The sequence below is a fragment of the Ranitomeya imitator genome, chromosome 4 (assembly GCF_032444005.1).
Source record: "Ranitomeya imitator isolate aRanImi1 chromosome 4, aRanImi1.pri, whole genome shotgun sequence".
Taxonomy (NCBI): domain Eukaryota; kingdom Metazoa; phylum Chordata; class Amphibia; order Anura; family Dendrobatidae; genus Ranitomeya; species Ranitomeya imitator.
Genome location: NC_091285.1, coordinates 654,186,543 through 654,258,631, shown reverse-complemented (window position 1 = coordinate 654,258,631; position 72,089 = coordinate 654,186,543). Strand labels below are relative to the sequence as shown.

The 72,089-nt window shown below is 45.5% G+C and overlaps 1 protein-coding gene and 1 non-coding gene across 2 annotated transcripts; one reads left to right on the top strand and one right to left on the bottom strand.

Annotated features, from left to right (window-relative positions):
* Positions 1 to 32,135: 32,135 nt before the first annotated feature.
* Positions 32,136 to 51,622, bottom strand: PIN1 (peptidylprolyl cis/trans isomerase, NIMA-interacting 1). Its single transcript, XM_069767044.1, has 4 exons — positions 51,503 to 51,622; positions 49,237 to 49,437; positions 46,869 to 46,979; positions 32,136 to 37,612 (listed from the first exon to the last, which is right to left on the bottom strand). Exons 1-4 carry the CDS (start codon positions 51,558 to 51,560, stop codon positions 37,503 to 37,505), a joined length of 480 nt encoding a protein of 159 aa, XP_069623145.1. The 5' UTR covers positions 51,561 to 51,622; the 3' UTR covers positions 32,136 to 37,502.
* Positions 51,623 to 51,879: 257 nt separating this feature from the next.
* On the top strand, positions 51,880 to 51,951 carry TRNAE-CUC (transfer RNA glutamic acid (anticodon CUC)). The gene has a single exon. It is a non-coding gene; the product is annotated as a tRNA-Glu (tRNA).
* Positions 51,952 to 72,089: the final 20,138 nt, after the last annotated feature.

The window sequence follows — 72,089 nt, the reverse complement described above, 5'->3', positions numbered from 1 at the left end:
AAAAAGAACCCTGCTCCCAATGGTGACGACGATGGGCGAATATGTCCCTTCTCCAGGGACTCCTTCACATAACTGCGCATAGCGGTGTGTTCAGGTACGGACAAATTAAATAAACGACCCTTAGGGAATTTACTACCAGGAATCAAATCGATAGCACAATCACAATTCCTATGCGGAGGTAGGGCATCAGACTTGGACTCTTCAAATACATCCTGAAAGTCCGACAAGAACTCTGGGATGTCAGAAGGAATGGATGACGAAATAGACAAAAATGGAACATCACCATGTACTCCCTGACAACCCCAGCTGGTTACCGACATAGAGTTCCAATCCAATACTGGATTATGGATTTGTAGCCATGGCAACCCCAACACGACCACATCATGCAAATTATGCAGTACCAGAAAGCGAATAACTTCCTGATGTGCAGGAGCCATGCACATGGTCAGCTGGGCCCAGTACTGAGGCTTATTCTTGGCCAAAGGTGTAGCATCAATTCCTCTCAACGGAATAGGACACCGCAAAGGCTCCAGGAAAAATCCACAACGTTTAGCATACTCCAAGTCCATCAGATTCAGGGCAGCGCCTGAATCCACAAACGCCATGACAGAATACGATGACAAAGAGCACATTAAGGTAATGGACAAAAGGAATTTGGACTGTACAGTACCAATAACGGCAGAGCTATCAAACCGCCTAGTGCGTTTAGGACAATTAGAAATAGCATGAGTAGAATCACCACAATAGAAACACAGTCTGTTCAGACGTCTGTGTTCTTGCCGTTCTACTTTAGTCATAGTCCTGTCGCACCGCATAGGCTCAGGTTTACTCTCAGACAATACCGCCAGATGGTGCACAGATTTACGCTCGCGCAAGCGACGACCGATCTGAATGGCCAAGGACATAGACTCATTCAAACCAGCAGGCATAGGAAATCCCACCATTACATCCTTAAGAGCTTCAGAGAGACCCTTTCTGAACAAAGCCGCTAGTGCAGATTCATTCCACAGAGTGAGTACTGACCACTTCCTAAATTTCTGACAATATACTTCTACATCATCCTGACCCTGGCATAAAGCCAGCAGATTTTTCTCAGCCTGATCCACTGAATTAGGCTCATCGTAAAGCAATCCCAGCGCCTGGAAAAACGCATCAACATTACTCAATGCAGAATCTCCTGGCGCAAGAGAAAATGCCCAGTCCTGAGGGTCGCCGCGCAAAAAAGAAATAATAATCAAAACCTGTTGAATAGGATTACCAGAAGAATGAGGTTTCAAGGCCAAAAATAGCTTACAATTATTTCTGAAGCTCAGGAACTTAGTTCTGTCACCAAAAAACAAATCAGGAATCGGAATTCTTGGTTCTAGCATCGATTTCTGATCAATAGTATCTTGAATCTTTTGTACATTTACAACGAGATTATCCATTGAGGAGCACAGAGCCTGAATATCCATGTCCACAGCTGTGTCCTGAAGCACTCTAATGTCTAGGGGAAAAAAAAGACTGAAGACAGAGCTAAGAAAAAAAAATGATGTCAGGATTTCTTTTTTCCCTCTATTGGGAATCATTGGGTGGCTCCTTGTACTGTTATGGCTGGCAATCAGGCAACACAGCGTGCAGTAATCAGCGCACATACAGAGATCTGGCAATAACCAAAAACAATAGGACGAGCTCTGAGACGTGGAATCTCTGTAGACTGCAGTACCTAATCTATCCTCACACAACTATAAGCAGCAGTGGATTGCGCCTATCACTACCTATGCAACTCGGCACTGCCTGAGGAGCTGACTGGCCTGAAGATAGAAATACAAGCCTGACTTACCTCAGAGAAATACCCCAAAGGAATAGGCAGCCCCCCACATATAATGACTGTTAGCAAGATGAAAAGACAAACGTAGGAATGAAATAGATTCAGCAAAGTGAGGCCCGATATTCTAGACAGAGCGAGGATAGCAAAGAGAACTATGCAGTCTACAAAAAACCCTAAAACGAAAACCACGCAAAGGGGCAAAAAGACCCACCGTGCCGAACTAACAGCACGGCGGTGCACCCCTTTGCTTCTCAGAGCTTCCAGCAAAAGTTAATAGCAAGCTGGACAGAAAAAACAGAAAACAAACTAGAAGCACTTATCTAGCAGAGCAGCAGGCCCAAGGAAAGATGCAGTAGCTCAGATCCAACACTGGAACATTGACAAGGAGCAAGGAAGACAGACTCAGGTGGAGCTAAATAGCAAGGCAGCCAACGAGCTCACCAAAACACCTGAGGGAGGAAGCCCAGAGACTGCAATACCACTTGTGACCACAGAAGTGAACTCAGCCACAGAATTCACAACAGAAACCCCCCAATTCTAACCCCAAAACATCCCTATCCCTAATCCCAACCCTTACCCCAATCAGAACCCTAACCCCAACACACCCCTAACCCTAATCCCAATCCTAACCAAAACCCTAACCACAAACCTAACCCTGATCCCAATCCTAACCAAAACCCTAACCACAAACCTAACCCTAATCCCAACCCTAACTCTAATCCCAATAATCCCAACCCTAATTCAAACCCTAATCCCAACCCTAACCCTAAGGGCATGTTTACATGGGGCATAATCTCTGCACTTTGGACACAGCAGATACCCCGCTCCACCCAAAGCGCTGCTCCCTGTTGTATGTGTGGTGATTCCGCATGTGTTTAATGAACACATGCGGAATCACCATATCGTATTCATAGACTGTTATCTTGGAAAGACGCGCCGCATGTCCGGTTACACAGGGCCGCCGGATGTGGCCCTGCATGCATAGTGGAGACGGGATTTCATAAAATCCCCTCCACTATGCTGTAACATCTGGACGCTGCAGATTTGATGCTGTGGCTGTACGCAGCGTCCAGTCTGCAGCAAATCCTTAACGTGGAAACATACACTAACCCTAATTTTAGCCCCAAATCCTAACCCTAACTTTACCCAACTCACTTTAGCCCAACTTTAACCCTAATGGGAAAATGGAAATAAATACATTTTCTTTATTTTATTATTTTTCCCTAAGGGGGTGATAAAGAGGGGGGTTATTTACTATTTTTTTTTTATTTTGATCACTATGGAAGCAACGGAGAATATCCTTATAAAGCAAATATATGAAGCTGTGACTCAAGGAGAAGTCATTATTATGGGGGACTTCAATTACCCTGAAATAGATTGGGGAGCGGAAATCTGCAGTTCCAGCAAAGGTAATCGGTTTTTGACAACTATGAGAGACAATTACCTTTCACAACTGGTTCAGGACCCAACAAGAAGGGGGGCACTGCTAGACCTAATATTAACCAACAGGCCAGACCGCATATCAAATATAAGGGTTGGGGGTCACTTGGGGAGTAGTGATCACAAAATAAGAGGTTTTCATGTGTCCTTTAATAAGATGTGTAGTAGAGGGGTTACAAGGACACTAAACTTCAGGAGGGCAAATTTCCAGCGGACGAGAGAGGATCTTGGTGCAATTAAATGGGACGATATCCTGAGACACAAAAATACCCAAAGAAAATGGGAGACATTTATTAGCATCCTGGATAGGACCTGTGCACAGTATATACCGTATGGGAATAAACATACTAGGAATAGGAGGAAACCAATATGGCTAAATAGAGCTGTAAGGGGCACAATGAGTGACAAAAAGAAAGCATTTAGAGAATTAAAGAGAGTAGGTAGTGAGGAGGCATTAAATAAATACAAAAAATTAAATAAATTCAGTAAAAAGCAAATCAAGGCAGCAAAGATTGAGACAGAGAGACTCATTGCCAGAGAGAGTAAAAATAATCCTAAAATATTCTTTAACTATGTAAATAGTAAGAGTAAGAGTAATAGTAAGTGTTGGCCCCCTTAAAAATAGTCTGGGTGAAATTGTGGGAAGGAAGTACGTCGGTGTCTAAAAATCACTAAAATTGACAAATCTCCGGGCCCGGATGGGATACACCCTCGAGTACTGCAGGAATTAAGTACAGTCATTGATAGACCATTATTTTTAATCTTTAACCCGTTTCTGCCAGCTGACCGAATAGTACATCAGCTGGCAGATCCCCTGCTTTGAGGTGGGCTCCGGCGGTGTGCCCACCTCAAAGCCGCGACATGTCAGCTGTTTTGTACAGCTGACATGTGCGCGCAATGAGCGCGAGTGGAATTGCGATCCGCCCGCGCCCATTAACTAGTTAAATGCTGCCGTCAAGAGCTGACAACGGCATTTAACTAGTGCTCCCGGCCGCGCGGCCGGACGTTCTCACACTGCTGACCACCGTCACATGATCGGGGGTCAGCAGTGCTTTGCCATAACAACCAGAGGTCTCCTTGAGAGCTCTATGGTTGTTGATGGCCGATTGCTTTGAGCGCCACCCTGTGGTCGGCGTTCAAAGCAACCCTGCATTTCTGCTACATAGAGGTGATCTGTGCATCACCTCCATGTAGCAGAGGCGATCGAGTTGTGCACGCTTCTAGCTTCCTATGGAGGCTATTGAAGCATGCCAAAATAAAAAAAAAAAAAAAAGTGATTACAAATATAAAAAATATAAAAAATATATAAAAGTTCAAATCACCCCAAGTTTCGCCCCAATCAAAATAAAACAATAAAAAAAAAAAAATCAAACATACACATATTTGGTATCGCCGCATTCAAAATCGCCCGATCTATCAATAAAAACAAATGATTAACCTGACCGCTAAATGGCGTAGCGAGAAAAAAAATCAAAATGCCAAAATTACGTTTTTTTGGTCGCCGCAACATTGCATTAAAATGCAATAACGGGCGATCAAAAGAACGTATATACACCAAAACGGTATAATTAAAAACGCCAGCTCGGCACGCAAAAAATAAGCCCTCACCTGACCCCAGATCACGAAAATTGGAGACACTATGGGTATCGGAAAATCGTGCAATTTTTTTTTAAGCAAACTTTGGATTTTTTTTCACCACTTAGATAAAAAAGAACCTAGACATGTTAGGTGCCTATGAACTCGTAATGACCTGGAGAATCATAATGGCAGGTCAGTTTTAGCATTTGGTGAACCTAGCAAAAAAGCCAAACAAAAAACAAGTGTGAGATTGCACTATTTTTGCAATTTCATCACACTTGGAATTTTTTTCCCGTTTTCTGTTACATGGAATGGTAAAACCAATGATATCGTTCAAAAGTACATCTCGTCCCGCAAAAAATAAGCCCTCACATGGCCATATTGACAGAAAAATAAAAAAGTTATGGCTCTGGGAAGGAGGGGAGCAAAAAACGAAAATGAAAGAGTGGAAAAAGCTCCGGGGGTGAAGGGGTTAAAGAGTCCATAATAACAGGGTCTGTACCACAGGACTGGCGTATAGCAAATGTGGTGCCAATATTCAAAAAGGGGACAAAAACTGAACTCGGAAATTATCGGCCAGTAAGCTTAACCTCTACTGTGGGTAAAATCCTGGAGGGCATTCTAAGGGACGCTATACTGGAGTATCTGAAGAGGAATAACCTCATGACCCAGTATCAGCACAGGTTTACTAGGGACCATTCATGTCAGACTAATTTGATCAGTTTCTATGAAGAGGTAAGTTCTGGACTGGACCAAGGGAACCCAGTGGATGTAGTGTATATGGACTTTTCAAAAGCTTTTGAAACAGTGCCACACAAAAGGTTGATACATAAAATGAGAATAATGGGGATAGGGGAAAATATGTGCAAGTGGGTTGAGAGCTGGCTCAGGGATAGGAAACAAAGGGTGTTTATTAATGGAGCACACTCGGACTGGGTAGCGGTTAGCAGTGGGGTACCACAGGGGTCAGTATTGGGTCCTCTTCTTTTTAACATTTATTAATGATCTTGTAGGGGGCATACTGAGTGGAATTTCAATATTTGCAGATGACACTAAACTCCGCAGGGTAATCAATACAGGGGAAGACAATTTTATATTACAGGATGATTTATGTAAACTAGAAGCTTGGGCTGATAAATGGCAAATGAGCTTTAATGGGGATAAATGTAAGGTCATGCACTTGGGTAGAAGTAATAAGATGTATAATTATGTGCTTAATTCTAAAACTCTTGGCAAAACCGTCAATGAAAAAGACCTGGGTGTATGGGTGGATAACAAACTCACATTTAGTGGCCAGTGTCAGGCAGCTGCTACAAGGGCAAATAAAATAATGGGATGCATTAAAAGAGGCATAGATGCTCATGAGAAGAACATAATTTTATAATAATAATGTTTAATTTTTATCTAGCGCTAACATATTCCGCAGCGCTTTACAGTTTTGCACACATTATCATCGCTGTCCCCGTTGGGGCTCAAAATCTAAATTCCCTATCAGTAGGTCTTTGGAATGTGGGAGGAAACCGGAGTACCCGGAGGAAACCCACACAAACACAGAGAGAACATACAAACTCTTTGCAGATGTTGTCCTGGGTGGGCTTAGAACTCAGGACCCCAGCGCTGCAAGGCTGCAGTGCTAACCACTGCGCCCTTATACAAGTCACTAGTTCGACCACACTTAGAATACTGTGCACAGTTCTGGTCTCCGATGTATAAGAAAGACATAGCTGAACTAGAGCGGGTGCAGAGAAGAGCGACCAAGCTTATTAGAGGACTGGGGGGTCTGCAATACCAAGATAGGTTATTACACTTGGTAGTTTGGAAAAAATGAAGACTAAGGGGTGATCTTATTTTAATGTATAAATATATGAGGGGACAGTACAAAGACCTTCCTGATGATCTTCTTAATCATAGACCTGAGACAGGGACAAGGGGGCATCCTCTACGTCTGGAGGAAAGAAGGTTTAAGCATAATAACAGACGCGGATTCTTTACTGTAAGAGCAGGGAACTAGTCTAATTGCCGTATGTGGAGTCGGGAAGGAATTTTTTCCCCCAGTGTGGAGCTTACTCTTTGCCACTTGGGTATTTTTTGCCTTCCTCTAGATCATCATGTTAGGGCATGTTAGGTTAGGCTATGGGTTGAACTAAATGGACTTATAGTCTTCCTTCAACCTTAATAACTATGTTACTATGATAGGGTCTATCACAGTGACCAAAATGAACCAATATGAAAAATCTTCCTATGTTTGCTGAGTGCCGGCCAGCAGATTTCGGCGGGTGCACTGCGCATGCGCCTGCCATTTTCTTGCCGGAAGAAGATGCCAGCGGCCGTGTGGGTAAGCAGGAGGATCCAGGGACACCCGGAGACACTGGAAAGTGTCTGGGGGCAATTGGAGACCTTATTTTTCTGTCCTCTGATGTGCAATCACATCAGAGGACAGAGAAATTAAATGGTAAATCGCACTTTTTTTTCCAGTCACCGTTACATGGTTAATAAAGGTGATCGCAACCCGGAGGTTGAAAAAAAACCAACCCGAATCATATTCTCTGGGGTCTCGGCTACCCCTGGCAGCTGAGGCCCAGGAAAAAAATCAGACTCTAGGGGCGCTATACACTTTTTCCACAGTGCCGTTAATTAACGGCGCTGTGGTTTAAGTACTCGTTAAAAGGCGTATCGGCGTTCGTTACGGGGTTAAACAGTTATGCTTTAACTCCATTCTTTGGTGCTAGAGGCTACTATCCCAAAGACAAATATCAAATACTGACCCTCACTTCCAAACAGAGAACAGGTGCACACTAACAGTAGCTACCTCCATAGATGACTAACAAAGTTATTATTATTATTTATTGTTATAGCGCCATTTATTCCATGGTGCTTTACATGTGAGGAGGGGTATATATAATAAAAACAAAGTTGCACTATTGTAACGATATGGCATGCAAACATGAAATTGGAATTTCATTACTGCTCTAGAAAACAAGAAAAAATGAAGATACTTAGCACATAAATTAGCCAATTCATGTATGCCCAGCAGCCAATTTACAAGGCGATCCTCTTTGCTGGAAACCTAACCTAACATGTACCGCTCCTGGGCTGCTTGAGTGCAATTATGGGTAGGAAGAACACAATTTATGCAGTGAGTATCTTTGTTTTTTCCTGTATTCTGGAGCAGTAATGCAATTCCAATTCATATATTTCATGTTTACATACTATAGCAATATAGAGTGCAACTTTGCTATATATGGAGGTAGCTACTCTTAGTATGCGCCTGTTCACTGGAAGTGACTGTCAGTCTTTGATATTGTTATATATAGGCTCTCTGACCAAGAACTACTCCCATCAGCCTATGGCAGTTTTCATCACAGCAGGATCCTACCTACCTATAAATCAGGCTAGAAGCCCAGGAGAAGTGCATATTAGGTTAGGTTATCAGCAAAGATGATTGCGTTGTAGTTGGCTGCTGGGCACACATGAATTGCCAAATTTATGCGCTAAGTATCTTTGGTGTTTCCTATTTTCTAAAGGGGTAATGTTTGCATGCTATAGAGTTACAGATTTCAACTCTAGCAAAGATTGATGTTTGACCTGGGAGCCAGCCAAGTGCTCCTTGATCACCTGGACACCAGAGTGTCCATCTACAAGATTAATTGCTACCTATCCTATTGGTCGGTAAGATGAATTCATCTTTTTCTTTTCTATCAAATACACATAAGCCAGTAATAGTGCCCCTACAAGACAACACGGTTATCTCCTCCATGACTCAATGCTTCTCTTTCCTCTTCTAGCATGAATTTACAGGCACACAAAAATCAGCACCAACTGAAGTGTAGCTATCTCTTACGGTGTAGGTAGTCACAGATCAGCACCGTAGAAGAGAAGTATTATGTATTTTGGGACAGGACCAGGATTCTAGGAACATCTCATTGAATTCGAGGACAGTAGATATAGACTTGTACAGGCCTCATTCAAGAAAATGTAATCAATAACAGTCTCTTCCATAACACACAGTCACAGGTTTTGAGAAGGATATTATATCTATCAAGTGAATCAAGTTCTGCCAGGAGAAGCAGAATACTGGACCTGCAGGTTCTGTAACAGGATGGTAATGAATGTTTTATCATTTGTTTAGGATAACAGAGAATGGAGCAGATCCAGTTCTGAATAAACTACCCTCTATAGATCAATAGCAATATCATGGCCTAGGAAAATACTTAGCTAACGGAAATAAGGAAAATCTGCTTTCTTTTTTCACTGAATAAGTCTATGGAGGAAGCTGCTGCTCTACTCTGCGGGACTCACTCTTGGATGGCCTTAAGGTTTATGTCTCTAATAGACTACAGTTGTGTTTAAAAGTTTACATACCCCGGCAGAATTTTTGCTTTCTTGGCCTTTTTTTTTTTTTTTTTTTTTTTAGAGAATATGAATGACGACACTAAAACTTTTTCTCCACTCATGGTTGGTGGTTGGGTGAAGACATTTATTTTCAAACTACTGTGTTTTCTCTTTTGAAATCATAATGACAACCCAAAACATCCAAATGACTCTGATCACAAGTTCACACATACCCTGGTGATTTTGGCCTGATAACATGCACATAAGGTGACACAAATGGGTTTGAATGGCTACTAAAGGTAACATCATCACCTGTGACCTGTTTGCTTGTAATCAGTGTGTGTGCATAAAAAGCTGAGTGAGTCTCTGGGATCCAAACAGACTCTCGCATCTTTCATCCAGCCACTGACGTTTATGGATTTTGAGTCATGGGGAAAGCAAAAGAATTGTCAGCGGATCTACGGGAAAAGGTAGTTGAACTGTGTAAAACTGGAAAGGGATACAAAAAGATACCCAAGGAATTGATAATGCCAGTCAGCAGCATTCAAACTGTGATTAACAACTGAAAATCAGGGGCTCTATAAAAACAAAACCACGGTCAGGTAGACCAACAAAAATGTCAACCATAACTGCCAGGAAAATTGTTCGGGATGCAAAGAAAATACATGAGGGCTTTCAAATGCCCCTATAAATCAAACTCAAATAGAATGTGGTATTCTGGTTACAAGTAAGCAGAGGAGTAATACTGAATGTCAAGCAGTAGCCGCAAAAGCAAGCAAGATTTTAGGATGTATAAAAAGAGAGAAAATCTTGCAATCTCAAAATATTATTACCCTTTTAGAAATCACTGGTGAGGCCACATGTAGAATATGGGATCCAGTTTTGGGCTCTGCATTTTAAAAAGGATATTAAAAAGTTTGAATGAGTTCGAAGGTGGACAACTAGATGATTACAAGAGATGGAAGGATTCTCATATGAGGAGAGGTTGGAAAAGTTGGACTTGTTTAGCTTAGAAAAAAGATGCCTCATAGCTCTCATTTACATGTATAAATATAGGTGCGGTCAGTACAAATCACAGGCACATGACTTATTCCTTCCCAAGACCATACTGAGGACTAGCGGGCACTCATTACTAGTGTTGAGCAACCCTAGTTTTCGTGTTCGGTTCGTCGAATTGGGGCGTGTTCGACCAATGTTCGTCGAACCCCACTGAAACCAAATGGCAGGCAAACACAAACACATAGAAAACACCTTTAAAGGGACACTGTCACCTGGATTTGGAGGGAACAATCTTCAGCCATGGAGGCGGGGTTTTTGATTCACCCTTTCCTTACCCGCTGGCTGCATGCTGGCTGCAATATTGGATTGAAGTTCATTCTCTGTCCTCCATAGTACACGCCTGCGCTGTGCAAGATTGCTTTGTGCAGGCATGTACTACGGAGGACAGAGAATGAACTTCAATTCAATATTGCAGCCAGCATGCTGCCAGCAGGTAAGGAAAGGGTGAATCAAAAACCCCAAAACCCCGCCTCCATGGCTAAAGATTGTTCCCTCCAAATCCAGGTGACAGTGTCCCTTTAAAAGGTGTCCAAAAGCTGACAAACTGCTCAGAAGACACAACAAACACATGGAAAAGTCACAACTACATATAGTCATGCGAAAAGAAAAGAGGTGGAGGAGTAAAAGGAGGAGGAGACACAGATATAGGCATGTCATGCCCTTCTAAAATCAAGAAAGGCTGGAGTAAAAATCTAAAATCAGCCTACCAACACCCAGATGTCGTGACAAAAAAATGTAAAAAAGATATATCTTTAGGTAGAATGGCGGCGGGTCCATTCAGAACACTTTCCTTAGAAGACGTAGTGGTACCCCCATTGGGAGTCGTGCCAAAAATGGAACCCAATACATTCAGACTAATCCACCATTTGTCATATCCAAGGGGCAGGTCAGTAAGCGACAACATCGACGCGGAACCAAGTACAGTACTATGTACTGTACCTCCTTTGTCGAGGCAATCATGCGGGTCAAGGAGTTGGGAAGGGGCACCCTAATGGCCAAAACAGACATTGAGGGGGTGTTCCGGTTACTCCCTGTGTCTCCGAATAGTGTCCTCCCATTGGGCTGCTTCTGTGAAGAAGCAAACTACATAGATCGCTGTTTGCCCATGGGGTGCTCCATATCCTGCTCACTATTTCAGGTGTTTAGTTGCTTCCTCGAATGGGTCGTCATGGACGTTTCTAAGGGGGCACATATTATCCACATTACCTCGACGAATTCTTATGCCTGGGCCCAAAAGTGTGAATACACGCGGTAGTCCACCTGTGAGGAGAGAGCTGGAGGGAGAGCGGACACCCCAGAGCCGAGGGGTTAGATTGAGAAAGAAAGAAGGCGGTGTAGCTTACTTCATGGGTGAGGTACTCTGTTGAGAAGCAGAAATTGCTACTAGGCCCAAAGTATTGCCTCGGCTAGATGCAGTTAAAAATTTGTACTTAGATAAACAGGCGGTATAGCTTGCTTCATGGGTGGAGTACTCTGCTAAGTAGCACAAAATTTGACTAGGCCCAAAAGGATTTCCTGGGTTAGATGCAGTAAAAATGTAGATACACAGGCGGTGTAGTTCGCTTCACAGGCGGGCTACTCAGCTGATGTGCAGACACTGCTCCTAGACCCAAAACAATTTACTGGGTTAGATGCAGTAAAAATTTAGATACACAGACGGTGTAGCTAGCTTCACAGACGGGCTACTCCGCTGACGTGCAGACACTGCTACTAAGCCCAAAAAGATTCACTGGGTTAGATGCAGAAAAAATTTAGATACACAGGCAGTGAATCTAGCTTCACAGGCGGGCTACTCCGCTGACGTGCAGACACTGCTACTAAGCCCAAAAAGATTTCCTGGGTTAGATGCAGCAAAAATTTAGATACACAAGTGGTGTAGCTAGCTTCACAGGTGGGCTACTCAGATGAGTACCAGACAATGCTACTAGCCCAACAGGATTGGCTGAGCTAGATTACACCAAATGCTATGAAAAGCACTTGCACAGCACTGGCACAGACCTGCCTGGCAAAAAGTGCTATGAACTGCTTAACGGAACCAAGTGTGATTAGATGTAATTAAAAAACACATGGTGAAGGGAGGAGTGCTCAGTCAGTAAGCTAGCATAAAAATGACAGAAAAATGACTGGCACATCCAAACTAGTGTAAATAGCACGATAGAGTGCAACCTTTACTTGTATATTGTATATGGAGGTAGCTGCTCCTAATATGCACCTATTCACTAGTTTGGGGTTTATCTGGGGACCGCTCACCCACCTATGTGATGGCTGCAGGTAATGGGCATATGTTCTTTCTTATATGACTAATGGGTACTGGCCTATTTATGGCAGGACGCTGACACCATACTTGTCATAGTATATATGTTTTACTGCCCACCTCAAACTTCATGTGAGGGAACATTTTACCGCAGTTTAATCACTATCTATACCACTTTATTGTGCAATATCAGCATAAAGAGGAGTGGGTGGCCCCATTATTGTGTGTCTCTGTTGTTACATAGAAAAACTCTGCTGCCCATGGATTGTACTATCTCTGTTGTAACTATTTATATGCAATTATTTGTATTGGTATATATGTATGTTTTTTACTATTGTTATTGTACTTTTCTAGTAATATTGGTAATAAAGTGACTTTTTGTTTCTATTATAATTAGAGTTGAGCGACCTTGACCTTTTTAGAGTCGAGCCGTGTTTCGCGAAACCCGACTATCTCAAAAGTCGAGTCGAGTGGAATCGGCCGATTATCGCGAAAAGTCGGGGATCGACCGAAACACGAAACCCAATGCAAGTCAATGGGGGAGCATAGTCGGTAGTGAGTGGAGGCCAGGAAAACACCTACACTGCCCATTTTAATGGCAAAAACATCCATTCTTGTTACTGAAGCTTGTCAATCGTAATTTAGCTTATAATAATTGGAAGGCATTTGAAATTGGGGGTCATTTGGCTAAAGTTGTGGGGGGTAGGGCTGGTTCAAGTAATTAGTGTGCCCAGTAAATCTGGACCACATCACGGCAGTGGAGCAGGGAGAGGTAAGTATTTCAACTTTGCAAGTGCTGTGATCCTGAGCAAGCAGGGGGGGCCCACTCGTTGGCATTGGCACTGGCACAGGGCCCCTCAAAGTACAGCGGTGTGTTTGCACGGCGGGGGCGCCTCCCACCGGCAGCAACACTTTTGCGTACTATGAGGGGCCCTGTGCCAGTGACGTCACCAGCAACGAGTATTCCTTCCCCCACCTGATGCAGGAACCTGCACCTTCATCTGCACCTTCCTCTTTGTCCCCGTGTAGGGTGGTATGGTATGCGGGAAGGGGGACCTGACTTTCAGCAGGGTCATAATCTTGCAGTGTAGCGTGCACGGGGAATGTTGCATTATGGGTCAATGTACCAGCAGACTCATCTATCACTGGCTGGGCAATGGGCAGGATGAGGGGGAAACAGATATGGGCCCAAAGAATAAAGTGGGCTAAATGCAGTTAAAAATTGGTAACAGGACTAACCAGGGGGCATTGTTTTGTTCAGTGGAGGACAACTGGAATGAGAGGCTGACACAGAGAGTAGGCCCAAATCAGTAAGTATTCTAAATGCAGTTCAAAATTGGCAACAGTAGTAAACCGGCGGCACAGCTTTGTTCACTGGAGGAGAACAGCAAGGAGCGGCAGACACAGATAGAAGGCCCCAACCCAACTAGTAGGCCTAATGCAGTGTTGTTTTCAACAACGACTAAACGAGAGCCAGAAGATCGAAGCAATGGAGAGGAAACCTGGGGAACACCTTGGAGTGGAAGACACCGTCTCTACACCCCAGACCCAACTTGTAGGCCGAATGCAGTGTTTTCAACAACTACTAAACAAGAGCTTTAAGATTGAAGCAATGGAGAGGAAACCTGGAGAACACCTTGGAGCGGAAGACACCGTCTCTACAACCCAGTCCCAACTTGTAGGCCTAATGCAGTGTAGTTTTCAACAACTACTAAACGAGAGTCGGAAGACCCAAGCAATGGAGAGGAAACCTGGGGAACACCTTGGAGTGTAACACACCGTCTCTCTACACCCCATACCCAATTTGTAGGCCTAATGCAGTGTAGTTTTCAACAACTACTAAACGAGAGTCGGAAGACCCAAGCAATGGAGAGGAAACCTGGGGCACACCTTGGAGCGGCAGACACCGTTAGTAGGCCCTACCAAAGTAGTAGCCCCAATGCAGTTTTCAAATTCCTATAGGCTGAAAACAAGACTATTGACGCTCTGCTTTTTTCAAAGGAGGACAGCTGTATTGAGTGGCGCAGACAGACACAGGTAGTAGGCCTTAAACCAAAAATGTGGCTCACTGCAGTTTAAAAAAGGTTACAGGGGTACACAGGCAGCATTGCTCTGGTCAGTGGAGGACAATTTCAATAGTGGACCGCAGACAGACTTTGTATGCCTACTATTAAAAAAAGGATGCTCTATGCAATTAAAAATAGGTTCCAGGGGTCCACGGGCAGCAGTGGTGTGGTCAGTGGACGAGTATTGGAAGGAGGGACCGCAGACAGGCTTCGAAGGCCTAACATAATAAAATTAGGCTGTAGGCACTTTAAAATTGGTCCCAGGGGTACACGGGCAGCAGTAGACAGGTCAGTGGAGGCATAGTGGAAGGAGGGACCGCAGACAGGCTTCGAAGGCCTAACATAATAAAATTAGGCTGTAGGCACTTTAAAATTGGTTCCAGGGGTACACGGGCAGCAGTAGACAGGTCAGTGGAGGCCTAGTGGAAGGAGGGACCGCAGACAGGCTTCGAAGGCCTAACATAATAAATTAGGGCTGTAGGCACTTTAACATTGGTTCCAGGGGTACACGGGCAGCAGTAGACAGGTCAGTGGAGGCCTAGTGGAAGGAGGGACCGCAGACAGGCTTCGAAGGCCTAACATAATAAAATTGGGATGTAGGCACTTTGAATTCTCTTGCAGGGGTACACAGGCAGTGGGCACCATTGGTCATTGTCAGCGGCGGCCGATTGTAATGAGTGTCTGCCAGTTAGTAGTCCCAAAAAATAAATACATGTTAATGTCTTGCATTACAACAAAAAGAAAAACCAAAAGGGTGCAATCATTAGGTACAGGAGTGGGCTCCTCTGCGTAGTTTCAGACCTAGTAATTTGGCACAAAGTATTTACTTGGGTAAATATAGGACACTGCCCCTGACTATGTTAAGTACCATCATACATGTCAACACAATGGTATTGTCAGTGGCAGGAATTTACGGATGTCAGCGCATAGACTAAACATAGGTGGAACTGTGAGAGATAATTGTGCAAGTGGTAGAGCAATGTTTGAGCTGGGGGTGGGGGAGCTCTCTTGTGGCCGGCGGTACATGCCCAGGGCCCCTCATGTTACAACAGTGTGTCTGACGTTGGGTGCGCACCACCACCGCCAGAGACACTTTATTGTACTATGAAGGACCCAGTGGCAGTGCCGTAGACCAAAAGCGGGCACACCCACCTCTTCAGACAAACAGCACTCTCACGGGTGCTTGCGCCAAGTGGGGAGTTTGGCCATTTAGGGAGGTGTAAACATGTCGTATGCTGGACAATCAGCTGCTGCAAATTACGAGATTGGTAAAGTCATTCAGAGTAGTCCACAGGCAATACCTTTTCATAGGAAAGCTAGGTGTCGGCCGGGCAAGGTGGGGCAAAAGAATTCGAAATCCAGTTGTGGTTCATTTTAATGAAGGTTAGATCATCAACATTTTGGGTGGCCAGACGAGTCCTTTTTTCGGTTAATACTGAACCTGCAGCACTGAATACTCTTTCTGATAGGACACTAGCTGCCGGGCAAGCAAGCTCCTGCAATGCATATTCTGCCAATTCTGGCCAGGTGTCTAATTTGGATGCCCAGTAATCAAATGGGAATGACGGTTGAGGTAGAACATGGGATGAAAAATAGTAACCATACTGGACAAATGTTGTCTCCTGTCACTTTGAATTGATGCAGCAGTACCTGTCCTGTCTGCGGTCATAGCAAAATCACTCCACAACCTGGTCAGAAAACCCCTCTGTCCAACGCCACTTCGGATTTCTGCACCTCTAACACTTCTGTTCTGCTGCCCCCTGCTGCTCGTGTGAGAACGATCATGAGCGCTGTGTGCTGGGAATGCCTGAAGCAAACGGTCAACAAGAGTTGATTGTTTGGTTGCTAATATTAGTTCCAAGTTGTCATGTGGCATAATATTTAGCAATTTGCCTTTATAGCGAGGATCAAGGAGGCAGGCCAACCAGTAATCGTCATCGTTCATCCACCTGATGCTCCACTACCACTACCATCATTACCAGCTGACAATGAACGCCCACGGCCTCTTCCACCAGACTTCCTCATTGTTTTAAAAATGTAACCAAAGTAACGGTATTTGTTGCTGTCAAACAACTTACACGGTGAGCTATAACTTCAGTATGATTTAGATATCCCTTTACAGGTGGGTGAGACCGCAAGGAAAATCAGGCACAATGTTACACACTCTGTTTTCGGTGGCACCAAATGAGAGAGATGCCACACACGCAGGACTGTCACTCAAGCACAAATGTCAATATTGATCTCCCACTTTTTTTTTCTTTTCAGGGAGAATTTAGAAACCAAATAAAAAAAATATGCTTTCTATGGCACACTATTTGAGAGAGAGAGAGAGAGATGGCACACCCAGGAGTCAGGAGTGGCACATAAGCAGAAAGGGCAATATTAATCTCCCACTGATTTATTTTTATTTTTTCAGGGAGAATTTAGAAACCCAATTAAAAAAAAAAAAAGGCTTTCTATGGCCCACTATTTGAGAGAGAGAGATGGCACACCCAGGAGTCAAGACTGGCACACAAGCAGAAAGGGCAATATTAATCTCCCACTGATTTTTTTTTTATTTTTTCAGGGAGAATTTAGAAACCAAAAAAAAAAAAAAAAATTAATAGGCTTTCTATGGCCCACTATTTGAGAGAGAGATGGCACACTCAGGACTGGCACACAAGCCCAAAGGCCAATATTAATCTCCCACTGTTTTTTTTTTTTTCAGGGAGAATTTATAAACCCCCCACAAAAAAAAACCAGAAAAATAAAAAGGCTTTCTATGGCCCACTATGAGAGAGATGGCACACACAGGGATGGCACTCTAGCAGAAATGCCAATCTTAATCTCCCGCAACTTATTTTTTTTTAGGGAGAAAAAACAAAAAAAAACAAACAAACAGGGACTGTCCTACAATTACTATCTCCCTGCAGTAATCTCAGCCAGGTATGGCAGGCAGCAATAAGGAGTGGACTGATGCACAAATTAAATAAAAAGTGTGGACAAACAAACAAGATAGCTGTGCAGAAAGGAAGGAACAACAGGATTTGTGCTTTGAAAAAAGCAGTTGGTTTGCACAGCGGCGTACACAGCAATGCAGCTATCAGGGAGCATTCTAGGGCAGCCCAATGAGCTACAGCGCTGAGGAAAAAAAAATGTAGCTTCCACTGTCCCTGCAAACAAAAGGTGGTGTTGGACAGTGGAAATCGCTACAGCACAAGCGGTTTGGTGGTTAATGGACCCTGCCTAACGCTATCCCTGCTTCTGACGAAGCGGCAGCAACCTCTCCCTAGGCTCAGATCAGCAGCAGTAAGATGGCGGTCGGCGGGAACGCCTCTTTATAGCCCCTGTGACGCCGCAGACAGCAAGCCAATCACTGCAATGCCCTTCTCTAAGATGGTGGGGACCAGGACCTATGTCATCACGCTGCCCACACTCTGCGTCCACCTTCATTGGCTGAGAAATGGCGCTTTTCGCGTCATTGAAAAGCGACTTTGGCGCGAAAGTCGCGTACCGCATGGCCGTCCCCACACAGGGGTCGGGTTTCATGAAACCCGACTTTGCCAAAAGTCGGCGACTTTTAAAAATGAACGATCCGTTTCGCTCAACCCTAATTATAATTGATCGTGTGCTTGCTCCACTATCTCCATTGGTTCTAGTTGTTTAGCTGTGGAGAGGATCGTAGTTATCTATATTTAGAGGAATTGTTTCGATGGTAGGAATCGGATCTTACTCTGCGCAAGCATCGACCAATGTACGAAGCCTGTTCCATGCCTGGATCTAACATAGTAACATAGTTAGTAAGGCCGAAAAAAGACATTTGTCCATCCAGTTCAGCCTATATTCCATCATAATAAATCCCCAGATCTACGTCCTTCTACAGAACCTAATAATTGTATGATACAATATTGTTCTGCTCCAGGAAGACATCCAGGCCTCTCTTGAGCCCCTCGACTGAGTTCGCCATCACCACCTCCTCAGGCAAGCAATTCCAGATTCTCACTGCCCTAACAGTATAGAATCCTCTTCTATGTTGGTGGAAAAACCTTCTCTCCTCCAGACGCAAAGAATGCCCCCTTGTGCCCGTCATCTTCCTTGGTATAAACAGATCCTCAGCAAGATATTTGTATTGTCCCCTTATATACTTATACATGGTTATTAGATCGCCCCTCAGTCTTCTTTTCTCTAGACTAAATAATCCTAATTTCGCTAATCTATCTGGGTATTGTAGTTCTCCCATCCCCTTTATTAATTTTGTTGCCCTCCTTTGTACTCTCTCTAGTTCCATTATATCCTTCCTGAGCACCGGTGCCCAAAACTGGACACAGTACTCCATGTGCGGTCTAACTAGGGATTTGTACAGAGGCAGTATAATGCTCTCATCATGTGTATCCAGACCTCTGATGAGTAGCACTGCGAAAACAGGTTCCTTCAGCAAGAATCATAGCCTTATCAGTAGTTTGACAATTTCATTTTCATCGTTATCTTCGGTTGTGTTGTGACTCATACCTAGGTAAGCAGGTCTACACACGAGAATCCTCGCCCCGTCCAAGACCAATAAGGCCGCCATGAAGACATCGTGAAGGTTGTTCCTTTCAGTTATGTTTTCTTCTGGATGCTATTTTTTATGTTATTTTTATGGATGCTATGTGCTCCTTCCCATGGCCAACTTTCCATGGAGTTGGCTGGTCTCCTCCCAGTGTGGCGTGGCATTCTCTAGTTTTTCAGGGGCTTTTCATCCTAATTTCTCTGTTCGGAGTAGGGCAGTATCCATCTGTTTGGGTTTGACTGTTCATTTACTATTGTGCCTTCCAATGACCATCTAGACTATTCCCATAGTCCCTTTTGACCATCCTCACCCCAGTACACTTGAGTTTAGCTTTCTATGTTCTACCTACTTTGACAGGCAAGGGGTTGCCTTTTCAGACACCATTTGTTGATGAAACAGAGCCTGCATCGCTCTGGAGAGATCCGGTTACTACACAAGGTTCCCTTCAGTACAGACTCAGCATTTTGCTCTCCAGCATGTTCACAGTCGCCTTTCAAGTTTTTTGCTTATTTCAATTTAGCTTTTCCCGTTCTTTTTTATGGCCTGCTAGTGAAGAGCAGCATCCAAAACTCTGATTCCTCCAATCAAGGCGTAAATACGATCTACGCAGGGAATTCTACTTTTATTTGCCCCTTTCTCACCTCCCTGGGTCGAATCCGGAGCCTAGTTGGCACTCGACCTCCTTGGGACTGCTTTTCTGTTTTCCTTTCAGGGAAACCAGTTTTCTCTTTACATTGGTTAATTTTTTCCTGTGGGGAGTGCGCACTTTCTTGATTTCTAGTGGCTTCCCGGCTGTCTTTGGGATAGCCCGCCTCTGGCGGCAGCCATTTTCCTGCTTTCTTCTCGTCTTTCTAGCAATTTTCCCAAATTCCTTAGTAACTGGACAAAGGACGTCTCCGCATTCCTTCTGCAGGGAAGTTTCTTCTGACATGCAGATTCCGTTTGCATCTGGACAATCATCTTTTCTCTCCCTTACTTTTCCCAGCATCTGGACGAACAGCCTCAGGCAACATTCTTTCTCGGGTTCGTAATAGCAGCTCTCCAAGCTGTTCTGTTATATTTTTGCCTTTCCTTCTGCCTTCCTGGCTTTTTTTCGCCTGGGTAGTAATGTTTTCTCCATATTATAGAGGCCAGTCTCCATCCTGCGATTCTCGCCTCTGCTCATATTTTTTGACTAGTTCTTGTAGTCTTTCACCCTTGGGTACTGCTTTGGGACATCCCATGGTTTCCTGTGTCCCCCAATGAAGCGAGAGAAATGTAGATTTTGGGTTCTTACCATAAAATCTTTTTCTGAGCCTTCATTAGGGGACACAACACCCAACCTTTTTTTTCTAATGATTCCGTTGGACCAGTCTGTGTTCCTTTTTAGATTGCTTCTCCTACTGCTTTAATATTAACTGACCAGCTTGGTCCCGTTAGGTGTGGTGTACACTACTGAGGAGGCGCTAACTTTTTTTATTTGCATAGTGTCAACCTCCTAGTGGCAGCAGAATACATCCATGGTTTCCCGTGTCCCCCAATGAAGGCTCTGAGAAAGATATTACGGTAAGAACACAAAATCCACTTTTAATGGTGCACCTTAGTGTGTGTGTATATATATGTACACCCATGTTTTCTCCACATACCGGAACTTCATTTCATCCGCACCCACCCTGGATCTCTGAGTGGGAGAAATAGCTACTCATCATTGTTTTCTGAAAGGTTTTGATGGGTGTTCTGCTCCCAACTTAAAAATAATGAGTTTCACTGCTATACATTATTTACACTTTCGCCCTCTGAAGCGATTTCCTTTTTTTCCTTTGATCCACGTTTTACATCAGTATGACATCCGTTTTTATATATCAGCAGTAAATAACATTTACAAGACCAAATAAATGTTCCTATGTTAACGGCAATGTATCTGGAGAAAAAAAAAAAACAGATGCTGTACAGTGGTTCTGTATGGGATCAGTTTTCTTTTGTGCACCCATAGAGTTGAATAAGTGAGTCTCATCGAAAATACGTTAGACAATAGCGCATAATACGATTTTTTTTTTCATGCTGACCCTAATCTGAACAGCGCTATTCAATCACATTTGTCCGTGCGCTGTCCATGTGATATTGGATTTTAACACAAACTAAGAGCCTGAACAAGCCCTTAAACTGCATAAAAATGACAATACTGGGCACAACAAAAGAGCAAGATGGTGCATAACTACTGCCATGGCATTAACAATAGGATTGATCTAATAGATGAAGGCCAGTATCCCTTACTTCTTGTTCCATGTTCCTCAGCACAGAGAGATTACTCCAGTTTCAGATGCTGACCTGCACTTTAGTGCTACCATTTCTAGATGAGCAACAATGACAAAAAAACTTGAAATCACGGGAACTCATTAATTTTTTTTAGGAAAATAGAAAAAAATTGGAATTTTTTTATTTTTCAAAAGAAAATATGGTTCATACAAAAGAATAATTTATATGGTCGACATGACCCAGGCGACGCATTTCGACTGCACTAGGCAGTCTTACTCATGACTAATGGTCAAATCACATGCAGTCATTTATATATTCTTTTATAAGGTATAACACAGATGTTCTTAATTCACTTAACAATTGGGTGTTACATATAGCAAGTGATGTAGCAAATACTAGAATGACATTACAAAACTGCACACACCAAAATTATAAAAAAAAAAAAAAAATATCGTAGTTACTTACCGATAACGGTATTTCTCTGATCCCATGACGGCACTAACGAGAGAGGGAGCCGCCCTCAGGGACAGGAAACCCACAGGTTAAAAAGGCGGGACCTCTCCTCCACCTCAGTTGGTTTACAGAGCCTTGCAGGGAATTTCTGCTGTAACTTAATTGGTTATTTTTACACAACAAAACATAACTATATATATATATATATATATATATATATATATATATATATATATATATATATATATATATATATATATACATATACATATATACATATACACTTATATATGTATATATATTTTTATTTTTTTTTGGCACACTTCGTGACTTAAATTATTAGTAGTGTGGACACCCATACGTGAAGGGAGGGAATATACAGGTGCCGTCATGGGATCAGAGAAATACCGTTATCGGTAAGTAACTACGATGAGGAGTTATATGCTTTTAATGAATATGGAATAAAAGATATTTTTTATGGACATCACCCGCGCTGGACTTCTGCTTTTTCTTCAAACCACTTGCTGCACTGCATGATCCGTGCGCTGGGCCTGAGAGGAGGTGAGCTGATCCTCGTTGCTTTTTCTTTTCTAACTACGATGTTCTCTTACCCCATGACGGCACTAACGAGAGAATTTCAAAGAATGAAAGTTTTAGGGTGGGGCTACTGCCTCAAGAACTCTCCTACCAAAAGTTAAGTCTGAGGGAGAAGATAGATTAAGCTGATAGTGCTTGAAGAATGTAGAGGGGGAAGACCAAGTGGCTGCTCTACATATTTGATCTATTGATGCTCCACCACGTTCAGCCCAAGAGGTTGCCACCGACCTGGTTGAATGGGCCTTAATTGTGTCCGGAGCTTGTTCTCCGGAAGAGGTATATGACATATTGATGGCATCTCTTACCCACCTTGCCAACGTGGCTTTCGATGCCTTGTGACCCTTATTTGGTCCCTGAAAGCAGACAAACAGAGCCCTCCCTTTCCTACACTCCCTTGTGGCTGACAGATAGTGTGTTAGACATCTCTTTACGTCTAGTGTGTGTAGAGCCTCCTCTTTTTTTGTTTTTTGGATTGGGGCAAAAAGATGGTAACGCTATCTCTTGAGATCTGTGGAATTTTGACGCCACTTTGGGAAGGTAAGAAGGGTCAGTTTTAAGGATTACTCTGTCATCTAATATTTGGGTTAGAGGTGGGTAAGCTGATAAGGCCTGCAGATCACTAATCCTGCGAGCTGAGGTTAGGGCCACCAATAAACAGGTTTTCCAAGATATTATTTTCAATGAAGCCTGAGATAAAGGTTCGAATGGTGCCTTAGTTAGTGCTGAAAGGACTAAGTTCAGATCCCAGGGAGGAGCGGTGAGATGTATAACTGGTCTGGACCTAGTAGATGCTCTAATAAATCTTTTTACCCAGTGATTCCCCGCCAGATCCTGGTTATAAAGGGCACCCAATGCTGCAATCTGAACTTTCAGAGTGTTTGTTGCTAGGCCTTTCTCTAATCCTTTTTGAAGAAATTCTAAAATTTCCTGAATTGGCATCTGATTTGATAGGGTAACCCCTGACGTGGAGAGGAACTTCTTCCAGACTTTGCCGTAGGCTCTGGTAGTTATAGGTTTTCTACTGGCCAGCAGGGTAGAAATTAGATTTGAAGAAAATCCCTTTTTTGTTAACAGTTCCCTTTCAAAAGCCAGGCCGTCATGTGCAAACTTTTTATTTGTGGGTGATTCACTGGCCCTTGATGCAGAAGGTCTGGGATATCTGGGAGTACCCATGGATCCGCTATGGACATTAGGCGTAGCCATGGGAACCATACTCTTTTCGGCCAGAACGGAGCTATCAATATTACTTTGGCTCTGTCTTCCCTGATTTTCTTCAAGACTAAGGGAATTAGAGCTATCGGAGGGAACACATAAGCTAGATGGAATTTCCATGGAATTAACAACGCGTCTATAGCCACTGGACTCTCCCGAGGATCTATCGAGCAGAAGGCCTCTGTTTTCCGATTTTGATTGTTTGCAAATAGATCTATATCCGGGGCCCCCCAAAGATCCACTATGCGTTTGAATATTTTTGTATTTAACTCCCATTCCCCCTGTTTTAATTGGGTTCTGCTTAGAAAATCTGCAGTTTGATTTTCTGACCCTTTTATGTGAAGGGCTGTCAGGGAGGACAAGTTGGCTTCTGCTTGCGACATGATGAAATTTGTCACTTTCATTAGGGATTGAGACCTCGTCCCTCCCTGATGATTTAAGTATGCTACTACCACCCTGTTGTCCGTCAGTACTCTCACGTGGTGGGAACGGAGGGATGTTAAAAAATGATTGATGGCATACTGAACTGCTAAAAGCTCTTTCATGTTCGAAGTAAGGTCTTTTTCTTCCCCTGACCAAGGACCTTGGGCAATTTGCCTGTTTAGGTGGGCCACCCACCCCCAAGGACTTGCGTCTGTGGTCAGGATTATCGAGACCGGCCACACCCATGGAACCCCCCTCCTGAGATTGGATGGATTTGTCCACCAGCTTAAGGAAGTTTTTGTTCGAGAGGATATTTTTAATTGCGTCTCTAAATTTCCTCCTGCGTGGGATACTGCTTCTAGTATTTCCCACTGGAGATCTCTCGAGTGGCTCTGAGCCCACTGGACCGCTGGGATACAAGATGTCATTGACCCCAGTATGGACATGGCTTTCCTTAGAGTGATCAGAGGAGAAACACTCAACTGATTCACTAGATGTATCATATTGGATACTTTCTCTTTTGGTAGACGACACTCTTGCTTTGTCGAGTCTATTACTATCCCTAAGTACAGCTGCACTTGAGACGGGATAAGCCTGGATTTTTCCAGATTCAGAAACCATCCTAGATTTGATAGGGCTACCATCACTCTGTCTAGTTGCTGGCTGCAATGAAGAGAGGAACTGCCCATCACTAGTAGGTCGTCCAGATAAGGCACAATCAATATGTTTTGTTCCCTTATATGGGCCATTACTTCCGCCATTAACTTTGTAAATACCCTTGGGGCAATGGCTAGACCAAACGGAAGAGCTCTGTATTGGTAATGTTTTAATCTCCCTTGTATCATCACTGCCACTCTGAGGTGCTTTCGGAACTCCGGATGTATTGGCACATGATAATACGCGTCTTTTAAGTCTATTACAGTCATGAAACAAGACGGGATAAGGGATCTGACACATGATTTTATTGTTTCCATTTTGAATTTCTCTATCACCAGGTATTTGTTTAGTTGTTTCAAATTTATTATCACCCTGAAAGTTCCGTCCGGCTTTGTTCGAAGAAAAAGTGGAGAATAAAATCCCCTCATCTCTTCCTGTTGTGGAACTTCCTGTAAGACTTTCTTTTCCAGAAGACTGAGAACTTCCCTCTGGATACTCAGTTGCTCGATCTCCGACTTTCTTTGTGGTGTAACCACAAACTGACTGTGTGGCATTGTGTGAAAAGCTGGTTTTAGGCCCGTCTTTATGATGTTTAAAGTCCAGGCACTTCCAGAAATTTTTTCCCAGGTTTGAAGAAAGTGAGTCAGTCTCCCTCCCACCTGGGGCGCACCCTCATTGTGGCTGTTTTTTATTATCCGGTTTGTTAAACATAAACCCTCCTTTTTTGAATTTTCTGTCTTCCCTCCCTTCCTTTTGGTTTTTTGGGGGGCGTCTTTGTGTGAACCTTCTCCCTCGAAAGGGCCGCCTGTAAGACTGATTTGGGAATCCTGGAAAGGCTTTCTTTTTATCCACCGCTTTTTCAAGGACATCGTCTAGGGTGGGACCGAACAAATATTCCCCTTCACACGGTATGGAACACAACTTGGCTTTAGTTTGCAGATCCCCCGGCCAGCACTTCAGCCATAATGCTCTCCTAGCCGCATTTGAGAAAGAAGCTGATCTTGCCGTCAGCCTAACAGTCTATTGAGGCATCTGCCAGATAAGCAGCGGCACCTCTCATCGCTGACACTGAGTCCAATATAGACTCTCTCGGGGTTTTATTTTTTAATTGAGTTTCTAAATGATCTAGCCAGACCATCAGAGCTCTCGCTGTACAAGTAGCAGCTATACCGGGTTTTAGCCCCCCGCTGGCGGCCTCCCAGGACCCCTTTAGAAAGACATCGGCCTTTTTATCCATAGGATCCTTGAGGGTTCCCATGTCCTCAAAAGGCAGAGCGAATTTTTTGGAGGCTTTCGCAATGGCGACGTCTAATTTTGGCGCCTTTCCCCATGATGCGCAGGCTGGGTTGTCAAATGGGTATTTCCTTTTGGGCGTCAACAGTACTTTTTTGTCTGGTCTTTTCCATTCCTTTTTTATTAGGGTTTGTATTTTTTCGTTTAATGGGAATACTCTGTACTTCTTTTGTTCCAGGCCACTAAACATTAGATCTTGTACGGATTTTTTGGAACGAGTGTCCGCCAGACCCATTGTTGCCCTAACCATTTTTACCAGCGCATCCGCTTCATCTATTGGGAAACAGTTGCGGCCGCTTTCTGAAGATGCGGAGGAGGATGCTGAAGCTGTAGAGCTATCTGAATCCTCACTCGTGCTATCTCCCTCGCTGGAGCTGTAATCTGGAGTCTTTTCTTTACGTTTTCTTTTACGGTTTTTTACGCTTTTTAGTGCGTCTGCCACTTGGGTTTTAATTAAGTCTTTTAATTCCGATGTGAAACTCGGCGTCTCCTCATTAATGGTGTTCCTAATACATGACGCGCAGAGTTTTTTAACCCACGAATCTGGCAAATCTGCTGAACAAAGTGGGCACACTTTATGTTTACTTTTCCCTTGGCATTTCTTTCCCTAGGAAACAATAAACCCCTATTAGAATATACACTTTCACGGAGGTCACTTACCCTCCTAATGTGAGGAAGATACCGGCTGTGGCTTTGAGGATGCCTCCTCCACTTGAACCACCGTCTCCCTCCTGGATCCACCAGAGCCTCTGCTGCGCTGGGATCCTGAGCTGCTGCGCTGCGTAGGTTTCCGTGACGAATGGCGCTCCTTCGGATTCTTTGTCACAGGGGACTGTGAAATTTCTTCCACCGACTGCTCTATTCCACTCATGGTGGTAATTACTGAGCAGCGGTATGCCCCTCTTTTTCCGGTTTTATGCTGACAGAGCGGCGCCGGGTAACTTCCGGTTTACCCAGAGGTACCCTGCGCTGACCTCGGAAGTGACCCCCGCGCCTGCGCAGTAAGTCGCCGGACCTCGCGCGCGCGCTCACTACTTGCCGGCTCACAGGAGGGACGGAGCTTCTGCAGCCGCTGCTGCACCCTGCGTCCTGCCGCTTGTCGGTGACCGGCGTCACCACCCCCTGTGCGCCTCATGGACCGGCGGAGGAAACCTCCAGGTAGCCGCCGCTACCTATTACCGACCACTCCATTGAAAAGAGAAGAGGCAGGCTCGGTCCTCTTCACTGCCTCCCCTCCGCGCATATCCACGAGGCCCGCCGACCCCGGAACGCGCCTTCAGGGAGGAATCCACCCGTGACCGTGGCAGGGCCCCCCGCTGCCTGAACTCGGCCCGATGGTCCCTGGACTCCTGGATGGTAAGCTGTGGGTCCCCATCAGGGACAGGAAACCGAACTGAGGTGGAGGAGAGGTCCCGCCTTTTTAACGTGTGGGTTTCCTGTCCCTGAGGGCGGATCCTTCTCTCGTTAGTGCCGTCATGGGGTAAGAGAAAACATGCAATAGTGTGATGTTGAAATAAGAAAAATTTAATTTTTCCTTATTTCAACATCACACTGTTGCATGTGTTTTTTTTATAATTTTGGAGTGTGACTTTGGTGAGTAAGGCTGGGTTCACACTGCGTTGTGTGAACCCGTTTAAGGGTCTACGTTACACCGCGGCATAACGCGGTGTAGCACAGTCCGTTAATGCCATTACTTGCAATGGCGAACGCATCGCTAGCGCACGCCCGCAATGGGCGTGCGCTAGCGATGTGCCGTCATTGAGTGACGGACCCGAGACGTGGGCTGCAGCGTTTCCGGGTCCGTCACTGCTAGCGCAGATGGAGATAGCAGATGCTCCATCTGCGCTAGCGCAGTGCAAAAGTCAGCACTTGCGCTAGTGCAGTCCGTTTAACGGATTGGTTGAACGGACTGCACAACGCAAGTGTGAATCTAGCTTAAAGGGAACCTGTCACCTGAATTTGGCGGGACTGGTTTTGGGTCATATGGGCGGAGTTTTCAGGTGTTTGATTCACCCTTTCCTTACCCGCTGGCTGCATACTGGCTTCAATATTGGATTGAAGTTCATTCTCTGTCCTCCATAGTACACACCGGCACAAGGCAATCTTGCTTTGCGCAGGCGTGTACTATGGAGGACAGAGAATGAACTTCAATCCAATATTGCAGCCAGCATGCAGCCAGCGGGTAAGGAAAGGGTGAATCAAACACCCGAAAACTCCGCCCATATGACCCAAAACCAGTCCTGCCAAATTCAGGTGACAGAGTCCCTTTAAGACTGCCTAGTGCAGTCGAAACACGTCGACTGGGTTATGTTGACCATGTAAATTTTTCTTTTGTATGCACCATATTTTCTTTTGAAAAAAAAAGAAAAAAAAAAAGAAAAGGAAACTAGTCCTGTTGAGCCGGATTCCAATTTTTTCTATTTTCCTTCATGTGAGGCCACGGCGAGGCAGATGTCTGAGACCCAGGTGGATGAGCATAGAGCAACTGGGTGAGCTGGAATTAAAGGGACACTGTCACCTGAATTTGGAGGGAACAATCTTCAGCCATCTTGCCTTGTGCAGGCGTGTCCTATGGAGGACAGAGAATGAACTTCAATCCAATATTGCAGCCAGCATGCAGCCAGCGGGTAAGGAAAGGGTGAATCAAACACCCTAAAACCCCGCCTCCATGGCTGAAGATTGTTCCCTCCAAATTCAGGTGACAGTGTCCCTTTAAGTTTCTATAAACATTAATTTTTACTATAACTCTGCTTAACCCCTTAGCGACCGCCGATACGCCTTTTAACGGCGGCCGCTAAGGGTACTTAAACCACAGCACCGTTAATTAACGGCGCTGTGGAAAAAGTAAATAGTGCCCCCCAGAGTCGGATTTTCTCCAGGGTCTCGGCTGTCGGGGGTAGCCGAGACCCCAGAGAACATGATTCGGGGGGGTTTTTACCCACCCCGCATTTGCGATCACCGGCGATCGCAAAAAACAAACAAACCGCGATCTCTTTAATTTCTCTGTCCTCCAATGTGATCGCACATCGGAGGACAGAGAAAAGGGGTCCCAGGTAGTCCCCCAATACTTACCTGTCTCCCCCGGTGCTCCTCGTAGCTCCCGGTAGGCGCCACCATCTTCAAAATGGCGGGCGCATGCGCAGTGCGCCCGCCGGCCGGCCCCGCGGGGATCTCTTTGGGGTCTCGGCTGCCGGGGGTAGCCGAGACCCCATAGAGCATGATCGGGGTTGGTTTTACCGACCCCTGTTTTGCGATCGCCGGTAATTAACTGTTTCCATCTGCTGGCCGGCAGAACAGCAGTTGGGGCTAAAATTAGGGTTAGGGCTAGGGTTGGGGCTAAATTTAGGGTTAGAGCTAAATTTAGGGTTAGGCTTCTTTCACACTTACATCGGTACGGGGCCGTCGCAATGCGTCGGCCCGACATACCGACGCACGTTGTGAAAATTGTGCACAACGTGGGCAGCGGCTGTAGTTTTTCAACGCACCCGCTGCCCAATCTATGTCCTGGGGAGGAGGGGGCGGAGTTACGACCACGCATGCGCGGTCAGAAATGGCGGGTGCGACGTACAAAAAAATGTTTCATTGAACGTTTTTTTGTGCCGACGGTCCGCCAAAACACAACTGATCCAGTACACGACGGACGCGACGTGTGGCCATCCGTCATGATCCGTCGGCAATACAAGTCTATGGGCAAAAAACGCATCCTGCGGGCACATTTGCAGGATCCGTTTCTTGTCCAAAACGATGGATTGCGACGGAATGCCAAACGACTCAAGTGTGAAAGTAGCCTTAGGGCTAGGGTTGGGGCTAAAGTTAGGGCTAGGGTTGGGGCTAAAGTTAGGGTTAGAGTTGGGATTAGGTTTAGGGTTTGGATTAGGGTTGGTATTAGGGTTAGGGTTGGCATTAGGGTTACGCTTGGGATTAGGGTTAGGTTTGGGATTAGGGTTAAGGTTAGGGTTGTGATTAGGGGTGTATTGGGATTAGGGTTAGGTTTGAGGTTAGGGTTGAGACTAGGATTAGGGGTGTGTTGGATTTAGGGTTTTGATTAGGGTTATGGTTAGGGTTGACATTAGGGTTGTTTTGGGGTAAGGGTTGTGATTATGGTTAGGGTTAGTGATTAGGATTATGGATCAGGTTGGGATCAGAGTTAGGGGTGTGTTGGGGTTAGGGTTGGAGCTAGAATTGGGGGGTTTACACTGTTTAGGTACATCAGGGGGTCTCCAAACACGACAGCCAATTTTGCGCTCAAAAAGTCAAATGGCGCTCCCTCCCTTCTGAGCTCTGCCGTGCACCCAAACAGTGGGTTACCCCCACATATGGGGCATCAGCGTATTCGAGATAAATTGGACAACTTCTGGGGTCCAATTTCTCTTGTTACCCTTGTGAAAATAAAAACTTGGGGGCTACAAAATCTTTTTTGTGGAAATATTTTTTTTGACTCTGCATTATAAACTTCTGTGAAGCACTTGGGCATTCAAAGTTCTCACCACACATCTATATAAGTTCCTTGGGGGGTCTAGTTTCCAAAATGGGGTCACTTGTGGGGTGTTACTACTGTTTAGGTACATCAGGGGCTCTGCAAACGCAACATAACGCCCACAGACCATTCTAGCTAAGTCTGCATTCCAAAAAGGCGCTCCTTCCCTTCCAAGCTCTGCCGTGCGCCCAAACAGTGGTTTACCCCCACATATGGCGCATCAGCGTACTCGGGATAAATTGGACAACAACTATTGCAGTCCAATTTCTCCTGTTACCGTTGTGAAAATAAAAACTTGGGGGCTACAATATCTTTTCTGTGGAAAAAAAAATATTTTTTATTTTCACGACTCTGCATTCTAAACTTCTGTGAAGCACTTGGGCATTCAAAGTTCTCACCACACATCTAGATAAGTTCCTTGGGGGGTCTAGTTTCCAAAATGGGGTCACTTGTGGGGGATTTCTACTGTTTAGGCACATCAGGGGCTCTCCAAACGCAACATGGCGTCCGATCTCAATTCCAGCCAATTCTACATTGAAAAAGTAAAACGGCACTCTTTCTCTTCCAAGCTCTGCGGTGCGCCCTAACAGTGGTTTACCCCCACATATTGGGTATCGACGTACTCAGGAGAAATTGCATAACAACTTTTGTGGTCTAATTTCTCCTGTTACCCTTGTGAAAATAAAAATTTGTGGGCAAAAAGATCATTTTTGTAGAAAAAAATGCGATTTTTTTTTTTTCACGGCTCTACATTATAAACTTCTGTGAAGCACATGGGGGTTCAAAGTGCTCACCACACATCTAGATAAGTTCCTTAAGGGGTCTAGTTTCCAAAATGGGGTCACTTGTGGTGGGTTTCCACTGTTTAGGCACATCAGGGGCTCTCCAAACGCGACATGGCGTCCGATCTCAATTCCAGCCAATTCTGCATTGAAAAAGTCAAACGGCGCTCCTTCACTTCTAAGTTCCGCGGTGCGCCCAAAAAGTGGTTTACCCACACATATGGGGTATTGGCGTATTCAGGAGAAATTGCATAACAAAATGTATGGTTACATTTCTGTTTTTACACTTGTGAAAATAAAAAAAATGGTTCTGAATTAAGATGTTTGCAAAAAAAAGTTAAATGTTCATTTTTTCCTTCCACATTGTTTTAGTTCCTGTGAAGCACGTAAAGGGTTAATAAACTTCTTGAATGTGGTTTTGAGAACCTTGAGGGGTGTAGTTTTTAGAATGGTGTCACACTTGGGTATTTTCTATCATATAGACCCCTCAAAATGACTTCAAATGTGATGTGGTCCCTAAAAAAAAATGGTGTAAAAATTAGAAATTGCTGGTCAACTTTTAACCCTTATAACTCCCTAACAAAAAAAAAAATTTTGTTTCCAAAATTGTGCTGATGTAAAGTAGACATGTGGGAAATGTTATGTATTAACTATTTTTCATGACATATTTCTGTTTTTTTCATAAATAATCGCAAGTAATATCGAAGAAATGTTACCACTAATATGAAGTACAATATGTCACGAAAAAACAATCTCAGAATCAGCGGGATCCGTTGAAGCGTTCCAGAGTTATAACCTCAAAGTGACAGTGGTCAGAATTGCAAAAATTGGCTCTGTCATTAAGTACCAAATTGGCTCTGTCACTAAGGGGTTAAGGTTTCCAGAGTTCAATGCCTACATTTGGTGGTGTGAACATGATTTAATACATCAATACCGGGGTTACTTGTGTACATATTGAACTTTTATTGTCATACAAGTTCTCAACAAAACCAGTAGAAAAAGGAAAAAAAAAAAAAAAAGTTTCACACTAAAGCTGAACAAATATTAGCCAAACCACAACAGTAGCTTAATAAATATTTTGTTGCGTACGTCTTATGCTGGAAGAACTCAAAAGGCATTTGCAGTCACCCCCTACAGTCATGTAGATGACCACGGGGTGCGCTCTCTGCTTGTGTCTGCCGAGAACGGTGGAGGTTTAGTTACATGCATTAAATACTGTATCAACCCAACTATCCATGGCTAAAATGGATCTTCAGTAGTGATGAGCAAGCATGCTGGGATATGGTGCTATCTGACCATACTTGTATGCTAATCGAGTGTCTTCGATGTGCTCGAAAAATATGTTCGAGTCTTCACGGCTGTTTGACACTCAAACACATACAGGGATTGACAGTTTTTTTTAGGTGTTGAGACATGCAGCCACGGGGACTATTAACATTTTTCAAACACACCAAAGACACTCGGTTAGCACACAAGTGTGCTCGGATAAAGCCTTATTTGAGCATGCTCACTCATCACTAATCTTCTCTTCTTTGTACAGGTAGGGTACTAGCCAACAGCTTTACTTCACATTAAAAGAAGAATTCCATCTAAACCTGTACTCTGACAACCCTTATGATAATAAAGCAAAGAGTCACCCGCACTTAGGCTTAGTTTAATCTGGCATCAAATTTATGTTGATGGACCTCGTTGACTTTAACGTTACTGGCCTGCAACAGGATATAATGTGTGTATCTCTAATTTGCCACAAGTCACGCAATGTTTTCGGTAGCACGGCACATGGCCTAAAAGCCCTAACACATCTGCACCATGGACCAGTATCGCCATGTAGCACAAGCGTTAACGTACCAATGGAGGATTAGAGAGACCGTTTATGGAGCGGCGGTCACACACGCGCACAACTCCTCTAGGTGTGGCGCTCATCAGAACAAACTCTTGCAGCAGCTGATCCCCAGTTAGGCCTCATTCACACGTCAGTTTTTCCTGTTCGAGTTTCAACTATGTTTGTTTGTTTTTTATGGAGAGAACTCATATCCAATGATTGTGTATGGGGCCGCTGACATGTCCGTGATTTTTTGCGAACCACAAAATCGGATCGGAGACATGTCTAATGTTGATCCAAGTGATCAGCAATGAAAGTCCATGGGTCCTTGGAAAACAGTTCAGACAGCAGCTAGATGCCATCTGAGTGCTGTCCGGTTTTCAAAGACTGATAGATAAAAGGAGGTGGAGAATTTTTTTTTTCTTCTTCTGATCAACTCATGAGAAAAACATTGATGTGTACATGAGCCCTTAGAATCATGTGTTGATTACTTCACAACCATCATCTGTCCTCCAAATGAGTACGTCCTGATATCAGTGCAGCTGAGGCCAAGCAAATAATACAAACAATCTAGATTTTTTTTCTTTTACAGGAATGAAGACATTTCTTTTACTAAGTGACTTCCTTGCAAAGTTTCAGAAGCTGGACAAAAAAAAAAAAAAAAAACTATATAGTTTTGTTAATCTAAGTTTTTTAAAAAATATCAATGTTTTGGCGTGTTTTACTGAACTTTTTTGTGTTTTTTTTTTGCTTTAAGTGGTTCAGTGGCAGAACCTGGAAGCATTTTTGCAAGCCAGAAACTATTGACTTTTTTTTTTCTCCCTACGGAAAGACTATTGACGCGTTTTCCTATTGAAATCTATAGGAAGCTTATTCAAAGTTTATTTTTTCCATGTGGATTTTAGAGCATGATGTGAACATACACAAAAGCACGCAACAACGGAAACTTGGTGGCTCCATTAAAATCAATTGGGGGCAATAAAACCAAATCACACTGGGTTTTGTGATGATGGCACCACCGCAACTTACCACCCTACTTTATTCTTCGAAGGTTGGTAGAGATAAGCAATGGACACTATCATTCTACAGTGGAAGGGAGAAAGGTTCAATATCCAACAAAGAAAAGAAAAATAATCTATCCTGCTGTAACTTTCTCCAGTGCTTGTATGGCAGACAGAGTACAGTAAAGTAGGTATTGTTGGTAAATCTATGGGCAGCATTTATTATGTATTGCAAACAGTTTACCAACAAGAGGATTAGTAAGTTACTTTTTGGAAGTTTCATTCAGACGATCAAATTGTGTGTTCAGGATCCAGATTTCTACCTTAAAAAAAGTAATTGGATTCTCCCGGCATGGAGAGGCCTCCTACTCCCCTCTATATTTGGAAATAAACAGTAGGATGAAAATGGACGGTAGGTACCTAATCTGAAGTGGGTCCTAGTAAGGAGCAGGTACACGCATACAAATAACAATAGGAAATCTATGCGTACAATTCATAATGCTGAATAAATTGGGAATAATACAAGAGGGAGCAATGGTATAAGACGTATCCACACTTATAAACCATGATCCCTTCATATAGATCGAATTGAATGGGGTTGTCCCATGAATAAAGTCCACTTTAATTAATAGATCTTGGAGGTGGTAAAAGAAAAATCTGAGAATCTTATAAATGTGCTCCTATTTGCTCTTTCAGACTATGCAGAGCTGCTCCAGTTCATGGTGGACACATAGCCCAGCTCCTGGACAGGTGAGGAAGAAGCACAAGTCACTTAGGTTAAGGATATACAGATGAAACCGCAGGGGCTTACAGCTGTTGCTTTCTGAGGTATCAAATTTCCCTGCCTGTTCTTTCACAGGAGCGAGTGCTTCTGCTGCGTCTCCAGCCCTGCGAGCAATGCATATATCAAGACAGTGACATAAGAGTTTCAGTGGCCGCTGACCTTGTATGTTTCAGATTTTATTTATGCTGAGCTCACAAGACTGGTGATGTGACAGAAACACTCACTCCTGTGATAAAACAGTCAGGAAAATATGTTACCTGAAATTAGCAGCTGTAAGCCCCCACTGTTTGAGCAATACACTTAGTTATGGTAAGTGAATTATGCTTCCTCCCCCTGGTGAGGAGCTGTGGTATATACTGACTACAAACAGCCATTACACAGGGGCACGTTTATAAGATTCTCTCAAGCAAAGAAACATTTTTTTTTTAACATCTCCAATTGTGGAACTTATCATTCCAAGGTCTATTGATTAAAATGTACTCTATTGGATAGCTCCATTAATCAATTAGGTCTTTTTAGCGTTCTATTCACAACCAAAGAAGTTATGGTGTTCTGTGATGAAGGTTGGTGACTGGGACTTATTTGCAGGTTGTGCATTAGTACCACAGGAAGATGGCGAGTTTTATTTTTACAGCCATGTGTCTAGAGATCGGAATCCCAGTCTGGGATATCAGTGTGTGCCCTAAGAAGAAAATTCTAGTTTCCTACACGGCTTCAGGAATAAGCTAATACCGCAGCACTACATGTCCATAGACTGGAGCCATCTGAAACACAGCAGGAACTCCGGCCATTTCTTGGCATCAGATTACAAATCAGGGTATCGAGTACAGAGCTGCATTAAATGGCAAAGTGTGAGGAAGCATTTCACATATCACGTGAAGACACTAGAGAAATAGCTGTGCCAATTTTTGTGTTGGGCCGACATTTTAATTTAAAGGAGTTGTCCAGCCCAAAATCGATAAGTCTGCAGTCACTCTGTGCTACTGAGATTCGCTGGTCTCAGACTCGGTGACCGGAGGGCATGTATGAGTTATACATACTCCTGGCCAGTGTATGGAGCGAGGCCACTTCCTGTAATTGACCATGCCCACTGGTCGGCCATGTCACTAGTCGAGGCGCAGCCTAGCTCCCTACAACTGTATGGAGAGAGGCTGGGAGCATGTATAATTCCTATATACCCTCCGGTCCCCAGTCGGAAACCAGTGAATCCCAGCAGTGCACTGAGGATAATTCATTGGTCTGTAGTCACACAGATATGCCCTCTGGTCGGCCAGGTCTCTAGTTGAGGCGCAGCCTAGCTCCCTACAACTGTATGGATAGAGGCCCGGGAGCATGTATAACTCCTAAATACCCTCCGGTGCCAGGTCGGAAACCGGTAAATCCTAGCAGTAAACTGAGGGGGATTCATTGGTCTGTAGTCACACAAAGTGACTGTAGATTTATCAGCTTGGATCAGACAACCCCCTTAACGGAAAATAAATTTGGCCTCCAAATATATGGCTGGAATGGGAAAAGAAATAGAGGTTCTGAGGGGGTCAAGACCAGCTGAAAAGAATTTGGTTGGCTCTGCCTTGTACCACTGTAAATGTAGAGGTGACAGGGCATGGGCGCCTCTCTCCATTTACCTCTATGGGATCTGCAAAATAACTGAGAAAGCTTTCACAACGCTCATAAAAGTGGATGGAAAGAGCGGAACATGGACAGAGGTGGCAACCACATAAACTCGGTCTACGGCATAAATGACAGATATGGTGCCATTTCTCTGAATAAAGATTTCAGCCCATGGACCTCTCTCACTTATGGGAATTCTGAAACTATACAACCAAGCCTATGGATATGCTAGAAATGTGAGATGCTAATACTCCTTCAGAGTAGTTGTACAAGAGATGCCAGAAGGGTCCATTAAAAAAAATAAATAAAACAGTGCCACTCTTGCCTCTTATTGCAGCTCAGCCCCACATTAACTTTAGGGATAAGGTGCAATACCAAACACAGACTATGTTCCAGAATGGCGCTATTTTGTTGTCCCAGAAAATCTGTTGCAAATCCATGTATCTACGTTCTATATTGATTAGTCCGACTATTTAGAACACTACAGCCAAGACCTATGAAATTGGCCCTCGTCTCAATGTCTGTAGGTGAAGAAAATAGCCTATTCCACAGCGGATCGATGACAGGAGCTCTTTAATGGAATGGCTTCATTTAACACAGAGATCACATGCAATAGAGAAGACCTCCAGCATCGAGTGATCTGGCTCATTGATCCATGGTGGTAGATGCACGAGCCAGACGACCGGCATGCAGGATGGTACGCAATGCCATTCAGGTGTACAAGGCCGATCATTGTAGCTAGCTCCAGCACACTGGGGAGTATACATGTGGCCCATAATTTAAGATCTAGCCCCCAACCCCTCATGCAGATCCCTTATTGTAAAATGAAATGTTCGACATCGATACTAAACTCCCCATTACTGCCGAGACCCACTGCATGTAACGCTGGATAAAAAAAAACAAACAAAAAATAATGACCCTTTGAAATCTTCCATAAAGGCAAATGGAATCTCCAAGGTATTGTAAAGCCTAGACTACCCCGTCCGTCCCACCTGCCCTCCTCCTCCTCTACATCCAAGGACAAGATGGCCTCCAAAGCCCCTAGATCCCTTCTACTAAAGGGCTGGGGTTCTCCTATAACAAGGGATTCACTCGGTGCGAAGTATGATGTGGATGCCAGAATCTGTGAATACCGGGCCGCTCATCTCTCCAGGCCGCAGAGCGAAAGAAGCATCTTCAAAGGCTTTCTGCATGTCACCTGCGGGAGAGAGCAAACACAATGAGAAGTCTTCAAGAAACGCTGCATACTCTGGTAATCTCTCGGTCATGGCTACCGCACGGTAATCTCTCAGTCATGGCTACCGCACGGTAATCTCTCAGTCATGGCTACCGCACGGTAATCTCTCAGTCATGGCTACCGCACGGTAATCTCTCAGTCATGGCTACCGCACGGTAATCTCTCAGTCATGGCTACCGCACGGTAATCTCTCAGTCATGGCTACCGCACGGTAATCTCTCAGTCATGGCTACCGCACGGTAATCTCTCAGTCATGGCTACCGCACAGTAATCTCTCAGTCATGGCTACCGCACGGTAATCTCTCAGTCATGGCTATCTCCAAGTCAACGCTGCGCCACGGCAATCTCGCAGTCACCGCTACGCCTCGGCAATCCCGCAGTCACCGCTACGCCTCGGCAATCCCGCAGTCACCGCTATGCCTCGGCAATCCCGCAGTCACCGCTACAATCTCAGTCACCCCCTACGCCACAGCCATCTCACAGTCATCCCCTACGCCACAGCAATTTCACAGTCACAGCTACGCAGCGGCAATCTCGCAGTCACCGCTACGCCTCGACAATCCCGCAGTCACAGCTATGCCGCGGCAATCTCACAGTCACAGCTACGCCGCAGCAATCTCACAGTCACAGCTACGCCGCGGCAATCTCAGTCACAGCTACGCCGCGGCAATCTCACAGTCACAGCTACGCCGCGGCAATCTTACAGTCACAGCTACTCAGCGGCAATCTCACAGTCACACCAATCTTGCAGTCACAGCTACGCCGCGGCAATCTCACAGTCACAGCTACGCCGCGGCAATCTCACAGTCACACCAATCTTGCAGTCACAGCTAAGCCTCGACAATCCCGCAGTCACCGCTAAGCCGCGGCAATCTCACAGTCACAGCTACGCCGCGGCAATCTCACAGTCACAGCTACGCCGCGGCAATCTCACAGTCACAGCTACGACGTGGCAATCTCACAGTCACAGCCACACCGCGGCAATCTCACAGTCACAGCCACACCGCGGCAATCTCACAGTCACAGCTACGCCGCGGCAATCTCACAGTCACACCAATCTTGCAGACACAGCTACGCCGCGGCAATCTCACAGTCACAGCCACACCAATCTCACAGTCACAGCTACGCCGCGGCAATCTCACAGTCACAGCTACCCCGCAGCAATCTCGCAGTCACAGCCACACCAATCTCACAGTCACGGCTACGCCGCGGCAATCTCACAGTCACGGCTACGCCGCGGCAATCTCACAGTCACGGCTACGCCGCGGCAATCTCACAGTCACAGCTACGCCGCGGCAATCTCACAGTCACAGCTACGCCGCGGCAATCTCACAGTCACAGCTACGCCGCGGCAATCTCACAGTCACAGCTACGCCGCGGCAATCTCACAGTCACAGCTACGCCGCGGCAATCTCACAGTCACAGCTACGCCGCGGCAATCTCACAGTCACAGCTACGCCGCGGCAATCTCACAGTCACAGCTACGCCGCGGCAATCTCACAGTCACAGCTACGCCGCGGCAATCTCACAGTCACAGCTACGCCGCGGCAATCTCACAGTCACAGCTACGCCGCGGCAATCTCACAGTCACAGCTACGCCGCGGCAATCTCACAGTCACAGCTACGCCGCGGCAATCTCACAGTCACAGCTACCCCGCGGCAATCTCACAGTCACAGCTACCCCGCAGCAATCTCGCAGTCACAGCCACACCAATCTCACAGTCACAGCTACGCCGCGGCAATCTCACAGTCACAGCTACGCCGCAGCAATCTCACAGTCACAGCTACGCCGCGGCAATCTCACAGTCACAGCTACGCCGCAGCAATCTGATAGTCACAGCTACGCCGCAGCAATCTCACAGTCACAGCTACGCTGCGGCAATCTCACAGTCACAGCTACGCCGCGGCAGTCTCACAGTTACAGCTACGACGTGGCAGTCTCACAGTCACAGCCACACCGCGGCAATCTCACAGTCACAGCTACGCCGCAGCAATCTTACAGTGACACCAATCTTGCAGATACAGCTACGCCGCGGCAATCTCGCAGTCACAGCTACCCCGCAGCAATCTTGCAGTCACAGCCACACCAATCTCACAGTCACAGCTACGCCGCGGCAACCTCGCAGTCACCGCTAAGCCTCGGCAATCCCGCTGTCACCACTACGCAGCAGCAATCTCCCTGTCACAGCTACGCCGCGGCAATCTCACAGTCACACCAATCTTGCAGTCACAACTACGCAGCAGCAATCCCGCAGTCACCGCTACGCAGCGGCAATCTCACAGTCACACCAAACTCGCAGTCACAGCTACGCCGCGGCAATGTCGCAGTCACAGGTACGCAGCGGCAATATCACAGTCACTGTAAGGCTATGTTCACATGTTGCATGTTTTAATGCAAATTTTCACCTGCGTTTTGCAGGAGCAACAAAGTCTGAGATTTCAGAAATCTCATGCACACAGTTTTTTTTGTCCTCAGTATTTTGTGCAGAACTTACGTTTTTTTGCATTAAACTTTATCATGCACAAAAGAAATATTTACCATGAAAAAAAAAAAAACGCAGGAAAAACAACGCACCTAAAACTAAGCAAACCCTGCTTTACGGTATGTGCACACCCTGCGGATTCTCTGCGGATCAGCAGCGTTTTTTGAGGTGCAGAAACGCTGCAGATCCGCAATTGATTTACAGTACAATGTAAATCAATGAGAAAAAAAATGCTGTGCACACTCTGCGGAAAATCCGCTGCGGTTTAAAAGAAGTAGCATGTCACTTCTTTTTTGTGAATCTGCAGCGTTTTTGTACCCATTCCATTATAGAAAACCGCAGGGGTAAAAAAACGCAGAAAATCCGCAAGAAAACCGCAGCAAAAACACACAAAAAACCGTTGCGGAACCGCACAAAAAACGCGACAAATCCGCAGGTGCGTTTTCTGCCAGGAGAGGCAGAATCCGCACCAGAAGTAACTAAGCCTAATCCGCAACGTGTGCACATAGCCTTAATGCAGGAAGTTTCTTACTGCTTAAAGAGCTGGTTTTGCCTGTAGAAAAAAAAGCATCAAAAACACAAAATGTGAACATAGCCTTCTGCGGCGGTAATCTCAGTCATTGATTTCATGGGTACAGATTTGACACGTGCTAGAGAACAGAAACAACAGTGACCTCTGGTGGTAACCAAGAGCGTTTCATGCAAAAGAATGATTGCAAGGGAGTCCGTGATAGGGACCCTAAAAGGAAGGTGCCATACATAAAAATAAAATGTCAACAACTGAAAAAATGGTAAGTAAATAAGGTTTTAATCTTTTAATAAATATCATCATTTGTTTTCAAAAGAGTAAAATATGAATTTTTTTTACAATGTTTGATATTTCCACTTTAAACACAAGAGAAAGCAAAAGTGAGGAGACATTACTGGTGACTGCGAGTGATACTAACAAGTAGACCGTGTAACCGAGGACGGCCGGCAGAACAGATTCCGTTAATGCTGCTCGTGTTATCAAGAACTGGGGTTAGATACGTGGAGTTTATAACAAGCACGATTAATCCCAGCATGTGTTACACTCCGCGCATCTAATCGCAGCATGTGATACAAACATGATGATGGGATTAGATACACCGGTCTGGGGCATATCACACATGATGGGATTAGATACACCGGTCTGGGGCGCATCACACATGATGGGATTAGATACACCGGTCTGGGGCGCATCACACATGATGGGATTAGAAACACCGGTCTGGGGCGTATCACACATGATGGGATTAGATACACCGGTCTGGGGCGCATCACACATGATGGGATTAGATACACCGGTCTGGGGCGCATCACACATGATGGGATTAGAAACACCGGTCTGGGGCGCATCACACATGATGGGATTAGATACACTGGTCTGGGGCGTATCACACATGATGGGATTAGATACACCGGTCTGGGGCGTATCACACATGATGGGATTAGATACACCGGTCTGAGGCATATCACACATGATGGGATTAGATACACCGGTCTGGGGCGTATCACACATGATGGGATTAGATACACTGCTCTGGGGCGTATCAAACATGATGGGATTAGATACGCTGGTCTGGGGCGCATCACACATGATGGGATTAGATACACCGGTCAGATCTACATATTGGGATCCTATGGATGACTTCGGGGCACGTGGCTCCTCCTGTACACTGATTCATCTATCACCTTGAAAAATAACTTCCATTGAAAAAAGGGACAGTTTTATTTAAATTCTCATATTTTCAGCTAAAATTAATTTTAGCACTTCATTTTCATTAAAAAACGTTGCCGCGTTTACCTTGCGTGGCATTGTAATGCCTGGCTGTAGGAGAGTTACATGTAAGCCTTGTGACAGGGGCCCTACATAGATCATGGGGCCCCATAGCAGTGTACCGGGGGCTACAACAAAATGGCCGCCATCTCCTCCCACAGCTGCTGTGTGCAGAGGTCACAGCAGGAGGCAGCCGCGGAGTAGGAGAGGTGGTCGGACAATGGACGCAGCCTCATGTGCCAGCGACTGCCCTATGTGGCGGGTAACTGTCGTGCACACCAGCAAATGAAAATGGCAGCACCAGTGGCTGAAGAAAAAAAAAAAAACAACAAAACAATTAAGCCAGTAAATTGTAATTTTCATTAAAAATATTGGTTATATAAGAAATAATTTAAAAATAAAATTTGTGGCACCTTCCCTTTTAGGCCCCTTTCATCCATCGATTTTTTTTCTCATAGACTTGTATTAGCGACGGACTGCGACAGATGGCCTCACGTTTCACCCGTCGGTCGCCGGATCCGTCAAAAATTGTTTGTCCGGCGGCAACGGACAAAGTAACGTTTTTTCCGTCGCCATCCGCTCGAATGGAAGCCTATGGGCGCTGTATCCGTCAAATGACGGAATCCGGCGACTGATTCCGTTTTTTTAAACAGAGAACGCTCCGATTTATTTAGGATCCAATTAGCCAGATCCGCTAGTCGGATCTGTTGCATCAGTTTTTCACAATCTGTGACGGATCGATCGAGCCAACGGATTGTGACTGACGGCAAAAAACGGATGTGTGAAAGGGGCCTATCCATTTTCCGGTTTTTCCTCCTCTTCTCCCAAGAGCCATAACCTGTTTATTTTGCTGCCATTTTCCGAGACCCGTAGCGTTTCCATTTTCCGGGATCTGGGTGAGGGTTTATTTTTTGCACCCTGAGCCGATGTTTTTACCGATAGCATTTTGGGGTAGATACGATGTTTTGATCGCCTTTTACTGCAATGTTGCGGCAACCAAAAAACGTAGTCCTGGCGTTATGATTTTTTTTCCGTTATGCCATTTAATTTAATTTATAGTTTTAAAGATCGGACTTTTCTGAACGCAGAGATACTAAATGTGGATTTTTTAAGTTTTAAATGGAACAAAAAAGGGGGGCAATTTGACCTTGTGTTTGTTATTTTTTTTAAACTCCCCCCCGCTTTTTACTGGATTTATTAGTCCCTTTAGGGGACTCGACGCTGTGATTGTCCGATCGCTTGTGCTATACATAGAAGCGCATCAGAACTGCTATGGAAAAAGAAAATCACCATCTCCCAGAAACACCGCCCACAGGTGGATCTTAATAAAAGGTACGGAGGGGGAGGGCTTCCACAGAACCCCGGCTTGTGAGCCCGCCCGTCACAGGTCGTGAAGCAATTTAAGTGGAATTGCTAAGGCATATAATATATCTATGACCTATCCTTCTGAATTCTTATGGTGTGCACACTGGCAGCGCGCAATCATGTGTCTGTAAAAATGCGCGATTCCGGCCCCACATTACAACTAGACTTGTCTGGCCTTGCTCAATTCACTTGTATTGAGTGAGGCCGCGCACATCTAGTTGGCAGGTGACCGCATGTATGCAGATTCCGCTCGCTCGCGGAGAATCATCACAGCATCACAAGTCTGTAGTTGCAGTGATTAACACCTTTAAGGACCAGATATTTTCGTTTTTTTCCCATTTTCTTTGCCTTTTCAGAGCCATACATTTTGTATTTTTCCGTCCACGTGGCCGTTATGAGACCTTGTTTTTTGCGGGACGAGTTGCAGTTTTGAAGCCACTATTTATTTTACCGTATAATGTATTGAAACAGAAGAAAAAAAAATTCCAACTGTGATGAAATTCTGTCATTGGTTTTTGGTAGCTATGGAGTTCATTGTATGGTAAAAATCATTTGGATAAAGAAAGAACAAGAGGATCGGGTTTCCATCTGCAAGGTACAAATGGTTTGCTTCAGAGGAAGAGGCCGGGATATTCATATAACCCAGAAACATTCCAAGCTGGTCACATTACGGCGACACCAAAAATGGATCCATTTAGATGATTAAAAACGCACGCAAAAAAAAAAAAAAATCACTCTAAAATATATATATGTAATTTTTTTTTTTGCTTTTCTCCCTCTGAATATTGGAAAATTTGCATTTTTTTTTTTTTCATTTTGCTTTGTCACCATTTTCCAGGACCAGTAAGATTTTTATTTTCCTGTTGATGAGGCTAACTGACTGCTGGTTTTTTGTGTGGTGAGCCGATGTTTTTAATCGATACCAATTTCGTGTAAACACAATGCTTTGATTCCTTATTAACACATTTTTTAGGGAGGCGAGGTGACCAAAAACATCCCGCAATCCTGGCATTTTAATTCTTTTTCTCGACGCCATTTACAGATTGTGTTAATTCCATATTTTAATAGATCGAAATTTCAACAATGCGCCATTTCCAAACATTTTTTTTTATTTATTTTATTTGTAACTAGGGAAAAATAGGAGGGTGATTTAAAGCTTGATTTTTTTTTTCTTATATATTTTTAATGTAGTATAAAGTGGTAATCTCAGGCTCCTAAGCTTCACAGGAGGACCAAGTTGACAAGGAGAAGGGTCTCCAGCAGACCCCCGGCTGTGAGATAGTAATCCATTTTCCCCACTGGATCACATCACAAGGGACTGATGGGAGCAGGTTCTACTTAAATGCCGCTGAGATTGACGGTGGCATTTAAATGTTAACAGCTGCGGCCAGAAACGGCAACAGCCATGCCTGTTAGAGACAGATGACGGCAATATAATACAGCTGCTGACTGTCGCGTGTGTAGGGGAGTTCAGCTTCTTAGGCCAGTCCACATGTGAGGACTCCTGCCCAGGACCTGAATATTACATCCGTTTGCGGGAAAGGGTTAAAAAAGTCGTTCACTACTTGGATAACTCTTTCTCATGCCCCTCGCTTTGCCCCAATAAAATAAAACCTATACTCGCCTTCCGTGTCAGCACTCGGGGTCCCGGAGCTCGGGCGGTGTTGTGACACGTGACCCTGGCGTCCAATCAGCACCAGTGTAACTTTCCCCGCCTCCCGTCAAATGGAGCATAAAGAAGTAGTCAGGGATCAGCTGCAGTGCTGATTGGGCGCAGGGGTCATGTGTCACAACAACGTACGAGAGCCCCGGGGAGAGTGAGTGCCTAAACCGAGGGGACCGCACCTGGTATGCTCGGTGAGTGTAAGCTTTATTATTTTATGGGGGCCAAACATTTTGATCAAAAGGGGTTGTCATAGTAGTGGACAAGCCCTTTAAGACAAGTTATCAATACTAGATTGTTGGGAATCTGACACCTCCACAGATCAGCTGTTATTCACCACCCCCCTCCGTTGCAATTTAAGAAGTGATTTCTCAGGACTCAACACAAAATGCCACTTTTACTGAAGACTGCAGTCTAAAAATTATTCACCCCTCTATGACAAGTTGTCTTTAAGGCTGTGTGCACATGTTGCGTTTTTTTCGCGGTTTTTCCTGATAAAAACGCTATAAAACCGCAAAAAAAAGGCATACAATAAGCATCCCATCATTTAGAATGAATTCCGCATGTTTTGTGCACGTGATGCGTTTTTTTCCGCGAAAAAAACGCATTGCGGTAAAAAGCGCAGCATGTTCATTAATTTTGCTGTTTTTTTGTGCACATAGCCTTAGCCATATTTCTAACTTACAATCAGACGCCGGTCTTCAAACCCCCTAGTCAGTCCAGGTATTTGATGTGTTCTATCTCAAGCCCACCTGATACAAGTAACAAAGTTCTTGCTGCTTTAGACATCCCCCATTTGCAAATTTTGACCAGAGTTCCGGATCAAAAATCAGCAGTGCAAGTCTGAGTCCATGAAAAAACAAAACAGCACTCAAGGTAAGAAATGTCAGTAATGGTGACTATTCTTTAGCTGAGAGCACCATGCATATTTTCACAAGTGGCGTAGTTTTATTTTTTGCAGACATTTCTGCAAGTGTTTTATTTATACAAGAGATGCTTACAGAAAGAAAGAAAATCTCTCAATTACCACCTAGATGAGGCGACTACCCAACAAGTCTGACCCATTAATGATTATTGGAACAGGACCAGGGTAAAAGGCCAAGTCAGAAACTCATGTACAAGCAGCCTGTTTCAGGGTGTTTGCCCCTCATCAGTGTGAAGGAGAGTCTGACTGTGAGGAAAGTACGGGTTCTCCTAACAGAGTAAACTTTTTAACAGTGAGGGTGATCAATGTGTGGAACAGGCTCCCACGAGAGGTGATGAGTTCTCCTTCCATGGTAGTCTTCAAACAGAGGCTGGACAGACATCTGTCTGAGATGGTTTAGTGCAGTATTCCCCAACTCCAGTCCTCAAGAGCCACCAACAGGTCGTGCTTTCAGGATTTCCTTAGTATGGCCCAGGTGATGGAATTGTTGCCTTTCTAGAAGATGGAATTCTCACCTGGGCAATACTAAGGAAATCCTGAAAACATGACCTGTTGGTGGCTCTTGAGGACCGAACTTGGGGAACACTGGTTTAGTGAAACCTGCATTGAGCAGGGGGTTGGACATGATGACTCTGGAGAAGTCCGTTCCCACTAACATTTTAGGAGTAGAGTCTCACTAGCATTGCTCTCCACCGAAGACAGGCAAACACCCCATATCAGCTGTCTGTGGAAGAGTTTCTGGCTTGGCAATGTTCCCTGCTATTGTTACAAGACTTCCTACAGGTCAGACGTACAGGTTAGCTACCTCTTGTACATCGTTATTTGCAATGACACACAAATCACAAAAAAAAAACTCGATTTGGACCTTTGCAGCTTTTGAGTAGCAATAACTTGCGGGTCACATTAAGATTTTTCCAGATTTCTGCTGAAAGGCCTGAAGTCGAAAAGAGTTCCATTAACGTTTGGAAGTAGTAAGAACTTACCTCGACCAAAATTTCCCAAGTCGCCTCCGGCCTTAGCAGAACTGCAGTCGCTAAACTGTGAGGCTAAAGCTTCAAAGTCCTCCGCTCCAGATTTGATTTTCTGTATATAGCCTGAGAAGAACAGAGTAAATTGCCTTAACAGGAACAGTTATGGTTTATCCTCCATACTTATAAAATACTTGTTCTGCATCATCATTTCTTTCTTTATATTTTTAACTTTTGAAAAAGAGGGAAAAAAAAAAAGAGAAAGGAAAAGCCATTTCCTAAGGACACCACCAAATGTTTGATCAGTGGGGTCTGACCTCCAGGAGCGTTGTGCTCACATACCTGGGCCCAGCCATCAGTAGCATTGTCCAGGAGAACTTCTCTGAAAGCACCACTCCAGCCTCCAGGGGTGCTCCCGCTGTGGTCCGGTCCCATGGGTGTCGCGGTCCGGGGCTTCCCATCTTCATAGGATGACGTCCTCTTCTTGTCTTCACGCTGCGGCTCCGGCACAGGTGTACTTTGTCTGCCCTGTTGTGGGCAGAGCAAAGTACTGCAGTGCGCAGGCGCCGCGCCTCTCTGACCTTTCCCAGCGCCTGCGCACTGCAGTACTTTGCTCTGCCCTCAACAGGACAAAATACGCCTGCACCGGAGCCGCAGTGTGAAGACAAGAAGAGGACATCATCGTAAGAAGATCGGATGCCCCGGACCGGACCGTGACGCCCATTGGATCGGACCGCCCACCCAGGTGAGTATAATCTAACCTCTTTTTCTCATCTTTCAGATTACATCGGGGCTTATCTACAGCATTACAGAATGCTGTAGATAATCCCCTGACGCCAGTGGGCTTAAGGTACCTTCACACTGAGCAACTTTCTAACGAGAACGACAGCGATCCGTGACGTTGCAGCGTCCTGGATAGCGATCTCGTTGTGTTTGACACGCAGCAGCGATCAGGATCCCACTGTGACATCGCTGGTCATAGCTAGAAGGCCAGAACTTTATTTGGTCGTCAGGTCGGCGTGTATCGTCATGTTTGACAGCAAAAGCAACGATGCCTGCAATGGTTTTTCATGGAGCTAACAACCAGCGAGAACAATAAGTACGTCACTGAATCGCTCCTGCATCGTTCTGCTGTTGCCGTGTTTGACATCTCATAGCGACCTAAACAGCGACGTTGCAGCGATCGGCTCGTCTATATCGCTGCAGCGTCGCTCAATGTGACGGTACCTTTAGCTCAACTTCAATTTTGGGGGTGACAGGTTCCCTTTAAGGATAATGTATGCTATGCTATCAGCAAGAAAAGTTAGGACAAATTAAATTCTTTCTGCTGGGATTTTCCAAAGATCTAGGTAAAATAAATACGTTTTACCATAATTTAGAAAAATGCAGTGTGATCACTGAATGTAAGCTGAAAATACAGGTTAGCAGTGGTAAAGGTTGGTTTTTCCCCCAAACGACAAGATATCCCCTGATAGTGCTTGGACTGCAGGGTCTCAAGTAGTCCAGAGATCAGAAAGTAGCGGTGGTGCGGATGTTCATCCTCTGCTTCATTCATTGTTTATGAAACTAGTGAAGAAAGCTGGACGACGAGCTTAGTCTTTCCCCCATCATCCGAAGGACAATGATGAGTGGAGGCCGAGCTTGCACACCATCCTATAAATGACAAGCCATCTTCAGCAATCATGTGCACTGCCACACGATTTAAACAGAAGACCCTCATTCTAGCAATTGCTGTGGGGTACTTTGGCTAACACCAACGTGATCCGTCCTATGCTGCGGGTGTCTGACTGGGCACAGGGCCACAACATGTAGCTCCACATTAGCAGGAATTGTCCCGTGTTATGCCGGGGCACGTCAGCGGTCACCAGCTTGGCCTGGAGCGCTTCTTTTAGGTCTCCAGAGAATCTACAGTCATTTGCCTTCTGGGAGGAATTACTTCTCTCTTAGGCACTCTGCACTTAGGCTACGTTCAGACTAGCGTTTCCCGACGCTGCGTCGGGAAACGCAGCGGCGACGCACGTGTCATGCACCCCTATGTTTAACATGGGGGACGCATGCGTTTTTGTGTGTTGCGTTTTGCGACGCGTGCGTCTTTTTTGCCGCAAGCGTCGGACCAAGAAAACGCAACAAGTTGCATTTTTCTTGCGTCCGATTTTCGGCAAAAAACTACGCACGCGTCGCAAAACGCAGCGTTTTTGCGTGCGTTTTGCCGCGCGTTGTGCGTTGCGTCGCCGACGCAGCGGCGCACAACGCTAGTCTGAACGTAGCCTTAGAGGAACAGGTCACAACACCGTGGGCCCAGATCCTTATGAAGGGACTTCTGTCATTTGAGTTGCTATCTTTGGATGCATTATACCCCACACTTCTTACAGTGCTTACCTACCATTAATCATCTCCAGAGCTTCATCTTTGGTGCGTGTGATTCTCTCCTGCCTCCACGATGAAGGACGTCTGGACTGGTTATGCTTCACTAGCAGGTGAGAACATCGTACCTTTGCCGGCTCACCTTGCCCGTTTTTCCCAGCTGCGGAAGGTCGCTCCCACTGGCTGGCGTTAGTCATGTGGTTAAAATAATACACACGTCCTGAAGTGAAACAAAAAGTAAATCAAACTAACCCTCAACAACCAGGCCTGGGTCTCAAACGGGTAATCATGAGTTTGGATTTGATAGTATCTAACTCCCGACCACTCGGACCCCCACAAATTCAGAGCACTGGGGAACTGAAGAGACCCATGTAAATAGATCCGAGGTCGCTTCATTCATTCTCATGGTAAAGCTGAAGACCAGTTGAGTGCAGTGCTCGTTTATCTCCAGTAATCCCATTAAGAATGAATGGAGGGGCAATGCCCATGATAGACCACCCCTCCATTCACATGGTCATTTCTTGGGATTGGTAGGAGGTCCCAGTGGTCCGGAAGTTAAACCCTCTGTAGTGACTTGAGGTTTTTTTTGCACCTTGAGCCATCAGTTTAATTGATCCTGAATTTTAGAAATGAGCGAGCATGCTTGTGTGCTAATCGAGTCTCTTCGGCATGCTTGAAAAATATGCTCGAGTCCCTGCAACTGCTGCATGTCTCATGGTTGTTCGACAGCAGCAACGCATGCAGGGATTACCAGCAGCAACGCATGCAGGGGATGTCTGTCTGTTAGGTAATCCCTGCATGCGTTGTGGCTGTCGAACAGTCGTGAGAAACGCAGCCGCGTCAAAAATACTATTAGGACACAAGCGTGCTCGGATAGCACTTCATCCATGCACGTTCACTCATTACTAAATTTGATATATTTTCAAGTCCTCTTAGGTGGAGGTTTAAGGGGGTCTCAAACTGAGCCCAGCTAGCAAAAGAAGAAATACAGAGAAAGGCTGAGATGATTAGAGACCCGAGTCCATTATTCTATTAAGTGGACTTAAGGATAGACAAGTGTTGTATTCTGCTAACGCTGGCGGTCTCATAGGCATTGAATGAAGTGGTGGCATGAAAGGGGAAAATGGTGGCACAAAAGCAAAGGAGGTGTGAACGGGCAATGGCAGAGCAGGGGCGCCGGGCGAGGGCAATGGCAGAGCAGGGGCGCCGGGCGAGTGCAATGGCAGAGCAGGGGCGCCGGGCGAGGGCAATGGCAGAGCAGGGGCGCCGGGCGAGGGCAATGGCAGAGCAGGGGCGCCGGGCGTGGGCAATGGCAGAGCAGGGGCGCCGGGCGAGGGCAATGGCAGAGCAGGGGCGCCGGGCGAGGGCAATGGCAGAGCAGGGGCGCCGGGCGAGGGCAATGGCAGAGCAGGGGCGCCGGGCGAGGGCAATGGCAGAGCAGGGGCGCCGGGCGAGGGCAATGGCAGAGCAGGGGCGCCGGGCGAGGGCAATGGCGGTCTGAATGTTCACATTAGACAGAGGTCGGCTGAATCCACTGACAGTCGGTTCAGCCAACAGTCTAATGTGTATGGTGCCCACTGACAGATGATTGTTGGGGGAGCCAAATATCCGATATTGGCAAACTGTAGAATTTACCAGCGGCCCTTGCACCCTGCTGGACATGACCGTACCCTGCACCATTACATGGTGGCCACCAGTTGATCACGTAAACACACAGGACACAAACCGGCCACAGAGAAATCAGGGCTCGCCCATAGTGGGTGGTCTCACGCACAGCTCCCCTCCCCATAGATGTCCGTGTGACCTTACTGGGCACATGGTTAGGACTTTCCTTCAGGATCCGACCCCTCTATGGGGCTTATCGCCCCCCTGCAGTAACACCAGATCGGTGGCAGGGATCTGCTGCCCGCCGATCACCTGACCACTCCATTTACATTCCTGCCAGTGAGGAGGGTCGGGGGTCCCCACTTGTAGCGATTGGGGGGTCCCCTCGCATTTCTATGAAGGGGGCGTGACCTCTCAGCCACTCGCCCTCCTCACAATGGTGGGTCAGACCCGGAGGAGATCTATAGGGGGCCCCATCTCATTAACCATCTCTATGGCCCCTGAGGCGATCATTTCTGCCCTCCAGGCCCGTGGAGCCCGGCAGGGCCAATGAATGAGCCCGGGGAGGCAGCACAATGGCGGCCAGGTGCCGGCCCTCCACACCATGCTGCACAGATCTGTGCCGCCACAGACATCACTCTCCTCCTCCCCACAGGCCGTCACCTCCCGCCTCCATTTACCAGAGCTGCGGCTCATCCGCTTCTCCCACCCGGACGGCAGCTTTTCCTCGTCCGCCATCTTGACTCTAGCGTCCAGGTATGACTATGCCCCGCCCTCTATGACGTCACTTCTAGATCGGGGATCCCTATTGGTCGATCGTCACTGAGGCTCTGAAGATGACGTCGCAGAACCCGGACATCGCCTACGACTGAGGGAGACATAAAGGGCGGGAGAAACCGAACCAATCCAGATGTTTGTTATGTAGCTGCACATATGGCGAACGTGTGAGAAAGGGGGCGGTCTGATGAGAAGTGCGCATTGTTCAGCTGATTGCGCATGCGTGTTATGTGTGTGGACGAAACGCTGACTAGGCACAGTGCTGTACAGTCTGCCAGCTTCCCTGATGGTCTAGTGGTTAGGATTCGGCGCTCTCACCGCCGCGGCCCGGGTTCGATTCCCGGTCAGGGAATGTGTTTTTTAGATTAAAAATTTTGAGTCTGAGGTAAATTTTGGTATAAAATAGGAACGCTGCTATCTGCTGATACAGTAGGGATTACTTGTAAACGAAAACATGGCGCTCGACGAACAACGGAGCAATAAATCAATGTCAACGCCCGGTTCATCGTTTTTTGGGTGAGTTTTTAGTGTTTTACACTTTTCCGCCTGCCGTTTTTTTTTTAAATTCTATTTTCTATGTGTTCATCTGTGTTTTATGTTCGGACGAGGTTTCCAGATGCTTTTCACCCCAATCCATCATTTATGAGTTTTCCAAAATTGGCTGTAAATGTTCCTCAGTCTTCTCCCTCCTCAGTGATTTCGCTAATAAAAAAAAAAAAAAAAAAAAAGGTTGAAGGCAAAAAAAAGGAGCATTTTTTTGGACTTTTTGCAAAATTCATGGCAGCCCGAGCACCATTTTGATGAATTTTGGGAAAAGAAAACCCCGAGCAACAAATGCAAGGCAAGAAAAGTGACTTAAAGGGGTTGTCCAGGCTCGAGGTTCACGGCAGTCGCTGTATGTGACCCACAGACCCAGGGTCGGACTGGGCCTAAAATTCAGGCCTGGCATTTGAAGTCACTTGTCACATGGCGATCTTTGTACACTTGTAGGTTACAAGAAGTGAGGGGAGTGTAAGGTTCACATTGCGTTAGTGGGTGTCCGCTGACGGAATCCGTTACATAGCGCAACTGACGCTATGTAACGGATCCGTTAGCGCACCCATTGACCGCAATGTATGTAACGCATCCCTAACGCATCCCATTTTTGGCATGCGTTAGCGATGTTCCGTTATTTTCTGACGGACCTCGAACGCTGCTTGCAGCGTTTTTGGGTCCGTTCTCGCTAGCGCAGATCGGGCATCTGCTAAACGCGATCCCTTTTTAGATGTTGCATTAACGCAGTCTGTTAGCGTATGCGCTAAATGGACTGCACTAACGCAATGTGAACCTAGCCTAACACGACTATATAACATATAATTACAGCTGTATGCAGCATCACAGCTCGGTCCTATTTATGGCTTTTAGTCGCAGTACCAAGAAAAGCCGCTACTTTACCTACATAACTGGATCTCGTAGATAATGAAGGGATTGAGACGACCAAAGGTTATGGAACCTCATTCTGAAACTCCATACACTTTGCCTACAGCCACTTTTGGTTCCGCTACGCAGCACGAGACCCGGTGACTCTGAAGAGCGGTGACATCAGTAACGTCACCGCTCTTCAGATGTTCCGGGTCTTGCGCTGAGCTCGGCGACTGTGAAGAGCGGTACTGTTACTACCGTCACCGCTCTTGAGAGTCGCTGGGTCTCGCCAGGTCTGGGCTAGTACTGGGGGTGTCTAATAGACACCTCTCCATTACTTACACCAGGGATTGATGGCAGCTGACATTACACAGCTGACATCAACCCTAAAAATCATTACACATACCAGAATTAAATGCTCTGGCGGCTGGGAAAAGCAGTAGAGTTAGCGCTATTCCCAGGCGCCGGGTGCTAACTACAATTGTCATCATCCGTGCCTGGTCTCCCTGCGAAGCATTTCTGCTGTGTTTACATGCGCTGATCTCAGGCCACTAAATGAGTGTGATCGACAATACTGAAGTCGTTCGCTTGTTTCCCGGCCTCTTTACACCAACTGAGAAAGAATGAAGGGAACAGAACAATCACAATTAGATCAATCTGTCCCCATACAGTATCATGTTATCAGCAGCACAACTACAGTTTACAGCGGTGATGTGCTGCGGAGAACAAGGATTTCTGTTCCCACATAAACAATCCAATCACTCGATGTATAGGCAGCATTTTGCTTGTTTAGTATAATACATCCCATAGTACTCCATATATTATAATGTGCACCTCAGTCCTCCATATAGTATAATACACTCCTCAGTCCTCCAAATAGTATAATACACCCCTCATAGTCCTCCATATATTAAAATACCCTGCAAATCCTCCATATAGTATAATACACTCCTCAGTCCTCCATATAGCATAATGTACTGCCACAGTCCTCCCTATAGTATAATACACTCCTCAGTCCTCCAAATAGTAAAGTACATACCTCATAGTGATCCATGTAGTATAATGCCCCGCCATTGTCATCCATGTAGTACAATTCACTTCCCATAGTAAAATGCACACCGTAGTTCTTCATATAGTATAATGTATTCCCCATAGTCCTCGATACAGTATAATGCAGCCCACATATAGTATAATGATGCCGCTCGAGAGTATAATGTAACTCCCCAGAGAATATAATGCAGCCCCCTCATATAGTATAATGCAGCCCCTGCATATATAATATATGGTAGCCCCCTCATAGAGCATAATGCAGCCCCCCATAGAATATAATGTAGCCCCTCCATAGAATATAATACAGCACCCCATAGAATGTAATACAGACTCCCATATAATGTAATACAGCCCCACAATCCAGTTATCACTCATTGATATATTTAAAAAAAAAAACACTCTCCTCACCTCTCCTCGTGCCCCGTGCTGCTTCCGACTCCGGTCTCAGCAGCTGCAGTCTGCCCACCCGACACACAGCAGGTACGCGATGATATGACGTCGTCGCGCACCCGCAGTGTCAGAGGCAGAGCGGGGAATCATGTCAGAGGGAGCGACAGCAGATGCTCTCTCCTCCATCATTGCATTCAACTGTACCGGTGTCATAGACGGTATAGTTGAATGCGGCGGCACTGGCGGGGGAGTGAGTTGGCGCTGTGAGGAGTCGGCGCTGGCGAGAGGCCCACTACTTCCACCGGCCCTTCTGGCATTTGCCAGAAGTTCCCGATGGCCAGTCCGGCCCTGATGTGACCCGTGGATGGTCACTAGGTACAGTGTCAGGATTAGGGTGTGGGAGCCAGGAATTAAGCGACGCAGGACATGTCCAGTCGTAATGTGGCTGGAAGTATCCAAATCACATACCTGCTGTCACATGCAGTCCCGGCCTAAGAGAATCCTGACTGCGAGCACACAGTGTACTCTGTGAAGACTTTCAAGTCTGCAGTCATGTAGAGCAATTTCAGACTTGAGCCCCAAGCCTGGACAACCCCTTTAAATTCAGGACCTTTGCAGGTTAAATGTGAACATACACGCCACCTTTTCCAGCATGTAATGCAGACACCGTTAGGATTTGTCTCCGCTTGCTGTCGTCACACGAGACCCGGCCGTGTCTCACATTTCGAATCGCGGCTGCTAGTCTCCTCAGCACGTTAACGGAAGCATGCAAAACGAATATTTACGGTCACATGACAACCGCTGAAATTGGAGCTGAATTTTATCACTTTGCTTTAATATGGTGTACAGATGTGGCTCCTTAACCCCATAACCCCCAAGGGTGGTTTGCACGTTAATGACCGGGCCAATTTTTACATTTCTGACCACTGTCCCTTTATGAGGTTATAACTCTGGAACGCTTCAACGGATCCTGATGATTCTGACATTGTTTTCTCGTGACATATTGTACTTCATTATAGTGGTAACATTTCTTTGATATTACCTGCGTTTATTTGTGAAAAAAATGGAAATTTGGTGAAAACTATGAAAATTTAGCAATTTTCCAACTTTGAATTTTTATGCCCTTAAATCACAGCGATCTGTCACGCAAAATACTTAATAAGTAACATTTCCCACATGTCTACTTTACATCAGCACAATTTTGAAACCAACATTTTTTTTTGTTAGGGAGTTATAAGGGTTAAAAGTTGACCAACAATTTCTCATTTTTACAACACCATTTTTCTTTAGGAACCACATCACATTTGAAGTCACTTTGAGGGGTCTATATGAAAGAAAATACCCAATTGTGACACCATTCTAAAAACTACACCCCTCAAGGTGCTCAAAACCACATTCAAGAAGTTTATTAACCCTTCAGGTGTTTCACAGGAATTTTTGGAATGTTTAAAAAAAAATGAACATTTAACTTTTTTTCACAAAAAATTTACTTCAGCTCCAATTTGTTTTATTTTACCAAGGGTATAATTTGTAAAGCGCTGCGGAATATGTTGGCGCTAGATAAATAAAATTATTATTATTAAGGGTAACAGGAGAAATTGAACCCCAAAAGTTGTTGTACAATTTGTCCTGAGTACGCTGATACCCCATATGTGGGGGTAAACCACTGTTTGGGTGCATGGCAGAGCTCGGAATTGAAGGAGCACTTCTTTACTTTTTCAATGCAGAATTGGCTGGAATTGAGATCGGACGCCTTGTCGTGTTTGGAGAGCCCCTGATGTGCCTATACAGTGGAAACCCCCCAATTCTAACTGAAACCCTAACCCCAACTGTTATGAACAGGTAATTCAGAACCACAATGGACCTTGAAGTTCAGAGCACACAAAGTGACCTGACAATTACCAAAAACATAGGACGAGCTCTGAGACGTGAGAACTCTGCTGACCGCAATCCCTAATCCTATCCAACCACACTAGGGGTAGCCGTGGAGCGCTCCTGACCAGTCCTATGCGCCTCGAGCATAGCCTGAGAAACTAGCTAACCCTAAGAAAGAAAAATAAGCCTAGCTTGCCTCAGAGAAATACCCCAAAGGAAAAGGCAGCCCCCCACATATAATGACTTTGAGTTGAGATGAAAATACAAACGCAGAGATGAAATAGCTTTAGCAAAGTGAGGCCCAACTTACTGAACAGACCGAAGATAGGAAAGATTGCTTTGCGGTCAACACAAAACCCTACAAACAACCACGCAGAGGGGGCAAAAGACCCTCCGCACCGACTAACGGTACGGAGGTGCTCCCTCTGCGTCCCAGAGCTTCCAGCAAGCAAGAAAAACCAATATAGCAAGCTGGACAGAAAAAATAGCAAACAAAAAATAACACAAGCAAAACTTAGCTTATGCAGGAAGACAGGCCACAGGAACGATCCAGGAGAAAGCAAGACCAATACTAGAACATTGACTGGAGGCCAGGATCAAAGCACTAGGTGGAGTTAAATAGAGCAGCACCTAACGACTTAACCTCATACCTGAGGAAGGAAACTCAGAAGCCGCAGTACCACTCTCATCCACCAAAGGAAGCTCATAGACAGAACCAGCCGAAGTACCACTCACGACCACAGGAGGGAGCTTGGCCACAGAATTCACAACACCCAACACACCACTAACCCTAATCCCAACCCTAACCATAACCCTAACCACACCCCTAACCCGAACATGCCCCTAGCCCTAATCCCAACCACACCCCTAACCCCAACACACCCCTAACCCTAATCCCAACCCTAACCACACCCCTAACTCCAATACACCCCTAATCCCAACTATAACCCTAACCACATCTCTAATCCCAACCCTAATTCCAACCGTAAATGTAATCCAAACCCTAATTTTAGCCCCAACCCAAACTTTAGCCCCAACCCTAACCCAAACTTTAGCCCCAACCCTAACATAGCCCCAACTCTCACTGTAGCCCTAACCCTAAAGGTACCTTCACACTGAGCAACTTTAGAACATGAAAGACAGCGATCCGTGACGTTGCAGCGTCCTGGATAGCGATCTCGTTGTGTTTGACACGCAGCAGCGATCAGGATCCCGCTGTGACATCGCTGGTCGTAGCTAGAAGTCCGGAACTTTATTTGGTCATCAGGTCGGCGTGATTCGTCATGTTTGACAGCAAAAGCAACGATGCCTGCAATGTTTTTTCATGGAGCTAACAACCAGCGAGAACGATAAGTACGTCACTGGATCGCTCCTGCATCGTTCAGTTGTTGCCGTGTTTGACGTCTCCTAGCGACCTAAACTGCGACGCTGCAGCGATCGGCTCGTTGTCTATATCGCTGCAGCGTCGCTTAGTGTAACGGTACCTTAACTTTAGCCCCAACCCTAACTTTAGCCCCAACGCTAACCCTAACTTTAGCCCCAACCCTAACCCTAATGGGAAAATGGAAACGAATACATTTTTTAAAATTTAATTTTTCCCTAACTAAGGGGGTGATGAAAGGGGGGTTTGATTTACTTTTATAGGGGGTTTTTTAGCGGGTTTTTATGATTGGCAGCCGTCACACACTAAAAGATGTTTTTTATTGCAAAAAATATTTTTTGCGTTACCACATTTTGAGAGCTATAATTTTTCCATATTTTGGTCCACAGAATCATGTGAGGTCTTGTTTTTTGCAGGACAAGTTGATGTTTTTATTGGTAACATTTTTCAGAGGCGTGACATTTTTTGATCGCCTTTTATTCTGATTTTTGTGAGGCAGAATGACCAAAAACCAGCTATTCATGAATTTCTTTTGGGGGGGGTCGTTTATACCGTTCCACTTTTGGTAAAATTGATAAAGCAGTTTTATTCTTCGGGTCAGTACGATTGCAGCGATACCTCATTTATATCATTTTTTTAAGTTTTGGCGCTTTTATACGATAACAACTATTTTATATAAAAAATTATTTTTGCATCACTTTATTCTGAGGACTATAACTTTTTTAATTTTTTGCTGATGACGCTGTATGGCGGCTTCTTTTTTTGTGGGACAAGATGACGTTTTCAGCGGTTTCATGGTTATTTATATCCGTCTTTTTAATCTTGTGTTATTCCACTTTTTGTTCGGCGGTATGATAATAAAGCGTTGTTTTTTGCCTCTTTTTTTTTACAGTGTTCACTGAAGGGGTTAACTAGTGGGACAGTTTTATAGGTCAGGTCGTTACGGACACGGCGATACTAAATATGTATACTTTTATTGTTTTTTTTAATTAGATAAAGACATGTATTTATTGGAACAATTTTTTTTCTTTATTTAGGAATTTTTTTTTTTTACACGTTAATTTTTTTTTTTTTACTTTGTCCCGGGGCGGACATCATACTATAGTGTCAGATCGCTCATCTGACACTTTGCAAAGCAGTGTGTCAGATCAACGATCTGACAGGCACTGCAGGGAGGCTTTCCGGCGCCTGCTCTTAGCAGGCGCTTCAAATCCACCTCCCTGCAGGACCTGGAAGGAGCCCCGCGGATATTTTGGATCCAGGGCCTGCAGGGAGGAGGAGGTAAGAGACCCTCTGAGCAACGAGATTACATCGCGTTGCTCCGAGGGTCTCAGGGAAGCACACAAGGAGCCCCCTCCCTGCACAATGCTTCCCTATGCCGCCGGAACACTGCGATCATGTTTGATCGCAGTGTTTCGGGGGTTAATGTGCTGGGAGCAGTCCGTGACTGCTCCTGACACATAGTGCCAGATGTCAGCTGCGATAGTCATCTGACACTCGGCTGCGCTCCCCCCGTGAGCGCGGCCGATCTCCTATGACGTACTATCCCGTCACTGGGAATTAAGTCCCAGATCACCTCGACGGGAGAGTACGTCATATGGGATAAAGGGGTTAAAGGGAATCTGTCACCACTTTTTTGGGATATCAGGTAAAAATATTATTCAATTCAGTGTCCCGTATGCATTATACAAGTACTTTTGATACCCCTTGACACCCCACCTATGATCCATAAATACCGTTTATATTCCTCCCGCAGTGTACGTAAATATCCTCGGTCGGCTTTGAATGCACACACTCCAAAACTATACGCGAACGCAGAAATTTCCTGAAAATAATGTGTAGAGCAAGCTAGGAGGTGGGGAGAGATGGACAATAAGCCCCACCCATCTGACAGGAACAAGGATAATAATTGCCTAGTTGGACAGTTTCAAAGGTTGGATCGTTGCGGACGCAGCGATGACAATTACCGTATATAGTCGAGTATAAGCCGACCCGAGTATAAGCCGACCCCCCTAATTTTGCCACAAAAAACTGGGAAAACTTATTGACTCGAGTATAAGCCTAGGATGGAAAATGCAGCAGCTACCGGTGAATTTCAAAAATAAAAATAGATGCTCCATACCGTTCATTATGGCCCCATAGATGCTCCATATAAAGCTGTGCCATATAGAATGCTCTGCACCGTTCATTATGGCCCAATAGATGCTCCATATAAAGCTGTGCCATATAGAATGCTCTGCACCGTTCATTATGGCCCCATAGATGCTCCACATAAAGCTGTGCCATATAGAATCCTCTGCACCGTTCATTATGGCCCCATAGATGCTCCACATAAAGCTGTGCCATATAGAATGCTCTGCACCGTTCATTATGGCCCCATAGATGCTCCACATAAAGCTGTGCCATATAGAATGCTCTGCACCGTTCAGTATGGCCCCATAGATGCTCCACATAAAGCTGTGCCATATATAATGCTCTGCACTGTTCAGTATGGCCCCATAGAAAGCTGTGCCCCATATATAATGCTCTGCACCGTTCAGTATGGCCCCATAAATGCTCCACATAAAGCTGTGCCATAAAGAATGCTCTGCACCGTTGATTATTGTCCCATAGATGCTCCACATAAAGCTGTGCCATATATAATGCTCTGCACAGTTGATTATTGCCCCATAGATGCTCCACATAAAGCTGCCCCATATATAATGCTCTGCACTGTTCAGTATGGCCCCATAGAAAGCTGTGCCCCATATATAATCCTCTGCACCGTTCAGTATGGCCCCATAAATGCTCCACATAAAGCTGTGCCATAAAGAATGCTCTGCACCGTTGATTATTGTCCCATAGATGCTCCACATAAAGCTGCCCCATATATAATGCTCTGCACCGTTGATTATTGCCCCATAGATGCTCCACATAAAGCTGCCCCATATAGAAGGCTCTGCACCGTTCATTATGGCCCCATAGATGCTCCATATAAATCTGTGCCATATACAATGCTGCTGCAATAAAAAAAAATGACATACTCACCTCTCTTGCTTGCAGCTCCTCGGCGTCTCTCCGCACTGACTGTTCAGGCAGAGGGCGGCGCGCACACTAGTACGTCATCGCGCCCTCTGACCTGAACAGTCAGAGCAAGAGGATGCGGAAGACGGAGCGGCACCCGGCGTGTGGAACGTGGACAGGTAACTATGACATACTTACCTGCTCCCGGCGTCCCTGGCTCCTTCCCCCGGACAGCTGGTCTCCGGGTGCCGCAGCCTCTTCCTCTGTCAGCGATCACCATTACCGCTCATTAGAGAAATGAATATGCGGCTCCACCCCTATGGGAGTGGAGTCCATATTCATGACTTTAATGAGCGGTCCCACGTGACCGCTGAACAGGGGAAGAGCTGCGGCACCGAAGACCGTGGGATGGGCAGGGGGAGCGCCAGGAGCGCCCGGACTAGGTGAGTATGCGACACGCTCTCTCCCCCTCACCCGCCGACCCCACCGCCGACCGTGACTCGAGTATAAGCCTAGAGGGGCACTTTCAGCCCAAAAATTTGGGCTGAAAATCTCGGCTTATACTCGAGTATATTCGGTATGTGTACTTTATTCTTCATATTTTTTTCATAAAAATATTTATTTATGGGGACAGTATTTTTTTATGCATTTTTTATATTTTTACAATTTTTTTAAAAAACTTTTTTTTTTACTTTTTTACTTTGTCCCACTATGTAACTATCATTTTTCTTCTTGCTAATCACTTGTATTGTATGGGGATGCAGCAGCATCCCTAGGGTATGCAAACTGTCAGCGCTGCACTGCCAGGGTGAGTAGCTTGATCTTGCTCTGAGCACGATCAATCAACTTTCTGTTGACCTGGATGTCATCATGACGACATCAAGTCACCATGGCAACGATCGGGACCCCACGTGACGACATGGGGTCTCCGATTCAAAGGCAGAGTGGCTGTCATCCCTCTGCTGGCCCCCAAGTTCGATCGCAGCATTTAGGTGGTTAAAGTGCCAGGAGCGGTGTGAGACCGCTTCTGGCACTTGGTTCCGGGTGTCAGCTGTCAGAATTAGATGACACCTGGACCTGGTGGCGATCGCTCGTGCCTGTGTGCGCAAAATCGCTGGGACGTATCCATACGTCCCAGCTCAATAAGAACTATGGTCACAGAGACACATGGATATGTCTAAAGTGGGAAAGGGGATAAAGTCTGAACTATCAAAATATACTATCAATTAGGCTATGTGCACACGTTGCGGATTTGCCTGCGGATTTTTCCTCTCTGAATCCGCACCTCTTGGCAGAAAACGCAGGTGCGTTAGTGATGCCTTTATGATGTTTTTTTTTGCGTGGCTATGATGCGTTTTTTAATGCGTTTTTGGGGTGCGGATTTGATGCTTTTTTGTGCAGATTTGATGCGTTTTTTATGCTTTTTTGCAAGCTAAATAAAGATCTATCATTGAACAAAAAAAAAGATTTGTGATGTAATTTCTTGTCCAACCTCCTCGTTTACATTTGTCCAACCCACACTCCATTACACATAGATAGACAGATAGACAGACAGACAGGTAGATATGGGATAGACGGATAGATCTATAGATAATAACTATCCATCCATGTATAGATCTATCTATCTCATTCCTTCTATCTATCTCATTCCTTCTATCTATCTCATTCCTTCCATCTATCTAGCCATCTATCGATAGCTAGATAAATATGGGATAGATATATAGATAGGTAGATAGAAGGAATGAGATAGATAGATCTATATACAGTATAGATAGATCTATTGATACATAGCTATATCTATTCATTTATATATCTAGAAAGGGAGTGTGGAAACCACATAAAGAACGACCAAAATGAGGTATTAATACATAAACATCTTTATTTACAAACAAAGTTACAATCCTAAAAAAGCCTAAATAGGCTTGAGACAAAAAACAGAACAAGGTGAAGTAATGGTGGCGATTGCCCCAACCAGTCGCCACTATGTCTGAAAAACGTGCGGACCAGAGAACTAAGGCTGCCAAAAAGGACGCTAATGAGGATAAATTCTATACCTAGAAATATCTATAAATCCTAGTACATACATATATGATATACCTAACGGGATGACAAAAACAATGTAAATAAAAATAAATACCACAATGCGGTGCAAGCGGCAATGTCAATGATGATATACCCGTATGCAGCCAATAACGCCACTCCAAATATGCATAAAGACTATCACACCTAACTATGTCCCTCCCCCATCGTAACCTAAGACCGTGCAACTCCCCATATGGCTGCCCGGTGAATACCAGGACTAGTCGCCGCTATGCGGCTGGAAGTTTTACCTGTAACAGGGGGGTACTGGTTGGCAGCCCGGTCTGGTCCCACACGTGCACCCGACGCGCGTTTCGGAGCGGAGGCTCCTTCGTCAGGGGGCGTGTCGGCTAACTCCGGAAACGGGGTTTAAATACCAGAGTATCCTTGATTGCCGGGACGAGGCCCGGAAGTGACGCAGGCGTCGCCATGACACCGGCGACGCTAGGCGGCGGCGGCGTCATGCAGGAGAGCCGCCAGAACCATGGCAACCCTCGCTGCATATAGACGCCGCAAGCCGCCCAGGGCAGCCGGGACATGACGCGCATGCATACAGGCAGCGCCAGGGCAATCAATAGAACACTATCACAGACTAAGTACAGATAATGGAAGCACCTGAGAAGTAACTACCACTGGGCACATAGATATAAAACCAGAGTGAAAGAAGGGAAGAGGGGAAGAGGACAAGGGGAGAACGAGAAAAGAAAAAACATGTACTGAAAATAACAACACAAGAAAGAACCATAATATCACCATCTCAGAGAAATATAAAAGCTAGAGGGGTCCCGGCTACACCTACCTCTATACATGATGTCACCTAAATACAACTCGGTAGTACCAGGATCCCAGAAAACCATCCCCAGACAATGCCCCACAAAAAAATAAGTGCCACAAACGCAGTAATGACACATATTAAAAACAACAAGAAATACTGTGATAATCGTGTATACAGCAACAATTCCCATCATATTATCATCTTCATCCGTCATATATATGCATCAAACGAAAGCCGAGGAAACTGAACCCCATCACGGAGTTAAACGACATTCACAAATACTAGCGTGTAGGAGATACTAAAGCAATATTCTGTACAGCAGCAATTTCCATTGGATCGCAGTCTTCATCCACACTACCAGAGTCTCCAGCGAGAGCCTAGGAAACTGAACCCCATAACAGAGTCGTGCCACATCACCAAATGCTAACGTATCTATAAGTAAAAAAGTAAAAAGTTAAAAACAAACATAGCAGCCACGAGACGGGACAACCCACCACCAAAACACTGCCTAGGCCAGAGATCACAGAAAAGATGCAAAGCTAATAGTTTCATTTAATCCGTGGGGGTGGACCGTGTTCAGGGTCCACATCCAACGTGTCTCAAGCTGTGCCAGCCGTTGGGAGATGTTCCCCCCCCTAATTCCCGGCTCAATCATGTCTATCCCTTTGACCCGTAGACCCGTGCTATTGCAGCCATGATGGGACTTAAAATGCCTGGGTATCGTTTTTAATGTGCTTGAATCAAGCACACTGGCCGCTGCTTCAATTCCAAGCACATGCTCACGCACCCTTATTTTCAACTGTCGAGTCGTCAGCCCCACATAAATTAGGGGGCAAGGGCAAACCGCACAATATATCACATTCTTGGATGTGCAAGTGATAGACTTGGTGATTTTAAAATTCTTTTGTCCTGATGAGTCAGTGAACGTGTCATCTCTGGAAATGTTGCGGCATGCCACACAGTGACCACAAGTGCGACAGCCGCCTCTAGGTAAGTAGCGTGGGTCGTTCAGAAATGTCCTAGGAGGGTTTTCAACAAAGTGGCTGCGCACTAAGTGGTCACGCATGTTCTTTGACCTCCTAAATGTAATGGACGGTCGAATAGGCAATAGCTTTGCCAACGTTACATCCGTTCTGAGGATCGGCCAGGCACGTTCAAGTGCATATCTAATGGCGCCTGCCCTCGAGTTGTAGTTGGTCACGAACCTCACCACCTCAGATTCACTACCACCAGTCCGGCTACCATAGAGCAATACATTTCTTTTACTATGCTTCGCCCTTAAATATGCTCTTTTGATAGCCCGATTGCTGTATCCCCTTTCTCTAAACCGGGACCAAAGGTCCCTCGCTTGTAACTCAAAGTCAGAGTCGGTGGAGCATAGGCGGCGTAGGCGTAGAAACTGCCCAATGGGGACAGCACGCACCATATGGACGGGATGAGAGGAGGCCGCATGGAGCAGCATATTTGTGGCAGATGGCTTTCGATAAATTGTGGTTTGCACTGTATCAGAACCATCTCTTTGCAATGTCACGTGAAGGAACTCAATACTCGATCTATTACATGTCGCTGTCAGCCTTATATTGAAAGAGTTCTTATTTAAAGTAGTCACAAATTCAGAGAAGGACTCACTGTCGCCCTGCCAGATGATAAGAATGTCATCTATGTAGCGCGCCCACAAGAGGACGCGCTCCATAGATGACAGACCCTCTGACTGCAGGAGGTCCCTTTCCCACAGCCCCAGGAACAGATTAGCATAGGAGGGCGCAAAGGCCGCCCCCATGGCTGTTCCCTGGAGCTGCAGGAAAAAGGACCCCCTGAAAGTAAAAAAATTATGAGTCAGGGCAAAATTCAAAACCTCCAAGAAAAAGGCAATAAAGTCAGGGGACAAACTGGATGTGGATAGAAAGAAACGAGTTGCAGCCAAGCCATCACAGTGGCGGATGCTCGTGTACAGTGATTCCACATCCATAGCCCCCATAATCGTGTCCACCCCCAGATGTAGATCGTCCACCCTAGGTAGCAGTTGGTTTGTGTTTTTCAAAAAAGAGGGGAGCTCTTCCACCAGCGGTTGCAGGATCGAATCGATCCATTTGTTTAATTGTTCAAGATAACTGCCATTCCCCGACACAATGGGGCGTCCCGGTGGTGTAGCCATGTCCTTATGCGTCTTGGGAAGTAAGTAGAATGTTGGCACTGTTGGTTCAACCACCACAAGTGCTGTATACAATTCCCTAGAAATGACTCCATCCTCCACGCCCTTTTCGAGAATCCCCCTGAGTTGCGAGCAGTAGGCGGACAAGGGGTTATAGGTCAGTTTTTTGTAACAAGTGGAATTCAGTAACTGACGCATGGCCTCTTTCACATACATGGTCTTAGGCCATAGCACTATATTACCCCCCTTGTCCGCCGACTTAATCACAACATCAGGGAGATCTCGAAGCTGTTTGAGCCGTCGTCTCTCGTTTCGTCAGATTGTCGTTTTTAATGGTTTGAGGAATCTTGACCAATTCCTCGCTAGCCACTTTCACAAAAGTTTCAATGGCGCTGCAACTTGCCAATGGGGGAAACTTTTTTGATCGCACGCGAATCGCTGGTGGAATCCTACCTCCTTCCTCTATCTCTTCTTCTCTAGACAGCTCCTCCAGGATTCTCAGGGCCGATTGTTCGCTTTCTGTAGGGAACAATTCATGAAGATTATTATCAAAAAAGTGCCGTTTGAATAGTAAAGACCGGGCAAATAGATGTAAATCCTTAATCACCGTAAACCGGTCTAGACCCGCCGTAGGTGAAAAGGACAATCCCTTACATAAAAGCGAACAATCGGCCCAAGATAGAGGGTATTTACTCAGGTTTATTACCTTATTATCCTCCTTGGGGGTTTCAAAGTCCCGTGTTTTATGCCTCCTATAGGGATGGAAATTTTGTCTCCTCGTACGATTGTAGCTCGTGCCCGAGCGTGTGACCGCAGATGATATTGAACTATCCGACTGGGAACCATATGACGAAAGAGATGTATTAGATCCACTCCTCAGCATCTGATGATGTTGTATCGATGTTTTCCTCCACATATATACCTTCTGGGACTGATAGTCTTTCAAGTCACGATTAAATTTGGAGGACTGTGTGTCACTAATTTTTTTAACAGTTGACTCCATGATTTTATCAATTTGTGCATCGTAATTTTTAAATTGCTCTTCCGAGCATTTCCCACGTAACTCTGATAGTATCAAATCGATCTCTTTGTCAAGTCCCTCAATAGTTTTAATATTGAGTTCAATCAACAGCTTCATAAAAGTTCCTGAACAAGCCCCACAGGCCTCCTCCCATCTCGTCACAAAATCACCATCCTCAACGGGGAACGTTGGCACTACTCGAACGCGAAGGCCCCTGGGAATCATATTTTTCAGGAGATATTTTTCCAAGAACAATCTGTTCCACCAGAGCTTTGTGCGTTTTAATAACATTTTTTTCACGGATTCAAATACTATATCACTACTGTGATCTCTAGCCGGCAAGCCACCTGTTCCCTCTTGTCCGAAAACCTGTTCGATTTGACCCAGCCAGGACTGTTCCCTGGCTCTAAAATCCATAATACCCAACAGCGTACCTGTGCAAAACACAGAAAAGTATAATAAAGAAATAGAGGTATTAAATGGCAACATCACCTAAAATCTATATTAATATTAATATTGCCCTATAATGGATCCATAAAAAACCCAGTCGTGTAACATTACATAGAAAGGGAGTGTGGAAAGCACATAAAGAACGACCAAAATGAGGTATTAATACATAAACATCTTTATTGACGAACAAAGTTACAATCCTAAAAAAGCCTAAATAGGCTTGAGACAAAAAACAGAACAAGGTGAAGTAATGGTGGCGATTGCCCCAACCAGTCGCCACTATGTCTGAAAAACGTGCGGACCAGAGAACTAAGGCTGCCAAAAAGGACGCTAATGAGGATAAATTCTATACCTAGAAATATCTATAAATCCTAGTACATACATATATGATATACCTAACGGGATGACAAAAACAATGTAAATAAAAATAAATACCACAATGCGGTGCAAGCGGCAATGTCAATGATGATATACCCGTATGCAGCCAATAACGCCACTCCAAATATGCATAAAGACTATCACACCTAACTATGTCCCTCCCCCATCGTAACCTAAGACCGTGCAACTCCCCATATGGCTGCCCGGTGAATACCAGGACTAGACGCCGCTATGCGGCTGGAAGTTTTACCTGTAACAGGGGGGTACTGGTTGGCAGCCCGGTCTGGTCCCACACGTGCACCCGACGCGCGTTTCGGAGCGGAGGCTCCTTCGTCAGGGGGCGTGTCGGCTAACTCCGGAAACGGGGTTTAAATACCAGAGTATCCTTGATTGCCGGGACGAGGCCCGGAAGTGACGCAGGCGTCGCCATGACACCGGCGACGCTAGGTGGCGGCGGCGTCATGCAGGAGAGCCGCCAGAACCATGGCAACCCTCGCTGCATATAGACGCCGCAAGCCGCCCAGGGCAGCCGGGACATGACGCGCATGCGTACAGGCAGCGCCAGGGCAATCAATAGAACACTATCACAGACTAAGTACAGATAATGGAAGCACCTGAGAAGTAACTACCACTGGGCACATAGATATAAAACCAGAGGGGAAGAGGACAAGGGGAGAACAAGAAAAGAAAAAACATGTACTGAAAACACGGCATAAAACACGGGACTTTGAAACCCCCAAGGAGGATAATAAGGTAATAAACCTGAGTAAATACCCTCTATCTCGGGCCGATTGTTCACTTTTATGTAAGGGATTGTCCTTTTCACCTACGGCGGGTCTAGACCGGTTTACGGTGATTAAGAATTTACATCTATTTGCCCGGTCTTTACTATTCAAACGGCACTTTTTTGATAATAATCTTCATGAATTGTTCCCTACAGAAAGCGAACAATCGGCCCTGAGAATCCTGGAGGAGCTGTCTAGAGAAGAAGAGATAGAGGAAGGAGGTAGGATTCCACCAGCGATTCGCGTGCGATCAAAAAAGTTTCCCCCATTGGCAAGTTGCAGCGCCATTGAAACTTTTGTGAAAGTGGCTAGCGAGGAATTAGTCAAGATTCCTCAAACCATTAAAAACGACAATCTGACGAAACAAGAGAGACGACGGCTCAAACAGCTTCGAGATCTCCCTGATGTTGTGATTAAGTCGGCGGACAAGGGGGGTAATATAGTGCTATGGCCTAAGACCATGTATGTGAAAGAGGCCATGCGTCAGTTACTGAATTCCACTTGTTACAAAAAACTGACCTATCACCCCTTGTCCGCCTACTGCTCGCAACTCAGGGGGATTCTCGAAAAGGGCGTGGAGGATGGAGTCATTTCTAGGGAATTGTATACAGCACTTGTGGTGGTTGAACCAACAGTGCCAACATTCTACTTACTTCCCAAGACACATAAGGACATGGCTACACCACCGGGACGCCCCATTGTGTCGGGGAATGGCAGTTATCTTGAACGATTAAACAAATGGATCGATTCGATCCTGCAACCGCTGGTGGAAGAGCTCCCCTCTTTTTTGAAAGACACAAACCAACTGCTACGTAGGGTGGACGATCTACATCTGGGGGTGGACACGATTATGGGGGCTATGGATGTGGAATCACTGTACACGAGCATCCGCCACTGTGATGGCTTGGCTGCAACTCGTTTCTTTCTATCCACATCCAGTTTGTCCCCTGACTTTATTGCCTTTTTCTTGGAGGTTTTGAATTTTGCCCTGACTCATAATTTTTTTACTTTCAGGGGGTCCTTTTTCCTGCAGCTCCAGGGAACAGCCATGGGGGCGGCCTTTGCGCCCTCCTATGCTAATCTGTTCCTGGGGCTGTGGGAAAGGGACCTCCTGCAGTCAGAGGGTCTGTCATCTATGGAGCGCGTCCTCTTGTGGGCGCGCTACATAGATGACATTCTTATCATCTGGCAGGGCGACAGTGAGTCCTTCTCTGAATTTGTGACTACTTTAAATAAGAACTCTTTCAATATAAGGCTGACAGCGACATGTAATAGATCGAGTATTGAGTTCCTTCACGTGACATTGCAAAGAGATGGTTCTGATACAGTGCAAACCACAATTTATCGAAAGACATCTGCCACAAATATGCTGCTCCATGCGGCCTCCTCTCATCCCGTCCATATGGTGCGTGCTGTCCCCATTGGGCACTTTCTACGCCTACGCCGCCTATGCTCCACCGACTCTGACTTTGAGTTACAAGCGAGGGACCTTTGGTCCCGGTTTAGAGAAAGGGGATACAGCAATCGGGCTATCAAAAGAGCATATTTAAGGGCGAAGCATAGTAAAAGAAATGTATTGCTCTATGGTAGCCGGACTGGTGGTAGTGAATCTGAGGTGGTGAGGTTCGTGACCAACTACAACTCGAGGGCAGGCGCCATTAGATATGCACTTGAACGTGCCTGGCCGATCCTCAGAACGGATGTAACGTTGGCAAAGCTATTGCCTATTCGACCGTCCATTACATTTAGGAGGTCAAAGAACATGCGTGACCACTTAGTGCGCAGCCACTTTGTTGAAAACCCTCCTAGGACATTTCTGAACGACCCACGCTACTTACCTAGAGGCGGCTGTCGCACTTGTGGTCACTGTGTGGCATGCCGCAACATTTCCAGAGATGACACGTTCACTGACTCATCAGGACAAAAGAATTTTAAAATCACCAAGTCTATCACTTGCACATCCAAGAATGTGATATATTGTGCGGTTTGCCCTTGCCCCCTAATTTATGTGGGGCTGACGACTCGACAGTTGAAAATAAGGGTGCGTGAGCATGTGCTTGGAATTGAAGCAGCGGCCAGTGTGCTTGATTCAAGCACATTAAAAACGATACCCAGGCATTTTAAGTCCCATCATGGCTGCAATAGCACGGGTCTACGGGTCAAAGGGATAGACATGATTGAGCCGGGAATTGGGGGGGGAACATCTCCCAACGGCTGGCACAGCTTGAGACACGTTGGATGTGGACCCTGAACACGGTCCACCCCCACGGATTAAATGAAACTATTAGCTTTGCATCTTTTCTGTGATCTCTGGCCTAGGCAGTGTTTTGGTGGTGGGTTGTCCCGTCTCGTGGCTGCTATGTTTGTTTTTAACTTTTTACTTTTTTACTTATAGATACGTTAGCATTTGGTGATGTGGCATGACTCTGTTATGGGGTTCAGTTTCCTAGGCTCTCGCTGGAGACTCTGGTAGTGTGGATGAAGACTGCGATCCAATGGAAATTGCTGCTGTACAGAATATTGCTTTAGTATCTCCTACACGCTAGTATTTGTGAATGTCGTTTAACTCCGTGATGGGGTTCAGTTTCCTCGGCTTTCGTTTGATGCATATATATGACGGATGAAGATGATAATATGATGGGAATTGTTGCTGTATACACGATTATCACAGTATTTCTTGTTGTTTTTAATATGTGTCATTACTGCGTTTGTGGCACTTATTTTTTTGTGGGGCATTGTCTGGGGATGGTTTTCTGGGATCCTGGTACTACCGAGTTGTATTTAGGTGACATCATGTATAGAGGTAGGTGTAGCCGGGCCCCCCTCTAGCTTTTATATTTCTCTGAGATGGTGATATTATGGTTCTTTCTTGTGTTGTTATTTTCAGTACATGTTTTTTCTTTTCTCGTTCTCCCCTTGTCCTCTTCCCCTCTTCCCTTCTTTCACTCTGGTTTTATATCTATGTGCCCAGTGGTAGTTACTTCTCAGGTGCTTCCATTATCTGTACTTAGTCTGTGATAGTGTTCTATTGATTGCCCTGGCGCTGCCTGTACGCATGCGCGTCATGTCCCGGCTGCCCTGGGCGGCTTGCGGCGTCTATATGCAGCGAGGGTTGCCATGGTTCTGGCGGCTCTCCTGCATGACGCCGCCGCCGCCTAGCGTCGCCGGTGTCATGGCGACGCCTGCGTCACTTCCGGGCCTCGTCCCGGCAATCAAGGATACTCTGGTATTTAAACCCCGTTTCCGGAGTTAGCCGACACGCCCCCTGACGAAGGAGCCTCCGCTCCGAAACGCGCGTCGGGTGCACGTGTGGGACCAGACCGGGCTGCCAACCAGTACCCCCCTGTTACAGGTAAAACTTCCAGCCGCATAGCGGCGACTAGTCCTGGTATTCACCGGGCAGCCATATGGGGAGTTGCACGGTCTTAGGTTACGATGGGGGAGGGACATAGTTAGGTGTGATAGTCTTTATGCATATTTGGAGTGGCGTTATTGGCTGCATACGGGTATATCATCATTGACATTGCCGCTTGCACCGCATTGTGGTATTTATTTTTATTTACATTGTTTTTGTCATCCCGTTAGGTATATCATATATGTATGTACTAGGATTTATAGATATTTCTAGGTATAGAATTTATCCTCATTAGCGTCCTTTTTGGCAGCCTTAGTTCTCTGGTCCGCACGTTTTTCAGACATAGTGGCGACTGGTTGGGGCAATCGCCACCATTACTTCACCTTGTTCTGTTT

Bases quoted from the DNA above. Each gene is read 5' to 3' on its own strand.
- PIN1 (XM_069767044.1), bottom strand. From the start codon at position 51,560: ATGGCGGACGAGGAAAAGCTGCCGTCCGGGTGGGAGAAGCGGATGAGC. The intron at 46,980-49,236 runs GTAGGTAAGCAC...TGTTCTTCTCAG, and splicing joins AGCTCTGGAGATGATTAATG to GCTATATACAGAAAATCAAA. The intron at 37,613-46,868 runs GTAAGTTCTTAC...TCTCTCCCGCAG, and splicing joins CTTGGGAAATTTTGGTCGAG to GTGACATGCAGAAAGCCTTT.